The following is a 72,089-nucleotide window of genomic DNA, read 5'->3' on the forward strand; positions in this document are numbered from 1 at the left end:
CCCAAACACACTCGCGTGATAACCTCTATATACTCACTCACTCTCTGTTTAGAAAAAAAGCCATAGTTCAAATTGCACGATGTGTATTACATTGTTGGTGAATTAAAAAATACTCTATTTTATAACTTGTTTTAATATTGTGTTTCCTTACTTTCACGTCCTGCAGGTGGCGCTGTCTCACGTGTGTTACATATATGTAACAGGCAATGCTCTGACGTCACAGTTACCTGTGCTCTGGATATGTAAACAAATGCAACCACACTGGGAAAACAACAACTGAATTTGAAATATCATTCCTTAATAACAGTGTTCGTTTATTACCGACAACATTCAAATAATTAAAGTGCGATATACGGGTAAATTGCGCATGAATTGGTATCAAATATCGAACGATTTTTAAAATGGTTGCAGTACTAGGTTTTTAATCAATTAACGTTTTACTTAATTTATATAGAATAAATACGTTCTGCGGTAGTAATTACATGTGTTGCTCATTTAAAAGTGAATGAAATTACATATACACTACTTCCGTATGTGGTGAACAGGAAATAGATAACATGAATTAGACGTGTTAGAACATTGTATGCTACAGGAAATATATTACCAAAAAAATTAAAACAATAAAAAATCATTTTTATAACTATCACTTTCCAACCGTGCTGCCCTGCATTCAAGGCCGTCGCGAATCGCAATGACCAAGCGATGATCTCAGACCCACTGAACCAATAACTAAACGTGTCCACACTGCATTTGTGGAGATTTGATTGACGGGTGTGGTGTCACGTGACAAGTGAAATCCCGCTTCACATGCATGGAGGAAATAGGTCGTGTGTTCAGCTCGCGAGATGAACGTGATTGTGGGAGGAGCCTGCTCTTACAGTCTGGAGACACATGTAGTCCTACCTGTGTAATTGTGGTTCGTATATTCCCCTCACCGACTACTGACTCTAACACTTGTTTCGTTTCAGCGGTCAATATGTGATTGTTTTTAAGGACGCAAACAGATTTCATGACATATCGGCAGCAAAGTAAGCTAGCTCCTCGCTTTGCATACATACTCTCCGTGTTATATGTTTTGATATGCCAGGTAGCATTAATCGTGAACGATGTGAAGTCATTATTTCTCATTTTTTCTGAATCTGTTTGCGGTCGCATGCGTGGCAAACAAATTTAATACCAAAGGCTAAAGCGTCAGGCGAAGTCAAAGGGAAGTAACTCTAAATTTCCTATGTTTTTTAAGTTCAACACAACCATGTAGGTAGGCTGTTCTGAATTCCTCTCGGGTCATGGTGAGGGCATGAAAATTCAGCGAAATACTGAGATGTACTAACCATGTTTCTTCACGCTTACCATGTAGTTTAAACATATTTTATCAACCGAAGTTGAAAGGGATTGGTAAACAAGCCCAGCTGGCTTGTGTAAACGCGGTGATCAGTTGCATAATTACAGTTATGTTGACATAGAATTAAGGTCAAGGAACAATACAGATTATATAGCAAAACGACCATTTATGTTACCAACACTACAGTCATGTGCATATTAGCTTAATATATATCTATACTCAATGTACAAACCTACCACAATTTTCTATGAAATCATGGACCGAAATAAGTACATTGTGGCTGACATCTCTTGTAAATTCCTGTTACCACACGATGCTGTGTTCAGATCAAAACCCTCTGTGTAGTAGAACATAGTGCTTCTATAGTTGTGTTAACTAGGACGAGTAAACAGCAGGTCAGGTGGAGGTCAGTGAAATACAGGTCGACCTGACACAGACACATTAGTTATGCTACCTGTAACATGAACATCAACATGAATCGGGAAATGTTTAGCATGTTTAGTTCAAATGTGAGAAATCACTCAGCAATATTCTAGCTATATGACGATGGTCTGTAAATAATCGAGTCTGGACCAGACAATCCAGTGAATGATATCATGAGCACTGATCCAAGCTATTGGGATCGACGACATGCATCAACCAAATCAGCGAGCCTGACCACCCGATCCTGTTAGTCGCCTCTTACGATAAGCATTGTCGCCTTTTACGACAAGCATGCGTTGCTGAAGACCTATTCTGTCCTGGATCTTCACGGGTCGAACAGGGGTTGGTAACGCTTGGCACAGAAAAGATATTAAGGTGTTCTTTGGGGACTTGAGCCACGTATGTTGATAATAGGACAGTGATTCAGGTGGCAATATGTCTTTCCTGGTAACACCCCACTGACCTATATTCCAGCTATGTGACAACAATCTGGGAGTTATCAAGTCTGGACCAGACAAACCAGTGATTGATATTATGAGCAACAATCCACTGTTGGGGTATGTTACATGTTATCAACCAAGTCAACGAGTCAGGCCACCTAATCCAGCTTGTTGGGGATTAACAGAAACTGTTGTTTTAAGAAAAGGGGCCATGTCACAAGAAGCTGCCAATCTAAGCCCTCACTAACGAGGTGAGCTGAAAACAGCCGACAAGCCACCTCTGACTTACTTACACATGACGTTGTCTGTAGTTACTCTTTACAATAGGTGCTAATTTGTTTGGTAGGCATTACTTAAAAATTGACAGATTAAAAAGTAGACACAATTTATGGATAACAACTTCTTTTATACTGTGAATGTGACATTTCAGTATAGATCCTTATACCCTTGTCAAGCATAAGGTATAAGGATCTATACTGAAACGTCGCCTTTACAGTAATTAAAGAAGTTGTTATCCATAAATGGTGTGAGGTGGGCTGCTTCAGACATAACACAAGGCTGAGACATGTTGATGTCGGGCAAGTTAATCCTGTTGTTTTATGTCTCATTTGGCTGTTCCTTTTAACATGGATCTTAAAACATGGTGACAAGTGAGAAGTCGTGTTATTTTGTGTGCTGCACAGGCAAGTGCTGAGATTGTTCGTTATGGAGAGCAGTGATAAAAGGGCAGTGATAAACTATGCAAAGGACCCCAACAGTGGAGACCCAGGTCAGAAAATTCCCATGCAGTCTGGTCAGAATGGGTCCCTGGCGCTCTATGTAATGTTGGAACCCAGGTCAGAATAGGTCCCCAGCACCCCTGTGTATAGTTGAGACCTTGGTCAGAATAGGTCCCCAGCACCCCTGTGTATAGTTGAGACCTAGGTCAGAATAGGTCCCCAGCACCCCTGTGTATAGTTGAGACCTAGGTCAGAATAGGTCCCCAGCACCCCTGTGTAAAGTTGAGACCTAGGTCAGAATAGGTCCCCAGCACCCCAGTGTATAGTTGAGACCTAGGTCAGAATAGGTCCCCAGCACCCCTGTGTGTAGTTGAGACCTAGGTCAGAATAGGTCCCCAGCACCCCTGTGTATAGTTGAGACCTAGGTCAGAATAGGTCCCCAGCACCCCTGTGTATAGTTGAGACCTAGGTCAGAATAGGTCCCCAGCACCCCTGTATATAGTTGTGACCTAGGTCAGAATAGGCACTACAACGATCAAACTGAATGTGGTCCACATCCGCTATTGATCTGAGTAATTCCTCAGACCCGTGAAGATCCGGGATAGAACAGGTCTTCAGCAACCCATTCTTGTCCCCGTGAAGATCAGGGTAGAATAGGTCTTCAGCAAACCATGCTTGCCATAAAAGGCGACTATGCTTGTCGTAAGAGGCTACTAATGGGATCAGGTTGTCAGGTTTGCTGACTTGGTTAATGCATGTTATCGATCCCAATTGCGTGGATCGATGTCCATGATGTAAATCACTGGTTTGACTCGATTATTTACAGACTGCCGTCATATAGCTGGAATATTGCAGAGTGCAGCGTTCAACAACAAACAAATAAACAATTCCTCATCCCAGAAGTTGTGATTTCGTTTTGCCCTGATTATGTTTCTAGGTTTGTCAGCACAATTCCCGTGCTATGTTAGCCCCGATTATGTTTCTAGGTCTGTCAGCACCATACTCGTGCTCGTTGGTTTCACCAAAGTGGTAAACGTCTGAGGCCTGCATCAATTGGGTCTTTCCTCCCACAAGCTGACACACCGCAATACAACTGGAATACTGTTCAAAGTGGTTATGATGTTTAGAATATTCATAACAGGGTTTACCATGGAGAGAGGTGGAAGTTATAAAGACACTTTTGATTTCAGAAATATGGCCATCTTGGAGGGAACCAAAGCTGTGGAGGATGATAGTCTTCAGAACAAAACACAAGAACATAATCAGGAACCTGAAAAGATTGAATTGATAAAGAAGCAGGGCTGTCTTGACCTAATCAGAGAGTAACCCTGGTAGACACAGCACCTGGCCAGAATGGACAAGGGGGTCAAGAGGCGTGATACGACCTCCAAGAGCACTAATGTCTGTAGGTGCTTTGTTTGTGATCGTGTCCTGGCTAATAAGTCCAGCCTAAATGTGCACATGAAAATTCACACCGGTCATCGACCGCACAAGTGTGCAACTTGTGATAAGGCATTCTTTCAGAAAACACATCTCATCGCACACATGAAGACACACAATAAACAGAATGCTCAAGGTGGTTCTCAGGTCAACAATCAGTTCTCCTGTCGGGTCTGTGGTAAATCCTTCAAAACGTATCGGGGACGAAATTCTCACATGAGAAGCCACAAAGCAGTAAAGGCCATGAACTTGAAATCCACAGACAAATTGTTCAAATGTAAATTTTGTGGTAAGGTATTTCCAACATTCCAGGGTCGAAATAAACACATAAGGTTACACATGAATGAGCTGGGTCCTCAAGAACAACACACAAGTTTCTCAGCATCCAAAAACACCAAGCAGAAAGAAAGCTATAAGTGTAATCAGTGTGACAGGGCATTCAGATCGTATGTTGACCTCAAACAACACCGTGACACTCACGCCAAACTCCAGCCTACTGGATCACTCAAGGACAGTGTACAGGAGGTCTATCGGTGCTTCATGTGTGACAGGACATTCAGGTCCTACGTGTACCTCAAACTTCACACAGACACACATCGACTCATGAACCAAGTCAGCAAGGTCCATGTTAAACAAGACACACCAGGTCTGTACAAAACTGAACCCACAACAGTCGGTGAAAGCTCTGGTCTAAACCTGGAAACTCCTGTGTCTGAGGAACCTGAATCCACAGGTTGTAAATATGTTTGTCACATTTGTCGTCAAACGTTTGAAGCAGTTTTTTACTTGAAGCAACATTTGCAGACACATGTCATTAATCTGGAATCTGGTGAGAAGTACGAAGCAAAACCCCATGTTTGCTCAATATGTGGGAAGAGGTTTCTAAGAGCGTATGACTTGCAACACCATCTGAACATCCATGCAAGGGGAGGTTACAAGTGTTCCTTGTGCGAAAAGGTGTTTTCTTTCCAGAGTTGGCTAAAGCGCCACTTGAAGAGGGCTCATGACAGTATTCCTTCACAGACCAGTTCTAAACGACAACACCAATGTAAGATATGCAGACAAGCGTTCAGCAAAAAAGTCCACATGCTTAATCATATGAAATTCTCCCACAAAGTGAGGACACCACAACAAACTTCCTCCACTTATAACCAAGGTGAAAGTGTTCCTGAGTCCGCGTGTCTGGATAAATCCAGAGGTTCAGATATTCAGAACGGAATCTTGAAACAAGGAACATCGACACAATCATACCCATGTCCCGAGTGTGACAAGACCTTCACCAACTGGAACAAGCTATATCAGCATAAAAGGAGCGCCCACAAAAAATTAAAATTAAATCATTGCTGTTCAATTTGCAATAAGAGGTTCTCGAGTCAAGATGTTTTGAGGAAACATGTGAAACAACATGGTTTATGCATGCGCCACCAGTGCCAGTGGTGTGACAGATCCTACACTATGAAGAATAACCTTTGTCGCCATGTAAGACTGGCCCATGGCAAACACACGAACACAGTAATTCCCAGGGCTAAACAAGATGTTCCGAGCATAGTCAAATCCAGACTTCAGTGCTCTATTTGCAAGAAAACATTCACAAGAAAAGATGTTTTATTGAGGCATGTCAGACATCACTGCTCAGTGTTACGCTTCCAGTGTCGCCTATGTGCCAAGTCCTTCACCGAACAGTCAAGTCGACAACGCCACATGAAGGTTGCCCATACAACAGCGATCAATGACAGTGCATCTGCAGATGAGTCGGGAGAGAGTGACAAGGATCTAGAAGCCCTGAAGTGCCCTGTATGCAAGAGGATGTTTAGTAGACCAGAACTGTTGAGGAAGCATGTCCAACTACACCGGTTGCCTCAACGTTATGATTGTCAGGTGTGCAAAAAGTCATATTCAAATGTGTACAATCTACAGCGCCATATGAAAACTGCCCATCCAACAATGAAAAATTACACCGCATCTGCACTTGTGACGAACAGTGATGAAGACCTCGAATCCCTGAGGTGCCCTGTTTGCAAGAGGATGTTCAATAGACCGGATAATTTAAGGAAGCATCTAAAACAACACAGCTCCCCTCAGCGTCATGAGTGTAAGGTGTGTGGAAGAGTGTTTTCGCAGGTGTACAATCTGTATCGCCACTTACGAATCATCCATACAAAATTGTCAAGTGCACGACATCAGGACTCTGTACATCAGTGCCCTGTCTGTGATCAAGTATTCAGCAGGAAGGATGTTTTGTACCGCCATTTGAGACGGCATAACAAGTCAAGTTTTCCATGTCAGGTCTGCGGTAAAGATTTTACTCGTCAATCTGATTTGTGTTGTCATGTGAGGATGGCCCACAAAAACTCCAAAATACAGCATAAGTCTCATCTAGACCTGTCTCGTGAAGCTCCAGAGATGACAATGGCTCACAGCACAACAAAAGCACAACAAAAGACATCCAAACATCACCAGACTAAACACAATATCCAAAGCAAAAAAGGTTGCCATGTCCGAAAAGGTGAACCAAACAAGTGTTCTGTATGTGGCAAAAGTTTCTCCAATTGGTATTGTTACAAACTTCATTTACGGATGCACACCGGAGAAAAACCTCACTCTTGTAACATTTGTGGAAAATTATTTTCCTACGCTCATCAGATTTATCATCACAAGAGATCTCAACACCCAGGTACCCCTGATAACATAAACATAGAAGCTGAAGATAACGGGTCATCTCCAAACCGAGGCAAACTGACATCAAAGAACGAAGAGTCCTCCATCAAAGTGGAATCATCATATGATCCACGCTGTTCAAAGAAAGCCAGAAGTGGTAATAGGTGTTTGTTGTGTAAGAAGTGGTTTTCTAACCAGTCAGGATTGTCATCCCACATGAGGGTGCATGTTAGGACCAAACCACATGACTGTTTTTGCGGAAAATCTTTCACCAACGTTTTTAATCTTAAACGTCACAAGTTGTCACATGTCAATGGCAGCGAAGGAGACTTGTTTGTGTGTTCCGGGTGTGGGACAACGTTCAAAACATCCCACGACCTACTTGCTCATATAAAGGTGGAACATTATAAATTATACCCTTCTAAGAAATCATTGAAAAGTAAAATTAAACGTTCCCAGGCTGCCAGATTATGTCAATGTGGCAAGTGCAACAAAACGTTTCACTTTACATTTGAGCTGAACAGCCATGTGAAGAGACATACAGGAGAAACATCGTTCAGTTGCCCATGTGGGGAGCACTTTTCATTCCGACACCATCTGAAGAAACATATCACCTACCACTTGAACCCTCAGAGCAGACTCTACATAAAAGGATTTGAACAGGACAATGTGACTTTCCTCAAACAGTTCAAGAAGACAGAACAGACACAATACAGATGTAAAACGTGTTATAGAGTTTTTACTGATAAGCACCATTTCAAACTCCATGCTTGGAGGCATTTAAATAGGAGAAAGACCATGTTTTCTACCAGCTTCTGCACAGATGGAGGAGGAAGTGGACAGAAGCTTTTTAATTGTATCCTTTGTGATGAGAAGTTCTCATCAAAAGTGAAGCAGACATATCACTTGAAGTGCCACACTAACCCGAAGAGCAAACTCTGTGTGACACAAGTTCAGCCTAAGCTGTTGCAGAAACAACTAAGAATTTTGGATAACAAACAAAGATATAGATGCAGAATTTGTAAAACTGAATTTGACTCGCAGACTGCTTGTCGACGCCATTTGCAGACTCACTCCACAACGCACAGCCTGAAACAAATCATGGATGGTGCCCTTGTTTCCAGTGAACCTCTACTGTGTGTATTTTGTGACAGAAAGTTTAGTATCTTGAGTCGTCTGATCATTCACGTGAGGACACACACTGGCATCAAACCATACCAGTGTGACATGTGTGAGAAAAAGTTCTCTCTGCCCTATACTCTGAAGGGCCACCTGAAGAAGGTGCACGATGGGCAGAACCAGGAGTCTCAGTACAAGAGCCTTAGGACTGGAACCAGCCATCCGAGGCAAGACAACACCAACACTCCTCTTTCCAATCAACATCAATGTAAAATATGCCAGAGAGTGTTCGCATTGCCGAGCAGCTTGAAAATTCATATGAGTAAAAAACATGTTGTTTCTTTTAAAATTGGCAGTGTGTCTTCAACATCTTCTAAACAAAATATTGCAAAGAAATTTCCACATGGATCTGCTTCTTCAGCTATCAACAATGATCATAAGCTGACTTCCAATGAAAGACGTTACCCATGCACTTTTTGCAAGAAATTTTATCCTAGGATGGAAGATGTGTTAAAACATTATGTAAGTTGTTCTGAGAGCAGTGGAAAAGGTCCATATCTGTGTCCTTTGTGCAACAAGCCAGAAGTCACCCCATCCATGTTGTATTCCCATTTCCAGAAACATTCACCAGAGAAACAATTCAAATGCAGGATATCCACCTGTTCTTACAAACGCAAAGGTGACATGGCATACCATATGAGGAAACTCCATCCAGGTGAGCAACCAGATTGTGGGAGTAAGTGTTCTGCACGGTCAGCATCACGACCTGAATGTAGTGTGGAACGAATTAGAGAAAGAGCCAAAGCTTTTCCTAAGAAAGATGTTGCTGAGTGTGTTGTTTGTGATAAGACATTTAAACAGGAACTTGCTTTCAATGTTCACATGAGGATTCACACCGGGGAGCTGCCATACAGATGTGACGTTTGTGGGAAAAGGTTTATGCTTCTGAGTAACAAGATCGTCCATGTGAAACTCCTCCATAGAGATGAGGATGCTGCTGCAGGGAGACAAGGAAGGGTTGGCAGAAAAGTTAACCGTAGTCCTGACAAGATGTTAATGAGGGTTGTTCCAGATGATGCAGGGATTCAAGAGGGTGGCAGTGAACAAGACAAGAAGGAGGAAGATGCATGGGAGGAAGTTGTTAGAGGTGATGGGGAGTCTGATTATTGTGGAGAAGACCCTGATACTGACACAATGTTGATTGATGGACACATGATCTACATGGACCATGCCAGTCCAGTGGATGATGAGGAGAGCATGGCTTCAGATGATGAATTACAATCTCAGATTGAAGTTGAGAACATCAGTGTTGAGACTGGAATGGATGGTGAGAGCAAAGTTGGTAGTGGGAGCATGAATGTGGTTGTCAGTGAGGGAACTGAGTTGCAGGGTTTAGGACTAGAACAAAATGAAGTCCAAGGTCATGTTAATGCCATCTTTGGAGATCATCTTGCTGTTGCAGATGGATATGATTGTGCCATGCAGAGTCAGAGTGATCATAAGCAATGTCTAGTTGATGACATGCAATGTCAAGTTGATGGCATGCAAGGTCAAGCTGATGGCATGCAAGGTCAAGCTGATGGCATGCAAGGTCAAGTTGATCACATGCAAGGTCAAGTTGATGACATGCAAGGTCAAGTTCATGGCATGCAAGGTCAAGTTCATGGCATGCAAGGTCAACATGATGATGTGCAAGGTCAAGCTGATGGCATGCAAGGTCAAGTTGATGGCATGAAAGCTCAAGTTGATCGCATGCAAGGTCAAGCTTATGGCATGCAAGGCCAAAGTGAGTTTCCACTGCACCTTGGTATTATTGCAGAAGTTCAGTGTGAAGCTTTGTTGAAGGTTGATGGAGTTTCTAATAACCATTCTGTGTACACCGGTCCCATTGTTGATGGATCAGGGCGGGATTTGTCATCTGGTGGACCAGCCCAGGATTTGTCATCTGGTGGACCAGAGCAGGATTTGTCATCTGGTGGACCAGCCCAGGATTTGTCATCTGGTGGACCAGGGCAGGATTTGTCATCTGGTGGACCAGAGCAGGATTTGTCATCTGGTGGACCAGCCCAGGATTTGTCATCTGGTGGACCAGAGCAGGATTTGTCATCTGGTGGACCAGAGCAGGATTTGTCATCTGGTGGACCAGAGCAGGATTTGTCATCTGGTGGACCAGGCCAGGATTTGTCATCTGGTGGACCAGAGCAGGATTTGTCATCTGGTGGACCAGAGCAGGATTTGTCATCTGGTGGACCAGAGCAGGATTTGTCATCTGGTGGACCAGGGCAGGATTTGTCATCTGGTGGACCAGGGCAGGATTTGTCATCTGGTGGACCAGGGCAGGATTTGTCATCTGGTAGACCAGGCCAGGATTTGTCGTCTGGTGGACCAGAGCAGGATTTGTCATCTGGTGGACCAGAGCAGGATTTGTCATCTGGTGGACCAGGGCAGGATTTGTCATCTGGTGGACCAGGGCAGGATTTGTCATCTGGTAGACCAGGCCAGGATTTGTCATCTGGTGGACCAGAGCAGGATTTGTCATCTGGTGGACCAGAGCAGGATTTGTCATCTGGTGGACCAGAGCAGGGTTTGTCATCTGGTTTTGATGATGTCGCCCTTGTTCCCCAGGACCTGTCACATGGACACTGTGGCATCCAACTTGACATCTCACTTGGTCTCCGTAATAATGATGGTGTCTCAACTGTAGGATGTGATGTCCTGCTTGATCCCCATGGCAATGATGGTGTCTCAACTGTAGGATGTGATGTCCCGCTTGATCCCCATGGCAATAATGGTGTCTCAACTGTAGGATGTGATGTCCTGCTTGATCCCCATGGCAATGATGGTGTCTCAACTGTAGGATGTGATGTCCCGCTTGATCCCCATGGCAATGATGGTGTGTTAACTGTAGGATGTGATGTCCCGCTGGATCCCCATGGCAATGATGGTGTGTCAACTGTAGGATGTGATGTCCCGCTTGATCCCAATGGCAATGATGGTGTGTTAACTGTAGGAAGTGATGTCCCACTTGATCCCCATGGCAATGATGGTGTGTCAACTGTAGGATGTGATGTCCCGCTTGATCCCAATGGCAATGATGGTGCCTCAACTGTAGGATGTGATGTCCCGCTTGATCCCCATGGCGATGATGGTGTCTCAACTGTAGGATGTGATGTCCTGCTTGATCCCCATGGCAATGATGGTGTCTCAACTGTAGGATGTGATGTCCCGCTTGATCCCCATGGCAATGACGGTGTCTCTCTTGGGCAGCATGGCATTTCACACAATCAACATGGTGTTGCTTGTTTCGATGGAAAGAAACAACTGTCTGACAGACCATCTACCACAGCCAGGGAAGTTGTAAACTCAGTGGAAGTAAATAACAATTATCCAGACAGTGAATTCAGAATTGAGTTTACAAGTCATTGATAGACTCTTGCTTGTGCCAGGGCGGTGGGGTAGCCTAATGGTTAAAGCGTTCGCTCGTCACGCCCTCTTGCTGGTGCTTGGACGGTGGGGTAGCCCAGTGGTTAAAGCGTTTGCTCGTCACGCCCTCTTGCTGGTGCCAGGGCGGTGGGGTAGCCTAATGGTTAAAACGTTCGCTCGTCATGCCCTCTTGCTGGTGCCAGTGTACTTTGCTAGAGACATTAACTGATCATGGTGGCAATTGTTAGTCTGATTTTAATTGACATCAATATACATTTAGAATCAACCATTGCCTTAAAAGGAGCTTGAGACTAACAATGTCAATGTGACACTTCAGGATTGGTTGTATTTGAATATTTGATACCACTGTCATAGTTTACATATTACAGATTTACATATAGATCGTTTAAAGATTAAGATCCACTTGACATATTCAACCTTGTTTGTATGAAGTACAGTGTAACTTTGATAGACAAGCAACACAATCAGTCAATAGTTTCTTGCAGTATGTTGCTTGTGATGTGTTCGGTCACATAAGGTCCACAGAATGTGCTGCTTACCATGGTACTCAGTAGGGGTGAAAAGATACAGCAAGGTCACGATACGATACGTATCACGATACACATGTTTGCATCAAATCATGTGGAAACTTCTTGACAAGAAATATTTTAGATCAGGTTCAAAAGGAAAAGCTAGCTGTAGTTGTAGACTGTAGTTGTGAATTGGAAAAGCTGATTACAACACATTTTACGATATCTGACTGACAAAAACGTTCGGGATCATTAAACGAGTAGAAAGTAATTTGTTTCAGCAGTTGTATCATCTTGTATCAATACAGAAACATGCATATTGTGTATTGTATCTTCACATAAAACTCACGGTGCACCGATGTATCGTTTTACACCTAGTAGTCAGCTATACTTGGAATGGATGTGACGTGGTTGTATCATGTTTACATGCCCATGCTGTCAGTTGGGTTGTGTGACCCAGTTGGCTAAAACGCCACAATTTTCTGTGCAGGGTTGCCTCCCTTGGGAAAGCCAGAAATCTATGGTTGTGTTTCTAGGTTTGTCAGCACCATACCCATGCTACTGGGGGCTTTCCTCCCACACCAAGCTGACACTCCATCATACACATAGTTACTCTTGTTACTATTCAAATCGCCCATTTTTATATTAATAATCTGTAAAAATTAAAGATTGTATATGATGGCCACAGTATGATGAGGTCATCTTTGATAATTTGAATTCTTTTCTAAAACCAAAAGGCCTTTAAGACTGAAGTTAATTGTGAAATGAATGATAGATGTAGTTCTTATTTAGTCCAATTTTATATTAATAATCTGTAAAAATTAAAGATTGTATATGATGGCCACAGTATGATGAGGTCATCTTTGATAATTTGAATTCTTTTCTAAAACCAAAAGGCCTTTAAGACTGAAGTTAATTGTGAAATGAATGATAGATGTAGTTCTTAGTTAGTCCATGAAGACAGTTATGGTTGCTGGCAGCCATCCTTGCTTGTGTTAGCTGATATGTATAGTATACTGAAAGCGGGGAAGCCAACTTTCAAATATCCATTGAGACCACTATATTTTGTAGCCCTTCATGAACAATAACATTTTAGCACTTTTATTTTCCACCACTTCTCTATACTTGATTTTAAAACAAATTAGTTTAGCAATTTAGCCACAGACTCAGACATAGGTTTTGTACTAGTCCTTAGAAACTAATTTCTGAGGCTGAGCTGTGTAGAAATCCATTTGCTTTCTAGAAGTCTGGGTGACTGTGATGCCTAGCAGCATGACTAGGAGGTTCCAAGGCTGATTGACCATCCTCAGTTATCCAGTAGTTTATATCCCTATTCTATTTTGATAAATTCCATCTTAGCATCATTCGAGGCCTATTCAAATATCACAACGAAAAAAGCTCTCCGTTCCTATTGCTCTAAGTGAGAGAAAGGAACAATGGAGGACAAAATGACACTATGGTGGCAAGGGAGTTTATGGTATTCCAAGTAAAATGGATACAGAAAACCTTGGCTTATTGAGGATGCTGATGAATTTCAAATGAACATTGATCTGTTATTTTATTGTTGATAATAAATGCCTGTATTTACATGTCATTATATAAAATGTGATCATGTGATCCCATGAATTCCTGTACATATTTAGTTCGATTAAGACTTAGATTTTAAATCAGTGGCTGTGTCTGTTTGATTGGATAATAACCTATAGCAATGAGATCAGCAGTATATCTAGAATATAAGAAGCTGAGTTTTTAGCTTTTTGCCTTTTTTCTGCATCAACAGTCACTACTCCGGTATCAGGTTTAACAAAGGCTCTCCGGTGATGGGTAGCCTAGTGGTTAAAGCATTCGCTTGTCACGCCGAAGACCTGGGTTCAATTCCCGACATGGTTACAATGTGTGAAGCCCATTTCTGATGTCCACCGCCGTGATATTCCTGGAATATTGCTAAAAGTGGCGTAAAACCATACTCACTCACTCACTAACAAAGGCTCTCAGTGTGCTTGGAGCGAGAACTATTCTTTGAAATATGTCCCACATTAAAATATTTCCTTTTTAGCTTTTTAACATTTACAGTGCTGGTTGTTGGTTTTCATTATCATCATTGTTGCATCGTCCATGTTTCTAATTCAAAAGCCAGCCAAGCTCCTCAATATTAGAGTGGTCACATGGCCACTATGGAACTGTGGGGTGTTTTCCTGGATTGTTACAACCATGGAACTGTGGGGTGTTTTCTTGGATTGTTACAACCATGGAACTGTGGGGTGTTTTCCTGGATTGTTACAACCATGGAACTGTGGGGTGTTTTCCTGGATTGTTACAACCATGGAACTGTTCATGCCAACTGTGCACCACACTCCCCGACAGCTGGTTCCACTCGGAAGTTAACTGAACCAGCAGAAAGAATGATCAGCCATGATGATGAAACCTGTATCAGGAAATTCTTTCTGACCAGCACGGTGTGATGACTGAAGTCCCACTCAAAGAGTGGACAGTTTTGTACAGAGCTAGTGTGATTGACAAGATATATATTGGCCCTTTTGTACTGCATTGAGCAATGTTGAGTTGTGAAATTATACTTTTTAATTTTAAGATGGTATCAACACATGATATCAGAGGCATTTTCTATCAATTTGTTGGTTATGATCACCATCTTGGCAACTTTTGTTTCTGACATTTGCATAGGAGGTAGCATCATGATGGTGTTCGTGAAACCTGGTTTGAGGGAATGCAAGCTATTGGTCCTCACAGAATCTGCAGTCTGGTTTCCATTTATGTTGGGACTTGCATGGGTTTCACAAGTTCAAGTGGTTGTGAATGTATTGTTATCCAGATAAACAAATATACAAAGACATAATAAACCTGAACATAATCATCACCCCTTTGTTCTTGTTGTACTTTGTGTGATGTGGAGGTATTACATATGCAGGTGTTACACATGGAGGTATCACACATGGAGGTATCACACAAGGAGTTTTACACATTAAGGTGTTACACATGGAGGTATTACACAAGGAGGTGTTACACATGCAGGTGTTACACATGGAGGTATCACACAAGGAGTTTTACACATTAAGGTATCACACATGGAGGTATCACACATGGAGGTATTACACATGGAGGTGTTACACAGGGAGGTATTACACATGGAGGTGTTACACATGGAGTATTACACGTGGAGGTATTACACATGGAGGTGTTACACATGGAGTATTACAATGGAGGTGTTACACATGGAGTATTACACATCGAGGTGTCACACATGGAGGTGTTACACATGGAGGTATCACACATGGAGGTATTACACATGGAGTTGTCACACATGGGGGTATCACACTTGGAGTATTACACATTAAGGTATCACACATAGAGGTATCACACATGGAGGTATTGTACATGGAGGTATCACACATTAGTATTACACATTAAGGTATCACACATGGAGGTATCACACATGGAGGTATTGCACATGGAGGTATTACACATGGTGCATTACATAGAGGTATTACACAGTGAGATGTCACACAGGGAATATTATTATTGGAGGTATCACACAAGGAGTATTACACATGGAGTATTACTCATGGAGGTATCACACAGGGAGTATACACATGGAGTATTACACATAGAGGTATCACACATGGAGGTATCACACATGGAGGTATTACACGTGGAGGCATTACACATGGACGTATTACATATAGACGTATTACACAGGGAAGTATTACACATGGAAGTATTACACATGGAGGTATTACACATGGAGTATTACACATGGTGGTGTTACTCATGGTGTATTACACATGGAGGTTTTACACATGGAGGTGTTACACATGGAGGTATGACACATGGAGGTGTAACACATGGAGTATTACACATGCAGGTTTTTAACCATGAAGGTATTACACATGGATGTGTTACACATGGAGTAATACACAAGGAGGTATTAAACATGGAGGTATTACACATGGAGGTATTAAACATGGAGGTATTACACATGGAGGTATTAAACATGGAGGTGTTACACATGGAGGTATTACACATGCAGGTGTTACACATGGAGGTGTTACACATGCAGGCGTTACACATGGAGGTATTAAACATGGAGGTGTTACACATGGAGGTATTACACATGCAGGTGTTACACATGGAGGTGTTACACATGCAGGCGTTACACATGGAGGTGTTACACATGGAGGTATTACACATGGACGTATTACACATGGAGGTATTACACAGGGAGTTATCACACATGGAGTATTACACATTAAGGTATCACACATGGAGGTATCACACATTGAGTATAACACATGGAGGTATTACACATGGAGGTATTACACAGGGAGGTATCACACATTGAGGTATGCACATGGAGGTATTTCACATGGATTATTACACAGGGAGGTATTACACAGGGATGTATTACACAGGGAGGTATTACACATGGACGTATTACACATTGAGGTATTACACAGGGAGGTATTACACATGGAGGTATTACACATGGAGTATTACGCATGGAGGTATTTCACATGGACTTATTACACAGGGAGGTACTGCACAGGGAGGTATTACACATGGAAGTATTACACATGGACGTATTACACATTGAGGTATTACACAGGGATGTATCAGACATGGAGGTATTGCACATGGTGTATTACATAGATGTATTACACATGGAGGTATTACACAGGGAGGTATCACACAGGGAGTATTACACATTAAGGTATCACACATGGAGGTATCACAAATTGAATATTACACATTGAGGTTTTACACATGGAGGTATAACACATGGTGTATTGCATAGAGGTATTACACAGGGAGGTATCACACAGGGAGTATTACACATGGAGGTATCACACAAGTAGGATTACACATGAAGGTATCACACATGGAGCTATCACACATTGAGTATTACACATGTAGGTATTACGGAGTGAGGTTTTTCACATGGAGGTGTTACACATGGACGTATTACACATGGTGTTATTACACAGGGAGGTATTACTCATGGACGTATTACATATGGAGGTATTACACATGGACGTATTACACATGAACGTATTATACATGGAGGTATTACACAGGGAGGTATTACACATGGAGGTATCACACATGGAGGTATCACACATGGAGTATTACACATGGAGGTATCACAAATGGAGGTATTACACATCGAGACATTACACATGGAGGTATCACACATGGAGTATTACATATGGAGGTATCACACATGGAGTATTACACAGGGAGGTATTACACAGGGAGGTTTTTAATTTTAAGATGGTATCAAGACATGATATCAGAGGCATTTTCTATCAATTTGTTGGTTATGATCACCATCTAGGCAACTTTTGTTTCTGACATTTGCATAGTAGGTAGCATCATGATGGTGTTCGTGAAACCTGGTTTGAGGGAATGCAAGCTATTGGTCCTCACAGAATCTGCAGTCTGGTTTCCATTTATGTTGGGACTTGCTTGGGTTTCACAAGTTCAAGTGGTTGTGAATGTATTATTATCCAGATAAACAAATATACAAAGACATAATAAACCTGAACATAATCATCACCCCTTTGTTCTTGTTGTACTTTGTGTGATGTGGAGGTATTACATATGCAGGTGTTACACATGGAGGTATTACACATGGAGGTATCACACATGGAGGTATCACACATGGAGGTATCACACAAGGAGTTTTACACATTAAGGTATCACACATGGAGGTATCACACATGGAGGTGTTACACATGCAGGTGTTACACATGGAGGTATCACACAAGGAGTTTTACACATTAAGGTATCACACATGGAGGTATCACACATGGAGGTATTACACATCGAGTTGTCACACATGGGGGTATCACACTTGGAGTATTACACATTAAGGTATCACACATAGAGGTATCACACATGGAGGTATTGTACATGGAGGTATCACACATTAGTATTACACATTAAGGTATCACACATGGAGGTATCACACATGGAGGTATTGCACATGGAGGTATTACACATGGTGCATTACATAGAGGTATTACACAGGGAGATATCACACAGGGAATATTATTATTGGAGGTATCACACAAGGAGTATTACACATGGAGTATTACTCATGGAGGTATCACACAGGGAGTATACACATGGAGTATTACACATAGAGGTATCACACATGGAGGTATCAAACATGGAGGTTTTACACATGGAGGTGTTACACATGGAGGTATGACACATGGAGGTGTAACACATGGAGTATTACACATGCAGGTTTTTAACCATGGTGGTATTACACATGGATGTGTTACACATGGAGTAATACACAAGGAGGTATTAAACATGGAGGTATTACACATGGAGGTATTAAACATGGAGTATTACGCATGGAGGTATTTCACATGGACTTATTACACAGGGAGGTACTACACAGGGAGGTATTACACATGGAAGTATTACACATGGACGTATTACACATTGAGGTATTACACAGGGAGGTATCAGACATGGAGGTATTGCACATGGTGTATTACATAGATGTATTACACATGGAGGTATTACACAGGGAGGTATCACACAGGGAGTATTACACATTAAGGTATCACACATGGAGGTATCACAAATTGAATATTACACATTGAGGTTTTACACATGGAGGTATAACACATGGTGTATTGCATAGAGGTATTACACAGGGAGGTATCACACAGGGAGTATTACACATGGAGGTATCACACAAGTAGGATTACACATGAAGGTATCACACATGGAGCTATCACACATTGAGTATTACACATGTAGGTATTACGGAGTGAGGTTTTACACATGGAGGTGTTACACATGGACGTATTACACATGGAGTTATTACACAGGGAGGTATTACTCATGGACGTATTACATATGGAGGTATTACACATGGACGTATTACACATGAACGTATTATACATGGAGGTATTACACGGGGAGGTATTACACATGGAGGTATCACACATGGAGGTATCACACATGGAGTATTACACATGGAGGTATCACAAATGGAGGTATTACACATCGAGACATTACACATGGAGGTATCACACATGGAGTATTACATATGGAGGTATCACACATGGAGTATTACACAGGGAGGTATTACACATGGAGGTATCACACATGGAGTATTACACATGAAGGTATCACACATGGAGGTATTACACATGGATGCATTACACATGGAGGTATCACACATGGAGTATTACACAGGGAAGTATTACACATGAAGGTATCACACATGGAGGTATCACACATGGAGGTATCACACATGGAGTATTACACATGGAGTATTACACATGAAGGTATCACAGATGGAGTATTACACATGGAGGTATTACACATGGAGTATTACACATGGAGGTATCACACATGGAGTATTACACATGGAAGTATCACACATGGAGGTGTCACAAATGGAGTATTACACATGGAGGTATCACACATGGAGTATTACACATTGAAGTATTACTCATGGCGTATTACATAGAGGTATTACACTTTGAGTATTACATGGAGGTATTACACTTGGTGGTATTACACATGGAGTATTACATAGAGGTATTACACATGGAGTATTACATGGAGGTATTAAACATGAAATATTACACATGGTGGTATTACACATGGAGGTTACACCAACTCGTTGTCAACAGATATTTTCCAAGTCTTTTCATGTTTCTAATCAAGGTGCTCACGTGATTTGATGCACTTCGCGATGTAAGACCCGTTTTATCACAATATAGATCTTGATTATTGATCAGATCGTCTTGACTGGGCGCCGCCATTTTGTTTGAAACAAATGCAAGTGGTACGAGAGGTGGAATCTGATTGGTCCATAGGAGAGGCTTAGAAGGGACATAACTCGCAATAGCCATTGGTTGTGCAACGATCGAGTCCAGGAATTCCAGCCTCGTACGGCAAGGGTGGAAACTGGACCTTTAAAGTCAGTTAACTCCTTGCCTCGGTAAGTTGCACGAGATCTGACTTGGTTGTGGTTCAGGGAAATTTGACTGCAAATCGCTACACGAATCAAATTCTTCAACCTCTCCTTCTTTTACAAATCAGAGGGAGTTGTTTCAACAGGCCTGGACAACGCTCCACCGCACACAGCTCGTGTCACGGTGAACTACCTTCATAATGCAAACATCAAAGTCTCCCCCTGGCCGTCGAGATCTCCAGATCTCAACCCAATCAAACACCCCTGGGATGAACTCGATCGGCGTGTACGTCAACGTCAGAACACGCCGCAGACACTCCCACAACTGGCCAACGCGTTACAGAAAGGCGCAGAATTCCGCATCACAGAATTCGTACACATATCCAGTCAGTTCAGCGCAACCTTGTGGCCTTATGTGACATGACAATGAACACTTCTCATTGCCTTTGTACCGCGACAACATGTGACTATCAGGCGCCAAAATTTCATATTTGTATCTATGATATTAAATTAAATATATCCTTTTTATTAGGTATAATTAATTTACTAAAAATCTACCTGTGCGTTTCTTTTTTTTGTATTGGTTTTAAACTACGGTTATAACGAACTCAAAGTGCCCACTAATTTGTGTTCGTTATAACCGTAGTTCGTTATAAGCCTAAACACAGCACATATACAGCATATGACCTGGACCAAAAACAGTTCGTTATATCCGTCAGTTCGTTATAAGCGTCTTCGTTATAAACGTAGTTTACTGAATGATAATCCTATTACATCTACTTGTTTCCATGTGCATCTGGGGAACTTAAAGATGAATTCCATGGATGGTTGGTATGTGAACGACAGGTTGAACAATGAAATGTATTGTCGGTATGGGTATATGTACACAATCAATAGCAAACGTATTAAAATCTGATCATACTCTAAATGTTTGCTCTGTATCACGTGTCAGTTGCACAGCAGTTTGCCCATGTCTTAACCTCACGTGACTCAGTTTATATTATCAATCATTTGTACTTGAGGCCTTTTGGCTGGTACAGTAAGTGAGTGAGTGAGTTGTGTTTAACGCCGCTTTTAACAATTTTCCAGTTATATCACGGAGGAAAGCCCGAAGTGAAGCAGGTTAGTTTACCACTTTGATGAAACCCACGAGCAGGGGTATGGTTCTAACAAACCTAGAAACATAATCGGGGAGAACCGGGATTCGAACCCACAACCATAGGTTTCTTGCGTGCCCAAGGGACGCAACTCTGCACAGCGAATTGCGGGGCCTCAGACGACTGGGCCACCCGTGCCTCCTTGGCAGCTTAATACTGCATACACATATACAGAGGATAATAACAAATAACGTGCTTCTCTCCTTTTCCCCCGCCACTCGATGAGAGAAACATGATTATTTTACTCGACACATGGAATATCCTATTTATTACATACTTTTTGTGTAGATGACTACTGGAAAATTAAGTTATTTCATTACAAATGTAAAACTGTGAAACGTAAATTCTCCCTACCTAACAAGCAGGGTCGGTCACCAGCCATTGTATTTTCGTCTAAAAAAGTAGTTTCGTGTTTGCAAAATCATAAAAAAATATAAACAAAAGTAGCAAAAAAGTATTTAGGGTCGCAAGTATTCAGCATCATATATATAGATATGATTATATACATGATCAACTCTAACAAAATATATTCTTGAAAACTTCGAAACCGCTGGTGAAAGAATACAAGATGGTCAAGTAATAAAAATGTCGCTTTGCGAAACGAACGGTGTCGATTGAAGAGGTAAGTGAGAAATTTACTGTTCACAACGTAACATTTTCAAGAGAATAATAGACGCCATGAAGCGATATTACCTTTATAAATGACCATCTGTCATTATTTTGCCTTGTCAATATGGAACGGACGTAAAAGGAAGTTAACAGATTGTGTACGCACCAGACACTTACGATCAAGGGAGACAATTTGAGGGGAGGTAACTCTTGTATGACAATAGTTCCGTGAAAGTGTTATCTTCACAGCAGTGAAATATAAAGACAGATGTACGTTTCATTTAGACAGTGCCTGTATAACTGTGTTTGCGTTTTGTTTGATACCGCAATCCGCAAATATTCCAGCTCTATGCAGGCGGTCTATAAATAATCGAGTCTGGAGCAGACAATCCAGTGACTGATGTCATGAGCATCGATCTGCGCGATTGGAATACGATGACATGCATCAACCAAGACAGCGAGCCTGACCACCCTTTCCCGTTAATCGCCTCTTGCGAGAAGCATAGTCGCCTTTGACTACCTTGTGACACATGGTAGAACTAGAATACTGCTCAAAGTCACTCGTTGAGATGCTTGTGTGTACTTTTTTGTTTCGTCGCATTGTGCCTGCTCAGTATTTTTGTGTTTTTGTAAATATGAAAGTATTTGTGTGTTTGGTATACGAACGCAGATTAGACTAAAGTTGACATCGATATGGCTTTGTTGCCATAGTAGGTGAACTATTCAACACTGAACATGAGACAGAAGTAGAGCCAAGTATGTTTTATTTACAAACAAAACAAAGTTATAAAAGAATAATTATTAACAAGGAAATATTTACACTAAAAACAAAGAACATGGACATTTTCGGCCATGGTACTTGTACATTGTCAACATTCAGAAACGCTTTCTTCCTTCAAGAAAATCATCTTCCGTCTTACAGTTTTAAAACTTAATACCAAATAAACACCTAAAACTTTGGCTCGAACAGATATATACAATATGAACATGAACGATGCCAAAGAAAGATAGTTCAAGGAGTTCAGACAGGAAGCCACAGAGTTCAATGAGTATTGGAAATATCACCAAATTTGGAATCAGATATAACTGAATATTCACACCTCTCCCAGTGGATTATCATGGTTGTGTCAGCATCAATGATCGATTGTCAGCAGATCCTTGTGGTAAAATATCCGGTTCCCCTCGTCATCAAACGCCGATTTCCGTCACTTCTCGGCTTGTGTCGGAATGACACGAGTGGACAGGAAATGCGCGTTTCCGTGAAGACGATAAAGAAGGTGATGAGATAAGATGGGGAGGCTGGATTACATCTGGTATCTGTTTAGGTAGGATAACTGAGATAGCTTCTTGTTGTAAACTCGATCGAACTGGTCATTCTGAGCGTCGTCAAACCAATTCTTCCATTCTCCAACTTTCCCTGAAATAAGTTTGAAAATCGATATTATCAATTAACTTCATAAAAAACAGGGTTTGTCTCCACAGTTACATGAGACATTGTGAATTGCTGCTAATGTTTTCAATCTGTGGGTTGGTTGTCTGGCCCATTGCGCCATAGTCGCCAATTGGGATATGATGACATGCATCAACCAAGTCAGCAAGCCTGACCACCAGATCCCGTTAGTCGCCTTTTACGACAAGCATAGTCGCCTCTTGCGGCAAGCATGGGTTGCTGAAGACCTATTCTACCACGGATCTTCACGGGTCAGTCAACTCATGAAATGAGGCCACGTGAAATGAGGCCAATTCATGGACTCCACGCATGAACTTGATGAAACCCCTACTTGTGCCTGAAATAAAGCAACATGTGATGCAAAACCTGAATGTCGTGACGATGCTCCAGACACTGTAACTCACCTTTCCTGAAGAGTCCTCCGCCGGCCTTCCAGCTGATGGCGCACAACATGTCCTTGGTGCCGTGACACGCCTTCTTAAGCTTGTGGAAACTGCAGGCGTCGGCGATCTCCTCACAGGTCTGGGGACCTATGTCCGACCCCAGGAAGGAGGCCAGTTTCTTCACCTGCTCCGCGGGGTCCTATAAACAAAAGCCGCCTTAATCATCACAAGAACCATGGTATTACTTGTAGTGGTGTTTAGACTACCATGATTCATTTATGAAAGTATTAATAGTTATTTCTTGAATTCGCCACTTGTTAACATTGTTGTACACCAGAAGCCAACTAAAACTTGCTGTCTGCTGTATAGGTATGTAACCTGCACCAAATAAGTATATATCATGTCATGTTACTCAATGTAATCTGTAGCATCATATACTTTATTGAATAAAAAAATATTTCTTGAATACCATGATGAGGGCCCGGTTTCACAAAGCGACTTTAGCGCTTTGCCTGGCCTAACGGATATACTTACAGACTTTCAACGGCGTTAGGATCAACACCAAGGAACTATAGCATCGAGTTATACCCCGGTGGCATGTCTTGGGTAGTAGTAACTATTTATTCGTTCATGTTTGCCGGCGGAAGTTCTCCATTTGATGACATCATGTGTTTGTGTGACGTGAATGGTAACAATGTTTTCTGTTACGACATCATGTCGAGTTGATAAGTAAGGATGAGATATATGGATGAACAACTTCTTTATTACAATTAGGAGCGACATTTAGGTGTAGGTAGGATTCTAACACCGTCATCAAGCAAATTATCTTCACTTGCTTAATAACGGTGTTAGAACCTACACTGAGACGTCGCTCCTAATTGTAATAAAGAAGTTGTTCATCCATATATCTAATCCTTACTTAGTACTTCAACTTCTAAATGTCTCTCAAAGAACAGCAGTTGACTATCCATATTTCATCGTGAAAGTGGAAAGGGGTAAAACAACAATTAAGTGTGTACACTTTAGTGGCGTAGCTCACCTTTTTCATGTCCTCGAACTTCACAATGTGCACGGGCAGGTCGGGGTTTTCCCTCATGATTGTGTCCCAGGACTCGATGTAGTCAAACCAGGATCCGTAGGGCACTATAACAAGCAGTTGGATGAGGGGTTAACTCCTGTCTGTTCCGTTTGGATTAGAATAAGATTTGATTGGATAATAATTCATCCAATTAGAGTGGTGGGAGGGGAGGCAACTCTTGTCATTCAAAGAAACAATCACTGTAGCATGTTTCCTTCATTGGTATTGGATTTTGCAACCTGAGGGGGTGGGGGGCGGTGTGGTGTGAAGGGGGTGGAGAGTTGGGGTGAAATCCGGGGGAGGTTGGGAGAAAGGGAAGCGAGGGAAAGGAAGAAGAGGAGGAAGAAGAAGAAAAGGAGGGGAAGAAGAAGAGGAAGAAAAAAGATAGGTATGGGGTGGGGTGGAGAAGATGGTGATGTGAGAGGATACGACTAAAATAGAGAGAGGAAGGAGAGATAGTTTACAGCGACAGGAGAGGAGAAGAGAAGAGTTTGATTCTCACCTTTGCCTTCTAGGAACATGTCGAGAAAGTGTTTCCATTTCCCCTCGTAGCTGTCCTGGGGCTTGAGTTTGTCCACGGTGTTGTTGGCGGCGTCCTTCTTCCCTGTCACCATGTTGTAGTAGGAGACGGCGATGTCCTTGGGGTGCCTGACGACGAGGATCACCTTGGGCTTCTTGTCCACCACCTGCTCGGGAAGATGGCAGGGGCGGAAGTGGGTGTTGAGGATACGTGGAGATGAGAGGCCGTCGATGTTGTCGCGGTGGATGAAGTCCAACATTCCGACGTCGTTCCTGTCCTTGCTGTACTCAGCGCGTCCGTTCATCACCATGTTCGTCACTTCCCACAACCAGTGAGTTCCTGTGGGAGATAACTGGGGGTCAGATCGAGTGCTACACCCACGGGGTTGAATGTGACATTGGCAATGCGACAATGCGACAATGACAATGCGATAATGCGACAAAGAGACATTGGCAATGCGATAATGCGACAATGCGACATTTGCAATGCGATAATGCCACATTGGCAATGCGATAATGCGACAATGCGACATTGGCAATGCGAGAAATGTACATTGGCAATGCGACAATGCGACAGTGCAACACATGCCAAGGAACTACATCAGTAGCGCTGTGAGAAGGACCTCCCATAGATGCGATTCTGTTGGCGACATCTACATGCTATGATTCCACTCTTGAATGTATTTGAATTTTGTATGTACAATTAATGAATTAATTTACAATCCAGTTTGACTTTCAAAATTTTAACCTGCAGAATTACCTACAGAATCGCACAAGAGCAAACGTCGTTCAGGCAGCGTCATAATATACTGGTCAACTTTTCATAGGGATACTCTAAGTACTTTAATATGTGTTCTCTATTTCCGTATCCCTATCAAACGATGAACAGTATGTATAACATACAAGTAAATCAATGCGAGAATGCGAAACAGGACAGTCACAATTCCAAACCTGACCATCCCGTGTCACTGGGACATACCCATGTTCCGTGTATGGGACATACCCATGTTCCGTGTATGGGACATACCCATGTTCCGTGTATGGGACATACCCATGTTCCGTGTATGGGACATACCCATGGTCCGTGTGTGGGACATACCCATGGTCCGTGTGTGGGACATACCCATGTTCCGTGTATGGGACATACCCATGGTCCGTGTGTGGGACATACCCATGGTCCGTGTATGGGACATACCCATGGTCCGTGTGTGGGACATACCCATGGTCCGTGTGTGGGACATACCCATGGTCCGTGTGTGAGACATACCCATGGTCCGTGTATGGGACATACCCATGGTCCGTGTGTGGGACATACCCATGGTCCGTGTGTGAGAACTGGGTTCTCCTTTGTTCCACACCTTTGCCCTCAGCTCGCACAATCTCAACTAACTAATCTCAAGATTGTGCAAGTCATGTTTTCAAACACGGGCTCATTTCCATTTGAAAGCATGCTTTGAGCACATGGGTTTAACTGTAACGCTGAAATAAACAGAACCAACACGTAGTAGAGTGAGTATGGTTTAATGCCGCCTTAGCAATATTCCAGCAATATCACGGCGGGGGAACCAGATATGGGCTTCACACATTGTACCCATGTCGGGAATCGAACCCGGATCTTCGGCGTGACGACCGAACGCTTTAACCACTAGGCTACCCGATCGAGCCCACCACGTAGTGGCAGTTGTCATGGATACACTGCTCTCAATACAGTGCTCTCTTAGTTTACAGAATACACTCCAATACAATCAGTTCCTACTTACTGGATCGGAAGGGAAGCCTAGTGGTTAGAGCAATGGATCATTTCGCCGTGGATTGGTTCTCGTCCTCACGTGGTTACAATGAATTACTTGTCCTCTGCTGTGAGTAGATTTATGTTATAGGCGCTCTCAGGCGAACGCTGTACCACTAGACCACGGAGACGGTCTCCGGGAGGACGCTCTACCACCAGACCACAGAGGCGGTCTCTGAACAGGAGGATTAGATAAGGTAAAAAGTACACCGCCATTAAAACACGTGTGTTCCAGATCGAGGCTGATGACCCCGAGAACAGTGGGTCGACTGAAGTCGCCAGCAGTGGAGAACAAGGCGTTTCTTGAAGTGAGCTGTGGACAGTGAGCGTGTTGGCCTACTTCCAAAGCTAGCATTCATGGCTCTGCTTCACTGGAGAAGGTCGGTACACGTATCAGAGATGAGGACCAGTAGATTAATGTCCATTCATGTTGTAATATCTTAACACATGCTTATGATGTAGTCGGAATTATAGAATGAAATTGAAAGTGTTTTTTTATAGCTATTAGTAAGCGGAATACTCTAGATAGAGTATAGAAAGAGTATAGATAGAGTATTTATTGGGTGAAGATAGAGTATAGAGTATAAATATAGTATAGATAGAGTATAGAAAGAGTATAGATAGAGTATTTATTGGGTGAAGATAGAGTATAGAGTATAAATATAGTATAGATAGAGTATAGAAAGAGTATAGATAGAGTATTTATTGGGTGAAGATAGAGTATAGAGTATAAATATAGTATAGATAGAGTATAGAAAGAGTATAGATAGAGTATTTATTGGGTGAAGATAGAGTATACAGTATAAATATAGTATAGATAGAGTATAGAAAGAGTATAGACAGAGTATTTATTGGGTGTAGATAGAGTATAGAGTATAAATATAGTATAAGTATAGATAGAGTATAGATATGAGTGAATTATTAAAGCTCATTATGAAAAACATGATTGGTGTTATATTAAATGATTCAATAAAATGACAAGACACAGCTGCCTATGTAGACTCTGGAGCGTCCGGTATGGAGAGGGTGTTAGATTTCAGAGTGCCCGGTATACATGCAACCCGGACCTCGATAAGGCGGCGTTGAGATAATATCGGCTTGGAAAAATACCGGTACATAGAATGTGGCGCGCGTAGAGGTCGATTGAGGGACAATGCCAGTGCAGACAGACTAGAGTGTCAGATTAGAGCATGGCCGGTATAAAAGGGGGTCGTATTTCAACAAAAGTGGGAGTAGATATTGTATCGGATTAATGTACTGGTTCCAAACGGGCGCTGCATTATAGAAGTTGATGGAGACAAAGCATCGGAATACCGAGAGACTGGTTAAGCGAGTGTTCTATTTACCTGATTTCGGGTAAGCACAGAACAAGACGTCGTCATGTCGGACTTCGAGGTCACTGACGTTCTCGAGGTGTTCGTCATACGAGATAGGAAGGGCGACGGAGTGGAAGAGGTGTCCGTTCGACGACAACACCTTCATGCTGTGGCCTTCCTTGTCCTGAAGTGTTACTAGAGACATTCTGTAGCCTTGGCTTGAAAACTAGAAACAAACAGGTACTGCTGGTAACATTCCTGTAGAGATAAATACCACAGATATACAGCTGGGAAAGGATTACATACAACCGCTCGTCCATGTACATAAATTACACAGGACATTGACCTAATTGACATGTATAAGATACCACAGGCACCTGTTGACAAGGTAGTACAAAAACACTGTATGTCTTTCCAGATGGTCGTAAGTACTCGGTCACATCATATGATGCAAGAAGATTGGTGGGTTGGTAAGTTGTTTAACGCCGCAATAGCAATATTCCAGCTATATGACGGCGGTCTGTAAATAATTTGAACTAGACAATCCAGTGATTGACGTCATGAGCATTGATCTACGCAATTGGCATGCGATGAGATGCATCAACCAAGTCAGAGAGCCTGACCATGCAAGAAGACAAAGCAATTGAAATGGTAGTAAATAACTATTCTACCATGAATTAGGAAAATACTCGATTTTGATTGGTCAATCAGAGGTATCAAACCACAATAAACCCTCTCTGGATAGTTACAACATATATCATAACATCACTGATTACGGTTTCATGATTTCATAAACAAAAACAAAATGTATACATTATGATTGTTGTGAGAGGCAGGTGGTTTGTCTGATCAAGAATCGATCTTGTACAAGCCTCCGCAAAACAGCTGAATATTTCTCACTGCAGTGTCAACAACAAACATCCGTCCTGGGTGAGACGGTTCCGAAATATACCTCCAAACTTCCTCAATAGACATTAACGAGCATCAACGATCAGAGGTACATGTATAGGGGTTAAAATTGACTCTTTCTCTATGTATTGTCAAGTGGTTAAAGTGTTGGCCCGTCATACCAAAGATCCGGGTTCGATTCCCCACATGGGTACAATGTGTGAATACCACCTCTGGTGTCCCCGGCTGTGACATTGCTGGAATATTGCTAAAAGTGACGAAAACCGTACTCATTCACTCACCCCATGGTCTAAGATCGCCCCAGTGTATGTCACTGAATCTATGTTCAGTTAACCGGACGACCCAGTGACGTAGGACGCCGCATTTTGCAGTCCAGATTCGGGGCGACTGGACATGGGTTGGCCCTGATAATGTGTTTGTCCCTTGGGCAAGCCAGAACCTATGATTGTGGGTTCGAATCCCGGTTCGCCCCGATTTTGTTTCTAGGTTTGTCAGCACCATGCCCGTGCTCGTGGGTTTCACCGAAGTGGTAAACGTCTGAGACCTGCATCACTTCGGACTTTCCTCCCAAATTAAGCTGACACGCCGCGATATAACTGGAATACTGTTAAAAGCGGCGTTAAACCCAACTCACCCACTCACTCCATGCTCAAGAAGATGGAAATCTACCCACTGTCCCATTTCGGGTTTACCTCCCACGTTCAACTGACACACCCTCATTTACCAGAAATATAGACGTGAAACCCACTTCCCTCCCTCCCTCCCTCCCTCCCTCACGCACTCAATCACGCACCCACTCACTCATTCTGGCCTACCTTGACAAATGAAATGAAGAATCCTATGCAACGGTTTCAAACGTTGTCATTAATCGTAGTCCTAAAACGAAACAATGAAAATAGATTATCAGCCACAGAAACTGATGTTTCACTCCAATGGATGAGTTAAATATTCAATGTGAAAAATCAGTATGCACGCAATACAGACTACAGCATACGCTACACGTCCGAGCCTGACGTGATGTTGAAGCGAATTTATTATTTATGTAAATTTCAACAGAGGGTGAAGGTGGTGAAAATCTCTCCACCAGTAGTTCGCGCTGTGCACTCGGTGTCAGTAGTCGCCAGCATGTCCAGGAACGTAGTAACACAATGTAAACACTGGGTTAACACTATGGAAACACTTGGTTAACACGATGGAAACACTGGATTAACACTATGGAAACACTGGGTTAACACTATGGAAACACTTGGTTAACACTATGGAAACACTGGGTTAACACTATGGAAATACTGGGTTAACACTATGGAAATACTGGGTTAACACTATGGAAACACTTGGTTAACACTATGGAAACACTGGGTTAACACTATGGAAACACTGGGTTAACACTATGGAAATACTGGGTTAACACTATGGAAACACTTGGTTAACACTATGGAAACACTGGGTTAACCTTTGGAACAGGCGCTGAGGGTGGTGCGCTTAAAATAAGACACAAACGGTAGGTGACGGCAAATTATTCGGAAATCAATTTGCGTTTGTTAGTCAAAGATTAGTCAATTATTGTCATGAAATTGGGTTTTTGTAGAGGTCAGCAACATCAGTTAGCTTCAGAAAGGTGGTTGCAATACCCAGCAGACCCAAGCCGTCTTCTGAATCAGCGAGTGCACAACCCGAGTTGAAGTCGGGACAGCCAGCAGGGGATGGGGATCTCAGGGATGATAATGATTCAACAAGGTGCAATATGCATGAATACATTAATCAAGCGGGGGACAGAGTTGCGTCCCTTGGGCAAGCCAGAAACCTATGATTGCGGGTTCGAATACCGGTTCGCCCCGATTATGTTTCTAGGTTTGTTAGCACCATACTCGTGCTTGTCGGTTTCACCAAAGTGGTAAACATCTGAGACCTGCATCACTTCGGGCTTTCCTACCTCAGTAAGTGCCACGCTGGGATATAACTGGAATACTGTTTAAAGCGGCGTTAAAAACAACTTACTCATTAATTAAACAAAGCATTTGTTGACAACAGTCTCATAACAGAAACAAATTCCGAACCGACAAAGGTAGATAGACCTTTCACAACAAACTGCCAATAACGTCAGTGTTAAAAACACAAGCCGACATACCTGTGGACGTAGCTGGTAACCGTAAGGCGTCGACCCGGGAGAGTGATGAAACGAGGGTTCTGACTGGCTTTATACTATCGACCTCCAAAGCCGAGGTCAACAGCATCCAATCAGATTTGCCGACTCAAGGGTATGGTCTATTCCACGTGATCTTATCTGGAGACGATAAACTGGAACACGAACACACGTTTCAGAGAGACGCTGACCCTTGGAGAGGTCCAAGCGTCTATTTTAAACGAGGAAAATTCCACCGTGTTGTTGTATTGAGAACAAATATTCCATACCATATTCATATCGTCCTTATTTGGCAGTATTATAGGAAGGGACGGGAAGGATCACCTGGATTGTATACACTGGAGATTCGCAACCTAAAGGGAACCTGTTTATTATTATCTGATAATGTTGTTTGTTTGTTTGTTTATTTACTTTTAATGTATGGTCATATGTATGTTTCAGATGGAATATGTGACGTCACGATACCTTATGTAGTTGTTCTGTTATTTGTTATACGAGTCAGAATTGCTGCTTTGATTGGAAAGAAAACAATGGGATTTGGCCAAGACGGTTAACTTAAACTTCAAGTATATCGATGATCTGATGTCGTTCAATAATGGTTAAATAGCTAAGTCCCTTCCACAGATTTACCCACCTGAGCTAGAAATAAAAGAGAACAGTGAAAACAACCGCCTCAACTGTTTCATATTCATATCAACGCGTGAAGATTCAGAGTGAAAAAAAATATCCATACGCGTGGTGACTTTTGAGGTACAGCAGAGCATGCTCTTTCTGTGAAGATCTGAAAGTGCTTCATACAACTCTTGCTCAAAGGTTGACTGATCAAGGTTACACTTTTCAAGGCCTTATTAAAGCTTTCAAAACTTTTATGGTCGACATGTGGAGGACATTGCCACATCTGAGGCGTCGGTGACTACAAAGATGTCCGATGCACCTAATTTTGTCTTGTACCATATGTTCCCGTGCTTTGTTTAGGTGAACAATTGACTTGCCTTTGCATGTGTTTGTGGCGGACGCTCATCTTTTCCCGAACACCTCTTGTCATCACTATTTGATTGTGATTCATTAACTCGTGCTCCTGATATAGTCGGAAACTATTACAATGGACAAAGCGGTTTTGTTGCATTTATTAATACTATCTATTTAGTACAACACGTGAAACATATCATATTTAGATTAATTGCTTGTGCAAAACCATTACGAAAACAAAAAAGGAACAGTAGCAGACATTGTTTACGGTCCATGTTTACGTGCGTATTCATTTAAGATGTTTACATAAACACGCACGCACACACACACACACACACACACACACACACACACACACACACACACATACTACATAATACAGATACAGTGTCTTGCACTTTTTCCCTCTTAAAGTGAGGAACAAAAGAAACTACACCTCTCGGGTGATGGTATCATATGTTCAATCATCAACTGAACATATCTGAAGTTAGTAACATTATTTCCAAAACATGGAGTATACCGGAGCTTCGTCAGCACTCTAAGAATTCGCCTACGTGGTTTTATTGTTTTACTGTAATTTGATTTTAAACTTTCAAAAATTAGAAAAATAAATTCACGTAAAATTCACATTAAATGGCACAAATTTACAACTTTTCAAATTCATTCCTAAACCAGATTTCATTTAACCCATATATTTACACACAATTACCCGGCCGCAGATTTCTTTTTACAAACTATTGGAATGAGTGATGGATAAATAAACATAATCAAATTTAACAATTGTTCCTTCGATTTTCATTTACAAACTAGGTATACTTTCTTTTGACCACCAGTTTCTGCTTCTGTAGGGAAACACGTACTATAGTGTTGTTTGCAAAGTCATTATTACAGTACGTAAATATGACATAAATGGCATTGTGTGTTCAGTGCGTGAATACTTGAAATAAACGGATATCTGCAAGTAAATGAGACTGCAGTAAACTACGGTTATAACGAATTCGAGGGGACCACTAATTTTATATCGTTATAACCGTAGTTCGTTATAAGCATACATACAGCATATATACACAAATGATCGGGACTTAAAATATGTTCGTTACATGGGTCAGTTCGTTATAAGCGTGTTCGTTACAAACGTAGTTTACTGTACAGTCAATGGTTCGCCCCTTTAATGATTGCTACTACATTATGTGTATATTAACATTATGTGCCATGGGCCCGTGGCCTTACAGTGTCACTGAAATACACTTATCTCTCCCAACCAGACAATTGACCACACTGATTTTCAATGATATACAGTGTCTACAGAGTTCGAGGTCACTACCGCTCGAGACACTGCCCATCTGGAAGCCTGGACCTTTAACACCGGTATAGCTACGGAAAGTTTTACCACGAGGTGCCTGTGAACGCAAGTTATGTCATTTGTGTGGAGGTGTGTTATCAGGTTAAACCACCGTGGATTTCGTCATGTAAACAGATGGACAACAGAGGGGTTTCTTTCAGTTCCTGTGTTCAGAATCTCGGCTGTTATTTCTTGATGGTTTTACCAATAGAAACGCTAAAGCAATTATTCGTCCAGAATGTTTGACATAAATACTACCATGAAATATGACAACAGAGTATGTTGTAAACACTGTCAAGGTGTTTAGGTACTCGCATTCCGGTATTCATTTTAGAAAATATATCCATACTTATAAATGCCAGGTAATGTTTGACAAGTTGTTGTTGTTGTTTTGTTGTTTAACCCGCACTGAGCAATATTCCAGCTATATGACGGCGGTCTGTAAATAATCGAGTCTGGGCCAGACAATCCAGTGATTGACGTCATGAATATTGAGACGTAATATCCTGAATCAACCCGTCAACTACATGCATTTATATACTTACGACAGTTCCGAGGCCACGTTAAGACGAGAGAAACAAGCGTATAGTCGACGAAGTCATCTATATCCCCCGCCATTTTAACACGTTATGGTCCCAAACCAGGTAACTGACACAACATTTCTCTTAGGCCATGTCAAAATAGCTGCAATGGAAATTCTAAAATAAACATTTATAAAACGCTTAAATAGCAAAAGGCACCAGCTCAGTATGTGTCTGGTAAACATGCAAAGTTTTGTAAGAAATTATTTAACGGTTTTTGAGTTACGCTCCGGAAACGATTTCGGGACGCACACACGCACACATGCACACACACACGCACGAACACACGCACGCACACACGGGCGGAACCCATTTCTATATCCCCCGCCAACTTCGAGAAAACTTTATGCAGTTAGGATTTTTTTTCACACAAAAGCCTAATCTGTTATTTCCAACAAACAATATAGACAGTTAAATGTTATGACGACAGTTCCAAGACTATATCAAGACATGTCGAGAAAACCCTTTCATTGTTTTTTTTCTTTGCGTGTAAGCATCAGAATCTCGGCACTTATACACAGCAGAAGTAATTCAAAATTAACATATAGTTCTGAGTTTCACCAGAATCAGTACTGTCTGGTTCGTTCACATGTCGCCGTTGTACAGCGGGAGTACTGCTATGCGATGTCAGGCTAAAAACACGTGCTGTCTTTCAGTGATCTATTCGTATAATTGCCACCGCTATTGTCCTTTTACACCCAATGGAATCTTTGTCGTCGGATAACAGACACTGGTTCTTCTCCTGACGCTTATATTAAATGTGATATCGTACAGTTGCCTGTACACAGATTGACTACAGTTGTATGAAATATCGGGTATTCTTTAGCTTTAGTCGTATACAACGGAGGGTGACAGTGACTGCGGTACGACAACATATACTACATCAATAATTACTCCAGTGAAAACAAATGCGGTGTTTTTTACTTTGTTCTCTACGGAGGTTGCGAAGGTTGTTTTCTTTACCATCTGCCACATTATGACGACTCACTGCCAAGTCTTCCATCAACATGGCGTGTTTAATCCAGCTCCCCCGACATGTGCTGCTATCAGCACAGATACCGCCGTGATACAGCTGGGGAACTGGCGTTAAACAACAAACAATGAGCTAACCAGCATGGCTACACGACACAGACATTCTTATACAAAACAACTTTAATATGTATATTACCAGACATGACAGTTGTGTTTCCTAAAGGTTAAAAACTTACACAAATCATGATTGTGAAATGTGAAATGGAGTAAGTGCGAGGTATTAAAACACAATAACGGGCATGTTTTGTTTTATCAAAATTGATTTATATAATTTATATATTTGGACCTGTCATGTAATTTATGCCCATTTGCCAGCCGTTCGTTCGTTTGTGAATGTGTCATGTCATTGACATGAATGTGTCATGTCATTGGCATGCTGTCATGTTTGTGGAGGGAGGGGTGGGGGGCATCAGATACATAATTTACTTTTGATCACTGCTCACATACAATACCAGTAATGGTAGAATAGGTCTAAAGCAACCCATGCTTGCTGGAAAAGGCGATTAACGGGATCGGGTGGTCAGGCTCGCTGACTTGGCTGATCCATGTCATTGTATCCCAATTGCGTGGATCGATGTTCATGATGTCAATCACCGGATTATATGAATGCCTTCCTTCTTACCTTTACCACCATAGCCAGGACGCCGACATTGATGACGTCTAACTTCCCGGGGATAGCAGTTGTCTTCTTTATTATTGAAACCTATCGCGATCTTTACAATATTCACTGTACACTCTGTAAACAGACATGGATGCTATGGTATCAGAGTGGCTGCTGTTGTGGTAAAGGTGAATGATCTTAGATAGGTTCACCACTTTACTCTTGTGAAAAAGCTTATTGCAAATATCTTGAGGTGTACGTTCAGCTGTTATTCTAGTGCCGTATATTCACTGACACAGTCAAAGTGTCAACCCGCTGAAATTTGGACAGGTCTTCTAACATAAAGAAGACCAACAGCTGATGCTCGGGCAAAGCATAACCTGTCCTGGTCTGTTATTCTGACTGCTCGCTGTTACTGTTCCTTGAGAGTATTCAAGTTCCTGAGGCTGTCCTGGTCTGTTATTCTGACTGCTCGCTGTTTCTGTTCCTTGTGAGAATTCAAGTTCCTGGGACTGTGCTGGTGACCACGTCCTTCACCAGGCAATCCACTTTAAGTATGGACTGTGGAAAGCAATACCATTCCAGTAACTATCTTGTCCGTTGACGGGGCGGTCGGGTAGCCTTGTGGGTTAAGTTGCATATTAAAGTTAACAGCATTGGTCCAATGCCACCCATATGCAATCGAGTGAAACAGATCCTCCACCACTCAGCTTATTATGTTGAACGATTTGTAACACTATCAACCAGAGTCTAAACATCTGTCAAAGCCGTGGAAACGTCCACGTGAAAGGCAATGTCTGTTCCATCAACTGGACAGGTTTTCTGGAGTCCCAAAGGAATCGCACTGATGGACCACCTCCCGACACGTCAGCCCATCAATGGTCAATTGTATGCCAATCTGCTAAGGCAACCCATTGAGAATATCAAGGCTAATCATTGTGGAAAACTCACTAAAGACGGGTTGCTTCCCCAGGACAATGCACCTTTGCATAAGTCGGCAGCCATGGCTGCAATGTTTGACTGTGACTTCAAACCTATTGGACTTCCAGATTGGCAACGTTAGATTTCCTCGTGTTCGCACTTAAAGAATGCATTATGCAAATTATGCAAATGACGATGACGACATTTCAGCTGAAAGGAGGGGAGGGTTATTACCATTGTGACGATCATGAAAGTTTCTTATCACACGTAGGTGTTGCGATATTATGCCTGAATAGGGGCTAAGTCTGGGGTGTAGGGTGGATGGTTTAACTGTACAGCCCAGACCTAGCCCCCAGTGACTATTTCCTGTTCCGGCAAATGAAATCCGTGAATCCGTGGAAGACGCTTCCAGGATGACGAGGACTTGAAGGCTGCCACAGAGGTGTGGTTAGAGGGCCGATCTGCGGATTTCTATAAAAGTGGTATTAAAAGCTTGAATGGGAAATGGAACAAGTGTTTTGAAGTGAATGGAGATTATATTGAAAAATAAAAGTACAAAAGATATTCTGCTACTTGGTCTTATATTGAAGTTGCAAACCTTATTGAACGCCCCTCGAATGTGTGGAGGTTGTCTGACAAATTCTTCATACACCATAAAATTTGGAGTTGATGCTCTTAATCCAGTAGCAAATGTTAAAAAATATAAATAAACTCGCTCAATAATTTGTAGATTTTCATATTCTGAAGCATATAACAAGATAGGTGATACCATAGAATCAAAAGTCTAGATGAGGTACTCGAGGGGTAAATAAATATTCCTCTTCAGGTGACAGAACAAAGCTTTCTTGGCATTAAAGGCAATAGATTTAACTGCGCTTATCACCCTTCGATATCTATGGAACGCTGTTTTCATGTAGACATAACTACGATCTCGGGGTGCTTTCCACCAAACATGAACTGGAGTTTACTTCGTTTAGCAGAGTCACTGCCAAATGTCATAACCTTTGTCTTTGACATGTTAACATATATCATTTCCATTCTGTGCACTATATTCTAAACGCGTCGAGAGTTTTCTGTTATAGGCGAGGCATCTACTAAATATGACTGTATCTTCGGCATACAGTAAAATTATCAACTGTAATAATAGATTGCACAAGCACCAAGATTAGTATTTATATCTCTATGGTGTTCATAAAAAATATCAATATCAGACTCAGTGTTATTCACCTTACTCTTATTCTTGTTAAGTGTGTTCCAAAAATTACGTGAATTATGTTTTCGATTGGCAATAAATAAATTTCATAAATCGTTTTTGTTTTTTATGTTTGTCTAAACATTTCTTATACACCATAGATTGCTATCGGTAAAGTTTTCATGAAACATCTCATTGGTGTGTGGGCTGAACCTAATACTGCAAGTCATGGCTCTCTAAAAAACAATGTATGATTGCCATAAAGCGCGTGCCAAAAAGTAATAAATATAACATTACTAGACATGGCTTTGTGAAACCACTTGTGACTCCCACAGAACATACGACAAAAAGTAATAAACCACTTATTATTGCCATAAAGCGTGTAACAAAAGGCAATAACCCTGACACAAGTACGGTACAAGAGTGGCTTGAGACTCAACAAAGGTACACTTCACACAAGGACGTCCGTAAATCATTTCCGAGAGATGCTATAGATCTATTACAAGCACATCAGATAAGTTTTGGCATATGGACTTGACACTTATGACATTCTACGCCTCTGAAATTGCCGGTTATAAATATATCCTGTGCGTTATAGTTATCTTTAGTAAAATGGCAATGAACAGTGGAAACAGTAGGAGTTAAAGGTATGCAAGAAAACCGTATATCTTAATGGATAACAGCTTCTGGTTTATTGCATATAGCGACGTTTCGACGTAGATTCATACACCGTTATCAGCAAGCTTGACGATGATGATGAGTGAGTGAGTGAGTTTGGTTTAAAGGGGCACTGATCTAACGCAATTCCCCGGACTGGTTGTTGCCTTTGTTATTGTTTTTCCCCCCGTGAGTACCCGGATGATACGTAAAGCAACTGAGCGTGACCAGAGACTGGGCTACCGTCTGCAAGGACAGCTAAATAAACTTGGAGGCTGGAGGCAATATTTGTTTTACGCATTTTTGCATAAACACTGATTGGTTAACTGTGATCTATAAAGATTTCGACAAAGGGCGCATGTTAATTAATTTCTTCAGCCTAAACAAACAGACAAAAAGAACGGCGGAGCTCATCGGATGTCGTCATTTGGAAATAACCCAGATGGTTATAGTTTAATACTAAAAAAAGTATCCATGCAGTCAAAGCATTTTCGGATTTCTGATTGCGTCTATAATACGATTACTACTCCTTTGTTATCATCCACGTTTTCTCGTATATCCCTACACTTGTGTATTTGTCGTCATTCACTTGATGCTCAGTTAATGAATTTATTACAGGTACAATTAGTGGTAGCACCACTTAGATTACCTGACAAAGGTTCCCATTTGGCATTTATTGTGTCTGGGGTAATTATTCAATCTAAGTCCAGGTTTGAAGTGAGGTTAAATGTGTGTTATGTAATATGCACGTGGCAGACCAGCAACAGGTGAATGATCAGTTGATTTACAGTTTTTGTAAATCAACGGATCGTTCCTAGTCATCAAAGGATTAACAGAAAATACGTTGATTGATTAATCACTGTTATCTTGCACAGTTGATATGTCAAACGTGAGTGTTTACATGTCTAGGTTTATTAAAACAAAGGGAATACACTCATATCATGGCGTGAAGTGCCGGTGCAAAAACAACATACTTTGTTCAAAGGGTTAACTGATAATACGTTGATTGATTGATCATTGTTATCTATCACTCAATGGATTTTTTAGGAACCGTGGACGTTATGAAAATAGTTGTCACGTGGGCTTTCTCATGCGACACTTGAGACTTGACACCTATGTGAAACGCCTGAAACAATCCAAGTGATCAGTTGAGAAACGAACACGGGTTATAATATCCCGAAACTATATACATGTATATCTTTTAAAATATTTGATTGTTACAGAGACACGTGTCATTGAATAAGTTTCTTTGTACAGCTGCAGACGAGTGGGATATTGTTCCTTTTTGTGGATATTCACGGATACATTCCTCGAACAAGGAAGCTGCCTAAAATTTATACACATAAATTTGGTAGGTTGAAATTATAGTATTTGCATTTTGTTTTTCTTCTTTTGAACCGATTCGTTCTTGTTTCTCTACGTCTTGATTGGGAAATTCTTCAATGCGCGATAGACGTTGTTTTCACAGGTCTTTTCCTTTGTAAGCGTGTATATATTACCGTCAATTTGTAAAATGTGATTCTCTTAGGCAATTTATAAAATGTGTTTTTGACTAAAAAAATCTGTCCAGATTGATTAAGACGATCAAAAGGGCATACAAACATCACAACAAATTATTATGTAGGACTAGAAGCCAAACAACATAGAAATGTACTTTTCAACGTAACATTTTCAGTCTCTTGGTGATGATATTAAACATCCAAATGTTTGGAGTTCGTTATTATAAAAAAACAGATGGAAATGTTTTTCAGTCACTTTGTAAAATAACTGAATATTTAGACGTTAAATAAAATTGGAAATGTTACACATTTTGACAATAAAAAAATATACACACTATAAAAAAGCAATGCTCAGGAGAAATATTTACTTTGTGTTACAAGTCAAAATAGTGTAAACGAAAATCGCAAAATTGCCAAGCAAGTGACTTATTAAAACTTCGTCACCATTACCGATGCTACCCACAAAGATACCTACATTTCCTTATTATCTCGAAAACTGTATTTCATTTTGTTGATCAATGTGACCATACGCCCTTATTACTACCCATAAAAGTGACTAATGCGCTTACGAATGGCGCAGCAGAGGTCTCTAGATTTCTGCTATACATCCGGGTACTCACTGGGAAAAAACAATAACAAAGGCAACAACCAGTCCCGGGGAATTGCGTTAGATCAGTGCCAGTATTCCAGTTATATCGCGGTGTGTCAGCTTAATGTGGGAGGAAAGCCCGAAGTGATGCAGGTCTCGGACGTTTACCACTTCGGTGAAACCCACGAGCACGGGTATGGTGCTGACAAACCTAGAAACATAATCGGGGCGAACCGGGATTCGAACCCACAATCATAGGTTTCTGGCGTGCCCAAGGGACGCAACTCTGCACAGCGAATCGCGGCGCCTTAGACGACTGGGCCACCCGTGCCCCCTGATGATGATGATGATGATGATGATGATGATGATGATATAGGAGATTGAACGAGCGCTTCCGGTAAATTTGCAAATGTGTTCCCAAAATCATTTCCCCATGACGGGCGTAAAAGGGAAATAAGTGATTATTCGAGAGTAGTAGGGTTATTTTGGAATAGGGGCCTAAAAACTAGCTGACGGAATTGATGTGATAGTGTGATTTTCGAGTTGCTTTTTCTTGTTCTTTTTTATGGGTAGGGCATTCAGTTCCTGCCGTTTAAATTGGTTTTGATTAAGCAATTACCTAGGCGGTAATAGTTGGAGGAATTAGTGAGGAGTTGCTGAATTGTGGCGATGTTTGTGCCTATTTCACTTAAGAGTTTGTAGCGGGGTATGGTGTAGTGCTGACGTTGGAAAATGACGTGGTTAATGTCCTCCATTATAGGACAGTGAGGGCAGTGGCCTGGACGATGCTGTTTAAGTTTGTGCTTATGACTGTTTAGGTTTGTGTGACCCGTGCGGAGTCTAGTTATATGGTCAAGCTTAAGTGACAACAACCATGTGATGAGAGGTATACATGCATGATATGTTGTGATAAGCAGCAGATTAACATTGACAACAACAGGTGATAGATTACAAGTGGCATACAGATAACTGGATGCAGCCAGATATACAGTAAGAATAACAAATGGTGATAGTGTATATTTAAAGGGTCTAATCCCCAACTCCCGAGAGCCTTCAAAACGACAAAGTTAGTGAAATCAGCAAATTGTTTAAATCCGTCGTGGTTGATGAGTCAAAACCCTCACACACAGTGTGCTGTAGCGTTACTTTATAGAAAAAGGTCAAACAGACATATAAATGTTTTGTTGGTTTACGCCTCACTCAGCAATATTCCAGCTGTATGACGGCGGTCTGTTAATAATCAAGTCTAGACCAGACGATCCAGTGATTGACATCATGAGCATGGATCAACGCAGTTGGGATACAATGACATGCATCAACCAAGTCAGCAAGCCTGTCCACCCGATCTCGTTAGTTGCCTCTTACGACAAGCATGGGATGATGAAGACATATTCTACCTCGGATCTTAACGGGCCACATATAGATGTACTACAATATATCTCAGAACGATCGGGAGACGCCCTAAAGACTTACAACCGAATGACTTTGTAACTGAAAAACACATTTTGGATGTTAAGAACGACTCCATGAATATATCCACAAAACCAAATAAGAAAATAAAAGCGACAAAACTTTTTCCATGTCCAATAGAAACCTTGGCCAAAAAACAGTCGATTGTACGCCACCGACCATATCATGAGCATGTGGTTATGAAGCACTATCAAGTCTTTATGACACCAGGTGTTCGCGAAAAGGTGACCGTAGACTGCCCCAACCGGGGGCACCCGCCACAAATACATGCAAAGGCAAGTCAGTTGTTCACCAGAAACAAAACACGGGAAAATATGGTACAAGTCAAAATAGGGAATTGCATCGGACATCATTTTTGTCTCCAACGCGTAAGAGGCGACTAACGGGATCGGGTGGTCAGGCTCGCTTACTTGGTTGATGCCTGTCATCGTATCCCAATTGCATAGATTGATGCTCATGATGTCAATCACTGGATTGTCTGGTCAAGACTTGATTATTTATAGACCGCCGTCATATAGCTGGAATATTGCCGACTGGTGCGTTAAACAACAAACAAACAAACAAACAAACAAGCTAAAAGAGCTTCGGCATCGGGATAGTTGCTTCCGCCATCTATTCTTCACTGTACACCTGCAGTACGTGCATCCACGTGCATTAATATCTTTAATGGTAAGAACTCAGTATAAACTGGTAAATTATCGCTTGTTAAATTCTAATTTAGGAAGTCTTAAATGTAGATGTGATAAACCTCCAACAATAGAATAATTAACAATCCTGTTTAAACTCATATACTTTTCATCAGAACACTGATACACGTGTTCATATACACTGTAATTGCTTGTCTCAGAGAGCTTACAGTTAACTCTGATACTTTAATAATCTCTCTTCACCGGTTAAGTAGCATATAACAGCAACAGATAAGCAGGTTGTCTGACGGAAGGGGTAAAACCGACATGACACCCATCCCCACACCATCCCACCCCACCCCACCCCACCCCACACCAACAGTTGTGGGTAGCTCGCCTTGTCGAATCCCACCATCCTCTGTTCCAAGCCACGAGACTAGCTCTGATTCAGACAGTGTCGACTGTCAGGATGGATCTAGACATATCAGGTATATTTCGTAATTCAGGGCACATTGTCCATAACAAAGTTAAAATACATTTATATGCAAGTCACATGTTACAACTTTCCTGGTGTCGATTGCAATAAGTTACATAAATATGAAACATTATTGTCACATGAGTTACATAGATCTGCAAACGTAATTTTACCTTAATAATATTTCTGTCATAACATACAAATTCTCAAGTGGGTAATTTCTTACATACAAAAAAGACATGCTATTCATCCTCTACTAAATGATTTTTTCAATAATGTTCACAGAATGTTTCGAAGAGATATTCGAAATGCATACAAGTATATATAATTTGGGTTGCAGAAGAGATGCTATATCAAAATAATGCACTAAATACGCAGGAGACTCCAAACTTTGGTGCAATGTTTAGAAATGAATATCTGAACGTCTTCTAAATGCAGACAAAACCATTTTCTCTTCACGAACATCTTGGTATAACCACACATACACAAAACCAGTATTCATGTCGTCTCACATACGGTGCACAATGGATTGTTCTATTCTCGACACTCTCCTACCCAGAGTTCCATGAGGCCAGCCTTGTACCTTGGCCACTGGCCAGCGCCATGTATCGATTCCTCACATCTTACACAGTCCATTCAAGATAGTGGTTATGCTTTTCATCTGGTTCATTTTTTAACGAGCCTACACATTTAGATAAACCTTTGTCATAGAATGGTTAGCTTTCACTGATAAAATATCCGTAAACGTGAAAACCTTTTTCCATTTGCGTAGTTATCCTTTGTTTACATTGGTTGTACGGCTCCACGTGCTGTCGTAGAAGCCCCACGGAGAGCATGCTATACGGTTAATTTGATGTATAAAGATGTCATGCATTGTCATGCATCTCACTGTTGCAGTTGTAGTAGCATATCTATATAATTATGATTTCAGAATAAGCGCGTTTGTTTACAAACAAGATGAGTGAGTGAGTATGGTTTTACGCCGATTTTAGCAATATTCCAGCATTATCACAGCAGGGGACACCAGAAATAGACTTCACACATTGTACGCACGTCGGGAATCGAACCCGGGTCTTCGGCGTGACGAGCGAACGCTTTAACAATTAGGCTACCCGACCGCCCCACAAACAAAAGTAAAGTCAATGAGAGAGGAGAGGAGCTCATGTATTTGGGATCCACATCACATTTGTTCAGAATGATCCAGCGTGTCCTGAAAACGATATTTTTTCCGGACTAAAAACATTTCAAGCATTTTCAGGAACAGATTATCTTTTAAGACAAAATCCAAATATAAATCACTCGTCCTAGGTTACTGCAGCGTTATGAGCTTTATATACCGCTAATCCAGCCTGGTTGGTCAAGGACACCGCTGGAAAAATCGCTTACGTTGCACGAACTTCTCAGCCAGGACAGCAGCAGACAAACTGGCCTGAGGCTGAATATATGCAGCGTCACCCCTTGACCCAGACAACCAACGGAGGCACCGCCAGGCGTGTCTTGGCGCTTGATCCAGTAATTGTTACTGTGGCACAGATACAGAATTAACATATTCTTCAGCAGTACGTCGGCGGGTGATGTGCTGACATTCGAGCCCTGTCGTGTCATCTCGGGACATACCGAACGGTTGTTTGCAGTTTACGGAAAAATACGAGTGGTGGGACAAGGGTTAGCGATATAACTGAACTGGTCAAACCCGTACCTCGTGTCATCCGTCACAAATACATGCAAGGCAAGTCGACTGTTCGCCTGAAAAAAGCACGGGAACATATGGCAGAAGTCAAAATATGACATCATTTTTGTCACTGATGCGTCAAATTTGTAATGTCCTCCACATGTTAACCAAAACATTTTGAAAGCTTTACTGAGGCCTTGAATGTTGCAACCCTGATCAAACAGCTTCGGCCTGCAGGAGGGCAGGATAGGTCCACCTTTTCGCGAACGCCTCGCATCACCACTATTTGATAGTGGTTTATAAACACATGCTTATGATATAGGAGGAATGGTACAATAGTCTCTGGTTTTTAGTAGAGATCTCTTATGATTATGGAAATACTTTTGTCGCTGGAAATTTTGAATTTGACATCTTTCGTAATTTTAAGAAGCATTTAATTAGGAGATAAACACAGTATGTTATCTCCATTCTACCATGACCAATAAAACGCGAACTCTTTGGTGTTAGCAAACATATTGAGTGAAGCGGCATGGGTGGAGTCCATTGTTTTGAGTGTGTTGTCGATCTGAATTACAGAATCATGGACAAAAGCCTGTATTCGCTGGTTAACTAACATGAAGTGGGCACCCCTAAAGAAAACTAAGCGAGCTATGGAAAGCTTGCGTTCTGAACCCCGCAACACCATTACTACGTGATATCGCTCACTGTTACGCAGCAACACCATTACTACGTGATATTGCTCACTGTTACGCAGCAACACCATTACTACGTCATATAGCTCAATGTGACGCAGCAACACCATTACTACGTGATATCGCTCACTGTGACGCAGCAACACCATTACTACGTCATATCGCTCAATGTGACGCAGCAACACCATTACTACGTCATATCACTCACTGTGACGCAGCAACACCATTACTACGTCATATAGCTCAATGTGACGCAGCAACACCATTACTACGTGATATCGCTCACTGTGACGCAGCAACACCATTACTACGTCATATCGCTCAATGTGACGCAGCAACACCATCACTACGTCATATCGCTCACTGTGACGCAGCAACACCATTACTACGTCATATCGCTCACTGTGACGCGGCAACACCATTACTACGTGATATCGCTCACTGTGACGCAGCAACACCATTACTACGTCATATAGCTCAATGTGACGCAGCAACACCATTACTACGTGATATCGCTCACTGTGACGCAGCAACACCATTACTACGTCATATCGCTCAATGTGACGCAGCAACACCATCACTACGTCATATCGCTCACTGTGACGCAGCAACACCATTACTACGTCATATCGCTCACTGTGACGCGGCAACACCATTACTACTTGATATCGCTCACTGTTACGCAGCAACACCATTACTACGTGATATCGCTCACTGTTACGCAGCAACACCATTACTACGTGATATTGCTCACTGTTACGCAGCAACACCATTACTAGGTCATATCGCTCACTGTGACGCAGCAACACCATTACTACGTCATATCACTCACTGTGACGCAGCAACACCATTACTACGTCATATAGCTCAATGTGACGCAGCAACACCATTACTACGTGATATCGCTCACTGTGACGCAGCAACACCATTACTACGTCATATCGCTCAATGTGACGCAGCAACACCATCACTACGTCATATCGCTCACTGTGACGCGGCAACACCATTACTACGTGATATCGCTCACTGTGACGCGGCAACACCATTACTACGTGATATCGCTCACTGTTACGCAGCAACACCATTACTACGTGATATCGCTCACTGTGACGCAGCAACACCATTACTACGTGATATCGTTCACTGTGACGCAGCAACACCATTACTACGTCATATAGCTCAATGTGACGCAGCAACACCATTACTACGTCATATCGCTCACTGTGACGCAAACGACGTCAGAGTCGTTTTATAGTTTCCAAGCTCTTTGTCTAGAATCTCTTGTTTGCGTTTTAATATCCATCTTTCTTTTTAAGAACACCATTGTATTCGCCCCTAGCAAGGTTAGGGTTTTATGATTCAATGTCTATATTCTTACTAATCAGTTCTAATGGGCTTCACACATTGTACCCATGTCGGGAATCGAACCCGGGTCTTTGGCGTGACGAGCGAACGCTTTAACCACGAGGCTACCCGACCGCCCCGGCGACATGGGAGATAGGGTATGAAATTAACTACTAGATATTTACTTACATCAGTACCAATTGCTTATCCCTTTATGATTTGCGAAATGTGTTTATATGCAATTTTTATACAATATGTTACTCTGTGCATTCTAGTATGTGTACAGTACTTGTGATTTTGTAGCTTTTCGTTCAACGAAACGAACGGATAGAAAAGAAATTACTATTATCTTGATCAGGGCTACATTTACTCATAATAGGCCCATCGACATGGGCAAGTAATATTTAGTTGATTGATAAATGTGCTCGTGTTGGTCCAAAACGAATGGTATACCTGCCCCGTGACATGCATTTCATAACCCAAATCGGCGAAGTGCGAGGTGCACGTGCAAAAGGCTCGGGGAACACATTTCACGTGCTTCACGCAGAGCCGACTCACACAGTGTTCTCACAGTTGAGCATAGAGTTCCTGAATATCTTCAAAATACCTTTAACAAAACAATGTCTTTTAAGCAACTTCTTTGATAGGAATTTTAGGTGCCTTAAATGTTGGACATGGTTTAAGTATGTCAGACCACTCGGACCTCTAATCGTTGAAATGGTTGATTAAATGGCTGCGCGCCTCGTGGTTTAACTAACCATTTCAACGATCAGACACTGGGTCCTCGTTGTCTATCCTATACGCAGTCAGCTGTGTATCGTGTACACATATTTATGGAGACAATCTCGTTCAAGTTCGGTATAATTTAAAAATATGTTTCAATTCGTACATTATTCGAGAACTGGATTTGTAAACAGGTCGTACGACTGATATACATAGCACTCCAGTAATACCTGCAATCCAAAATAAAATACAGTTAAGGTATAGACTATAGATGTAACTTGTAGATAACACGAGCGGATATGATGGAGGCTTATTAAACGAGTAATAAGCAATATAAACTGTTTAATAATCAATTTTAATTATTTGTTTTTGGCTGTTTAATACAGTCATGAATAGATTCCAAAACTTTTTGATTAACGTTTGGTATTTCGAAGGAATTGCCATGCAGTATAGAAGTGAGGATGTGCCGCATGGTAGAGACATGTGAGTTTCATCTATGGTACTGTTATGAAACTATATGGAACCACGGGAACATCAAGGGTCTTCACAGATGTGTCTATCACACTTGTGGGCATCCAAGTCACTACATCCAAGTCTTGAGTCTGAGGCTGACTCGATCCGCAGTCCAAGTTAGCATGTTGTGTATAAGCGTAAGTTTCATTGAGGATTCGTTTAAATGTCCCCACGAATCTGCGTTGGTTTAATTGACGATACTTTTTTCATGATTTAGTTGTAGTGGGAATAAATGATTTAGCATAGTTTCCAGGTCTGCATTTAATAAACTTGTTTGTTGGACCTGTTCCTCAGCCAGTAATTGCTTAATGTGAAATTATCAGAAAGATAACTGGAAGTTAACTTATGTACCATTTTATAGAACAGTGTCATTTAAAAATATTTCGCCTTTGACAAGAGACTTTGTTTCCTCATATATATTTTGTCATGACCGGTGGTTCTTGGAACCCAACAAATTGTTCTTGAAGCATCCAGTTTAAGTTTTTTGAATAATTAAATGTTAAAAGAAGAATGATCTGTACAGTCTCTACAGTTTTGCGAGATACACGATATTTGAAACAACTTCGAAAACAGTGTATCATAGGGCACACATTCTTGACAATTTCCATAATCGACATGTTCATAATAATATGTCCTCCGTTTTGGGGCAGAGACATGAGGTAAAGTTTCTTTCAAATTAACAAAAACTGGACAATGGTCACTACAAAACGGACCTAGCACGCTAGAACTCTACACCGTATCCGAACCTTGAACTAATGATAGATATTAATAATCAGGGCACGTTGTCCAGCGATTGTTTCATGCCTGTTCAGATTTTGTTGACAAGTACTTGCAATCAATATGTTTGCTTGTTTGTTTGTTATTTAACGCCGCACATAGCAGGATTCCATCTCTATGACGGCGGTTTGTAAATTATCGAGTCTGAACCTGACAATCCAGTGAGTGACATCATGAGCATCAATCAACGCAATTGGGATACCATAACATGCATCAACCAAGTCAGCAAGCCTGACGACCCGATCCCGTAAGTCGTCTCTTATATTACGACAACATAGTTGACTTTTGCGGCAAGCATGGGTTGCAGAAGACCTATTCTATCCCGGATCTTCACCGGTCGAAATCAACATGTGATGTTATCAGACGTATATCCGTTTCAGATGAAGTTGTTTTTTTGGCCGCTAGGTTCTTGGTCTATTACTTAACCTTCGTTGTACACTTATAAATACACAGTTAGTACACATCCACGCCTGTGGGTTCCGGGTCGTCCTATTCAAATGAGACTGCCGGTTCAAGGATTTGTCATGGTAATTTGCGGGTCTAACGTCATTACTACAGACACCAGCTTTCAACAAGTTATTTAATACGGTAAAATATATAGAGGTTATCACGCCAGTGTGTTTGGAGATGGTAAATATCCTGCATTAATATCCTATATTAGAAATAAACACTATAAATATATTTAGCTCGCCATGGCTCGCTAAATACAATGTTTATTCCTAATGCAAGATATTTACCATCCCCAAACACACTCGCGTGATAACCTCTTTATCATAAAATGTCATTCTTTAATTCTGTGCTTCAAAATCGCTTTCCCTCTCTCACAAACATTACCGAAACATTGCGAGTTTTCCTGGAATGCGCGCATTAATATTTATTACGTCACAGGGTAAGTGATGTGTCAGTCGGACAGTGACAGTAGCCAATAAGGTCCAACTGAAATCTGATTCTTATACAGTGGCGAAGCAATATATACGCAAAACAACAATTGTTTTTAATTGCCTTTCGCGGCAATCCATCGGTCTGTCCGCTAGAGTAACTGCCCTTTCTCAAAGGGAAGCTACTCAAACCCTAGTCTATGAGACGCCACGGTCAGACGTTGTTGACAGTCGGTCTGTCCTGTCATAACGTTAAGAAGTGTAGTCAGATGTACACACAGCGACAAAACGAAACAAGGAAACAATTCAAACATATTTCGGCCAAATCCAACTATTTTAATTTGTGGAGAAGGTTTCAAGCCGCAGAGGTCTACAAGCACAGATTTGGCTACTGATCCCGCTTGGCTAGGCCTCGTGCCCATGCAAAATTGTGTCCAAATTTATATCTCCAAAGTTTCCAAAACTTATAAAATGCCTTAGTTACGTCGCCGTTCGACACTGATTTTCAGTATATTAGACTGTTTTTTGTTAATTGTAGCAGTTATCCCTGTAGTTTATCCAGATTCACGATGGTTAATTCTGACTCGATCGCCGAATGACGAGGACGACGCCATGTTTGTTTATAAACACAATCAAGCAATGCGCACACAAGCCACAGTGTCGGGGTCATACGTCAAGCAATGCGCACACAAGCCACAGTGTCGGGGCCACACAATCAAGCAATGCGCACACAAGCCACAGTGTCGGGGCCACACAATCAAGCAATGGACACACAAGCCACAGTGTCGGGGCCACACAATCAAGCAATGCGCACACAAGCCACTGTGTCGGGGCCACACAATCAAGCAATGGACACACAAGCCACAGTGTCGGGGCCACACAATCAAGCAATGCGCACACAAGCCACTGTGTCGGGGCCACACAATCAAGCAATGCGCACACAAGCCACTGTGTCGGGGCCACACAATCAAGCAATGCGCACACAAGCCACTGTGTCGGGGCCACACAATCAAGCAATGCGCACACAAGCCACAGTGTCGGGGCCACACAATCAAGCAATGGACACACAAGCCACAGTGTCGGGGCCACACAATCAAGCAATGCGCACACAAGCCACTGTGTCGGGGCCACACAATCAAGCAATGGAAACACAAGCCACAGTGTCGGGGCCACACAATCAAGCAATGGACACACAAGCCACAGTGTCGGGGCCACACAATCAAGCAATGGACACACAAGCCACTGTGTCAGGGCCACACAATCAAGCAATGCACACACAAGCCACTGTGTCGGGGCCACACAATCAAGCAATGCGCACACAAGCCACTGTGTCGGGGCCACACAATCAAGCAATGCGCACACAAGCCACAGTGTCGGGGCCACGCAATCAAGCAATGGACACACAAGCCACTGTGTCGGGGCCACACAATCAAGCAATGCGCACACAAGCCACTGTGTCGGGGCCACACAATCAAGCAATGCGCACACAAGCCACTGTGTCGGGGCCACACAATCAAGCAATGGACACACAAGCCACTGTGTCGGGGCCACACAATCAAGCAATGCACACACAAGCCACTGTGTCGGGGCCACACAATCAAGCAATGCGCACACAAGCCACAGTGTCGGGGCCACGCAATCAAGCAATGGACACACAAGCCACTGTGTCGGGGCCCGACAGTGAATGATCCCTGTCCGACTTCCGGTGTGTGTGTAAGTTGCGGGATACATGAAGAGTTTCAGCTGAATCTGATATTTTCAAGCACCATATTGGATTGAGTCTCCAATTGAAACTAGGGTCTCCAATTGAAACTAGGCTACCACTCAGGCAAGTCGGCCATGTTTAGCTACATATATACAGACATCAGTCAGCAAGAAGAACATAATGTTTGGTCCGTCCAGATCAAAAAGCACTCCTGACATAGTTATTTACAGATTTTCTTTTTAAATTACTCATGAAAAAAACAACCAAGTACTTTGACCTGGAGTATCTGGAAATTCACAAAATATTTGTGACTAATTATAATCGATTATTCATCCTCTGGAACAGATCAACAGTTATCGATGTGATCTGCAATCACTGAGTGAGTGAGAATAGTTTTACGCCGCTTTTATCAATATACCAGCAATATCACAGCGGATGAAACCAGAAATGGGCTTCACAATTTGGACCCGTGGGGAATCGAATTCGGGCCATCGGTGTAACGAGCGAACGCTTTACGCTCATTTCTACACGAGCATTAGACATGTGTTCACACGTGGCGGCCATATTGGATGTAGGTGTTTGCATGCTTCTAACCAGAACATTCCGGTCTTACTAAATAACGTCCGGGGGCGTCCGGAAACGTCCGGCAGAAAGATACTCAATAATAAAGTGTATTCTATGTAATTGTGTTCGTGTATTGATTATAAGTGCCGACCAATGAGGGTGCTAACCTCCTCCTCCCTTGAATCACGAATACCGTCGACCCGTGAAGATCCATAAATGGAGACTATGCTTGTCGTAAGAGGCGACTGACGGGATCGGGTGGTCAGGCTCGCTGACTTAATTGGTTGATGCTTGTTACATGTGGTGAGAAGTGCCTATGTTTAACATCCTTTCATGAGCTGGCAAGATTGGTTGTGTATTTATTTTCTGTGAAACACATACCTAATACAATACTATATTTATGTGTGTTTTTTTGTTTTTTATTTCTCTCGCCTGAAATATCACCTTATGCCGGAATTTCTTTACTGCCTCATTTAATTTTCCATGTGAGATCATGTATAATATATAAAATAATTTGCTTTTCCTGTCAAATAACGAGTAATATTAAACTTTTTGCTGATGATACATCTTTATTTCTAATTATTGAAGATCCTGAATCCACAGCCGCTATATTGAATAGTGATTTAGAATGTATATCAAACTGGGCAAGTCAATGGCAGGTGAATTTTAGTCCTTCCAATACGGAAGCCATGTTATTTTCTACTAAAATTAATCCTAGTCCTAAATTACCTCTGCGAATGAATGATATTCTTATACCTGAAGTAAGTGATCATAAACATCTAGGACTTGTATTCCAGAAAGATGGAAAATGGCACAAACATATTGATTATATTGTACGTAAAGTGAGCCCATTAATTAATTGTTTGCGTAGCCTGAAATACCGTCTAAATCGAAGAACGCTCGAAACCATGTACAAATCTTTTATTTTACCTATTTTTGATTATTGTGATAATATTTTGGAAAATTGTAATAATGAACAAGTAAAACTATTAGAAAATTTACACTTGGATGCTCTACGAACAATATGTGGAGCAGTACGAGGAACCAGTCACAAAAAAACTTTATAGGGAAACGGGTTTATGCTCACTGTCCGACAGACGACATTACCATAAATTATGTATATTTTACAAAATGGTCAATGGGCTAACTCCTAAATATCTATCTTTATGGGTCCCACCTAATATATCCAGCATAACTGGATATAACCTTCGTACTTCTAATGACTTCCAGACCAGTGCAGGATGCTTATCCAAGTATAATCGATCTTTTTTGCCATCTGTTACACAAGCTTGGAATGCACTTGATATTAATATTAGAAATGTAGATTCCTTATCTCGGTTTAAGCAATTAATTTATAGAGAAACTAAGCTTACTTCAAATTTTACATCTGTTGCTAGTTATGGCCAGACTTAGGCTAGGTTGTAGTGATTTAAAATCACATTTATTTGACAGATTTCTGATTGATAATCCCATCTGTCCATGTGGCCTAAATAGAGAAGATGCTTTCCACTTTTTTCTATGTTGTCCACGCTATGCCAAGTTTAGAATTGATAAATGCTTTATTGTTAACCAGCTCAGTATACATACTATACTCCACGGCAGTGAAGATTCATCTTCCTCAGACAATGAACACATTATAAAATCAGTTCACAATTACATCATTGAAACAAACCGCTTTACGTAAGTTATGTGTCAACTTAAGGGGCACTGATCTAACGCAATTCCCCGGGACTGGTTGTTGCCTTTGTTATTGTTTTTTCCCAGTGAGTACCCGGATGTAAAGCAGAAATCTAGACTAGCTCGCGACCTCTGTTGCGCCATTCGTAAGCGCATTAGTCACTTTTATGGATACCGGTAGTAATAAGAGCGTATGGTCACATTGATCAACAAAATGAAATACAGTTTTCGAGATAATAAGGAAATGTAGGCATCTTTGTGGGTAGCATCGGTAATGGTGACGAAGTTTTGATAAGTCACTTGCTTGGTAATTTTGCGATTTTCGTTTACACTATTTTGACTTGCAACACAAAGTAAATATTTCACCTGAGCATTGCTTTTTTTATAGTGTGTATATTTTTTTACTGTCAAAATGTGTAACATATTTATTAAACGTCTAAATATTCAGTTATTTTACAAAGTGACTGAAAAACATCTGTATTATTATGATAACGAATTCCAAACATTTGGATGTTTAATGTCATCACCAAGAGACTGAAAATGTTACGTTGAAAAGTACATTTCTATGTTGTTTGGCTTCTAATCCTACATAATAATCTGTTGTGATGTTTGTAGGCCCTTTTGATCGTCTTAATCAATCTGGACAGATTTTTTAGTCAAAATGACTGAAATATTTACACATTTTATAAATTGCCTGAGAGAATCACATTTTACAAATTGACGGTAATCTATACTCGCTTACAAAGGAAATGACCTGTGAAAACAACGTCTATCGCGCATTGAAGAATTTCCGAACCAAGACGTAGAAAAACAAGAACGAATCGGTTCAAATGAAGGAAAACAAAATGCAAATACCATAATTACAACTTACCAAATTTATGTGTATAAATAGGCAGCTTCCTTATTCGAGGAATGTATCCGTGAATATCCACACAAAGGAATAATATCACACTCGTCTGCAGCCATACAAAATAACTTATTCGATGTCACGTGTCTCTGTAACTATCAAATATTCTAAAAGATATATATCGTTTCGGGTGTCAAGTCTCAAGGGTCGGCTGAGAAAGGCCACGTGACAACTATTTTCATTACGTCGACGGTTCCTAAAAAATCCATTGAGTTTGATAACAATGAGCAACCAATCAACGTATTATCAGTTAACCCTTTGAACAAATTGTTTGTTGTTTTTACATCGGCACTTCACGCCATGATATGAGTGTATTCCCTTTGTTTTAGTAAACCTAGACATGTAAACACTCTCTTTTGACATATCCACTGTGCAAGATAACTGATTAATCAATCAACGTATTTTCTGTTAATCCTTTGATGACTAGGAACGATCCGTTGATTTACAAAAAAAAGTAAATCAACTGATCATTCATCTCTTGCTGGGCTGCCACGTGCATATTACATAACCTCACTTCAAACCTGGATTTAGATTGAATAATTACCCCAGACACAATAAATGCCAAATGAGAACCTTTGTCAGGTAATCTAAGTGGTGCTACCACTAATTGTACCTGTGATAAATTCATTAACTGAGCATCAAGTGAATGACGACAAATACACAAGTGTAGGGTTATACGAGAAAACGTGGATGACAACAAGGGAGTAATCGTATTATCGACGCAATCCGAAATCAGAAAATGCTTTCACTGCATGGATATTTTTTTTAGTATTAAACTATAACCATCTGGGGTATTTCCAAATGACGACTTCCGATGAGCTCCGCCGTTCTTTTTGTCTGTTTGTTTAGGCTGAAGAAATTATTTAATATGCGCCCTTTGTCGAATCTTTATAGATCACAGTTAACCAATCAGTGTTTATGCAAAAATGCGTAAAACAAATATTGCCTCCAGCCTCCAAGTTTATTTAGCTGTCCTTGCAGACGGTAGCCCAGTCTCTGGTCACGCTCAGTTGCGTTGCGTATCATCCGGGTACTCACGGGGGAAAAATTAATAACAAAGGCAACAACCAGTCCGGGGAATTGCGTTAGATCAGTGCCCCTTTTTAAGAATATAAAATGCATTTGCTATCTTGCTTTCCATTTTATTTCATTTTGTGTCACTCATTAAAGTCTGCTCTATAGACTTCATTACAATCTACATGTATGATGTACAATATTAGGAGAAGCATTAATATAGGCCTTTTTGGCCTGTTTGCTAATCTCTTTTCCATTTTGTAACGCTATGTAATGTAAAATCTGAACATTAATGGAAATAAAATACTGTTTAAATCAAATAACGTCCTTATCTTATATCGTCACTGTCCCGTTCATGAAAATGTCAAATATTCTGGTCACAGTGATAATTATTACTTTTTCGTATTTGCTGTTCATCTTTTCACACATACATTCCAAGTTTTAGCTCAGTCTATTTCCGGCGTCAATAATGGAACGAAAAGCTACTTATAAACATGCCGCTGAAAGTGTGGAATCCATTCGAAATAGGAGACGACACGAAGACAACGGTTAGGGAATATGCTTTGTTGTTTGTCTAAGATGTTTCTGCATAAATGCAAATGTTGCCAACAGCAAGATATCTGCATACAATATGACCACCGCTGATCGTCGTGGGGAGTTGTTTACGAGTGCTCGAGCTAGACTTACTGAGGCTCCTTCGGGGTTTCTCTTTTAGAATATCAACATGTGGAATAAAGGCAAACTCCTTTAGATGTAGGGACAGTGCGGAAAAGGGGGGCGAAAAATGTTTATTTAACATGCAAATCGGTTTTCAAGTTTTCGTTGCAAATGCTTCAAGTTCTGCATGTGTGTAGAGCAATGGACTTCATTATTCAGGCCCGGATGCACTACGAGATAGAAAGACATAATTATGTACATGTGCATATATATATCGGTTACAGACAACCAAATGTTTTACCATAGACTTCTATAGTAACTTGATATTTTTTTAAAAAAAACTAAGCATTCAACAGTTATTACCTGCACGTGTGTGCACAGTTTGGCCTTAGGGCAGCAATAAGAAACACAAAAATAACAAGCTTAGCCAGAATTGTTTGATAGGCATTACTTAGAAGTTGACGGTCATTAGCCAGCTCCTTTTCTGAGTCGAGGAAGCTAAGCCCACCAGCCCCAGGTTCCACACCAAATGTCACTTGCTTGAACATACCTGTAGTTACTTGTTGACAGAGTGGGGGCTAAGAAACATTAATATGATCTGCTACAAAGATGTCATCTGCCTTAAGGTAAAAGCAGTAGTACCCACAAAATCCACAAGGAAAGGCTGATCCGCCCGTGAAGATCCAGGGTAGAATAGGTCTTCAGCAACCCATGCTTGCCGTACAAGGCGACTATGCTTGTCGTAAGAGGCGACTAACGGGATCAGGTGATCAGACTCTCTGACTTGGTTGATGTATGTCATCGTATCCCAATTGCGTAGATCGATGCTCATGATGTCAATCACTGGATTGTCAGGTCCAGACTAGATTATTAACAGACTGCAAACATATAGCTGGAATATTGCTGAGTGCTGTGTTAACCAACAACGAACAAACACCCCTTTACAATCATTAGGGTCAGGCACCCCTTGTGAGGCAGGGTATGGGTTAGCTATCTCGTTGAACATATTAATCCAATGTACCTCCAAACAATTCAAGCTTCAAGTTTCGCAGAGAAAATGGCTACTGCACATGCACATAAAGGCAAACAATTGGGGCTGATGACTTGACTAACTGTGATAGTGCCAGTGTTGGGTGTTGGCTAATCAGATTCACTCATAGCATAGCATAACTTCAAGCTGGCAACATGAGTTCGATCCTCCATGCAACGCTAATTGAAATCCTAAAAAGTGTGCCCTGTAAAGTGCACTACTCCCAAGTCTTATGTTAATTTCGAACCCTAGATAGTTGTAATTTGAACCATGGTAACCATCAATCATTAAGGTAAAGTGATGTTTTCTGGGGTCAGTAAGACTGCAAGGGATTTTGTAATGAGTGATAAGATTGCTCTGATATAGTCCAGTATGACAATGATAAAACTGTGCACATGTTCCAGTTCTGTAACCCCATCTTGTCAACCAAAACTCAGACCTCTATTCCTGAAACTGTCAATGTGCACGATATCTATGGGAGATTTCAGGACAACTTCTGTAGACGTACTGAGTCTGGGGTGGCATAGTGTGGTACACACACAAGTGGTCAGTGATTGATGTCAGCTAGTTCTACATCTAAACTGTCATTAAGGTCAATGTAGACTTTGAGTGTACTAGATGAGGTGAGATGGGGTTCAAGATTATTGCACTTATAACATGATGTGTTTGTGTGAGAGAGTGTGTGTCTGTGTGTGTGTGTCTGGACGTAGTCCAGTTTTAAAGTGCTAGCCCAATGAGATACCATGCCGCAGTTTAACATTGATACCTGACTCGGACAATATGCTGACTACAAGATGCCCAGTCCGTGTTTTATCCACTTCGTGCCAAGCGCCAGGCAGGGAAGCAACAAGTACCATCTTTGGTATGACAGTGACAGCCAGGGTCTGAACCACCACCCTTCCACTGTTCCAGTCTGTGTTGATGTAGTTTAAATCTTTTTCAGTGGTGAGAAAAGACAAGAGACAGCAGCTGCTGAATTCCAAACGGTTCCGTCGCTGCTCTGCAGAATACCCAGAAATATCCAGTGAACAGGTACATGACCAATAGCGTAGGGAAGACAATGCAGCCATGAACAGCCCTTGGTCTGTGTGATTCAATATCCACTGCCCCCCTGCCCGTGGCTGGTAACTTTTCTGTCAGACTGCGCGAAATTTTCCTTCACCTGCTCGACTATCTGGCTGATTATTTTAAGACTAATTATGTATTCAGTTTTATTATAGTGTCTCATAGATTTTCAAGTAATTGTTTGCATTATTTCAACTGAACCAAGATGTTTTGTGTGACTCTCCTCTGTCCTCTGCCAGGTGATCGAGGCCACCAAGGACCTCCAGAAGAAAGGGGACAACCGACACAGGAGTCTGCAGACCCTCCGGAGGTCCTTCGCTCAGGGGTCGGCCTTCATTGATGTCTTTCTCGGGTGAGCAGACATTGAGACTAGTCCTTTTTGATGAGCACTCCTCCTAGGGCCAGACCATAAATTAGATTAATTAGATTACAATGTACAACCAATATGAATATTATTTGTGTTAAAAGTTCTTTTCTTTTTGCAGTTACTGCCTTATATCTTACTAATGTAATCAGTTGCCTGTTCAGACTGAGTTTGCAGTCGTGACTACTTCAAGGGAGGCAACTCCCTCTGTTAAATGCATGCAACCCAGTATAAATGTATGATGCCAGTACTTCAGTAACATTATGTCAGAAAATGTTAATAAATCATGGAATAATGGTACAACTTGTGGCAGTCACATGCTTCTGTCCACTTGATAAAGACTGGCACACACAACACAGCCTGGTGTCTTGCTGGACGGCAGATGTGCAAGCCAAACTTTTGCCAGTGTGGGATTATTTATAGAAATGAAATTGAATCTGATAATTTGCAGTTGATAAGTTTAACCTTTCTCCAAAGCAAGAGCGAGGGCGGATCCAGCATTTCCAAAAGGGAGAAAGGGGTCCAAAATATCAAACTCGTCTCTCAGATAATTTTACTGCCTACAACCTACTACATCTGTCTACCAAACACAAGCAAAGTTGGAAGCCTACAGAGTTGCAGTGATTATGCAGATCTATAGACTGCACGCAATCAACGCAAATCAACACAATCACTGGTGACAATTCAACCTCACTAAACTTGCATTATGTTAATCTTACCTGTCCATGTAATTGGACTAATCTTGTCTGTAAAACAAACATTGCTAAAACAAGTCAATGCAGCAATTGCAGTGTTCCCTCGCCATTACGCTCTTCCAAACAGCGCTAGTTATTAACTCGGTTATAGTGCCAGTAAGGCATGGCTCCCAAACTTTACTTACATTTTTAATAAACCTAAGTTTTCCAATGACACGATGTCTTCCCCAACTCAAAAAACATTATCAGCTGAGCGAAATCACGTGTGAAGTATCAGCATGCCATCTGTGACATGCCAACCTACAACCAACACTGGCCCAGTGTCAGTGTGTTTGCTGGGACTGGGTTCCTATATGTTGACAGCATACAGTACACTGCCAAATATATAAAACAAATTAAACTTGTTTACTTTTCAAATAATGCCATGTTTCGATGGCAACTGGACAATAATGTCAAAACTTATGGTCGCATTCTGAATAAGCTATTGCTTTATAATTGTAATTAAGGAATAAACTCCCTACAGTGTCTGGTGGAGAACTCCCTACAGTGTCTGGGGGGACTCCGACATCAGTACTTATCCTCCTGCTATGTTCCAGGGTAGACAACTCCCTACAGTGTCTGGTGGAGAACTCCCTACAGTGTCTGGGGGGACTCCGACATCAGTACTTATCCTCCTGCTATGTTCCAGGGTAGACAACTCCCTACAGTGTCTGGTGGGGCTCCTGACAGGAAGTGATGCTGACCTCCAACTCGAGGCTGCCTGGTGCCTCACCAACATTGCAGCAGGGACCCACGATCACGCCATGGCTGTCACCAAGACTGCTGCACCCTATCTCATCACCTACCTTGGCAGTAGCAACCATCTCCTAACTGTAAGATATGGCAGCCATTTGCTGGTTGCGTAGCAACATATAGTATCATCCTGACACAAAATCTTGGGTCTATTTTCTTTGTAAAACTTTTCGTGGAGGAACGATGTGATCATATTCTGCTGTTCTGTTTCAGTCTATAGGATTTGTAGTAGTTTTCAGTACTTATCCGGGGTAGAATAGGTCTTCAGCAACACATGCTTGCCGTAAAAGGCGACTAATGGGATGGGGTGGTCAGGCTTGCTGACTTGGGTAATGTATGTCATATCCCAATTGTGTGGATCGATGCTCATGATGTCAATCACTGGATTGTCGGGTCCAGCCTCAATTTTTTTACAAACCACCATCATATAGCTGGAATATTGCTGAGAAGAGCGTTAAGCAACATTCAGACAAACAAACAGTACTTACCTAGTGCAACCATTAAATATTGCCAGGCAGTTCTCAGTGTGGGACAAATGTATATTTCCCTTAGAAAGTGCCTGTATGACTTTGTTTGTTTGTTTGTTTGTTTAACGCCGCATTCAGCAATATTCCAGCTATATGACGACGGTCTGTAAATAGTCAAGTCTGGACCTGACAATCCAGTGATTGACATCATGAGCATCAATCTATGCGATTGGAATACAATGACATGCATCAACCAAGTCAGCGAGCCTGACCACCCAATCCTGTTAGTTGCCTCTTACGACAAGCATAGTCGCCTGTTACAGCATGCACTGGTTGCTTAAGACCTATTCTACCCCTGATCTTCACGGGTCACTAGAGATGCACTACAACATATCACAGAACTATCAGGAGACACCCGAAAGACGTACAACCGAATGACTACATAACTGACAAGTATAGTCTACTACTGAGATGATAAAATTATGATTTTGATGTAAAAGTTCCAATTGGAACCTAAAATTATGCTATTATGCTTGTTCTTTCACAAATTATGATTTTTGTTATATTTTCACAAATTATTTACATGCTTAAATCATGGAGGGCGAATTGTTAATGCACCAATGACATGAAGCGTTCTACAGTCAGACTGTGCTGACCAATGAGAGCCATGCTTTCAATCCACATAGTGTTATAATTCCTATTACTCAGTGATACAAGATCTCTGATTGGTTGTTATGTTAAAGGGCGGTCGGGTAGCCTAGTGGTTAGAGCGTTCGATCATCACCCCGAAGACCCGGGTTCGATTCCCGACATGGGTACAATGTGTGAAGCCCATTTCTGGTGTCCCCGCCGTGATATTGCTGGAATATTGCTAAAAGCGGCGTAAACCCATACTCACTCACTCACTTGTTATGTTAAAACACACTCAAGTTATTTTATCGAACGATCTTTGTGGATGCAGACACGGAACTAGTTGTGTGTACACCGATATTACTTCGGAAATAGAAACATCACATTATCTTTTTAAAAAACAGTTATTAATTAGTGTCACATGAAAAGTTTTTATAAAGGTGTGGAGCGTTGACCAATTAACTAGGAATAATGAAACTGGAGGTCAGAGATTTGCAAAGGTTACGACATTACTTGTTTTCACGTGAAAATTACTCTTTTTTTACCCTACTGATTACTGCAAAACTACAATTATGTTTGGTATCTCTGTAGCTAAAATATTCATTCATGACAAAACAATATAGAAATTCTGCCATCTGCATTACGCATTCCTTTAAACTTAGAAAAAGAGAGTTTTTTGGATAGCATGCTCTAATAATGGTTCATTCCTCAATCATGTTTGTCTGACAGTCTGTTAGTCTCTCAGTCTGTTAGTCTGTTTGTCTGTCTGTTAGTCTGTCTGTTAGTCTGTTAGCTACTGAGGATAGCATGCAAACAGTGGGACCTGGCTGACGGCCATCATGCCCAAGTAGACCTGTGAAGATCCGGGGTAGAATAGGTCTTTGGGGACCCCTGCTCTTTGTAAGAGGCAACTAACTGGATCGGGTTGTCAGGCTTGCTGACTTGGTTGATGAATGTCATCAATCCCAATTGTGTGGATTGATGCTCATGATGTCAATCACTGGATTGTCTGGTCCGATTAATTACAGACTGCCGTCTATAGCTGGAATATTGCTGAGTGCAGATTGTTGCTCATGCCTCAGCCACTTGTTGGCTTGCCCTCTTTTACGTAAGGCTAGACGGCTAGACAGTTGTTGACAACGCATTAATTGACTGACTGATTGCAGGACCAGTGTGCATGGGCACTGGGAAACCTGGCGGGAGACAGCAAGCAGATCAGGGAGATCCTCCAGGCACAGGGATGTGTCCTCCCGCTGGTCAAGCTCATCGAGGTAGGTTTGTCTGTGTGTGGAGGTGTGTCTCTCCTCGCTGGTCAAGCTGATCGAGGTAGGTTTGTCTGTGTGTGGGTGTGTGGGTGTATGTCTCTCCTCGCTGGTCAAGCTGATCGAGGTAGGTAGATCCGTGTGTGGGTGTGTGTCTCTCCTCCCGCTGTCAAGCTCATCAAGGTATGTGTGTCTGTGTGGGTGTGTGTGGGTGTGTCTCTCCTCCCGCTGGTCAAGCTCATCAAGGTATGTGTGTCTGTGTGGGTGTGTGTGGTTGTGTCTCTCCTCCCGCTGGTCAAGCTCATCGAGGTAGGTGTGTCTGTGTGTCTGTGTGTGGATGTGTCTCTCCTCCCACTGGTCAAGCTCATCGAGGTAGGTGTGTCTGTGTGGGTGTGTGTCTCTCCTCCCGCTGGTCAAGCTCATCAAGGTATGTGTGTCTGTGTGGGTGTGTGTCTCTCCTCGCTGGTCAAGCTCATCGAGGTATGTGTGTCTGTGTGTGTGTGTGTGTTTCTGTGTGAGTTTCTGTGTGTGTGTGTGTGTTTCTGTGTGTGCTAATTTCGTGTGTGTGGGGGGGGCACCCCTTAATGTGTGCCGGGCAGGGTAACAACAAGTACCATCTACTTCAACCACCTTTCCAAAGCTTGAGTCTTGTCAACATTGTGTCTAGTAACCTCAACTAACAATACACCATGTCAAGTCTTTGAAAGGCATTTAGAAGTGATACACATAAGGAAGAGAAGTTGTGGATGTCAACTTCTTTGTTATGAGAAACACAGCGTTTCGGAGTATAAGCTTACTCCTTAATCAGGTGAATGAATGCTATGGACCAACAAAAGTAAAAAGATAACGAAAGGTGGAAACTTAACAAGGAAAGCCTACAGATAATTGGCTCTGATAGGCATTTAGTAATAGAGAATGGATGCCAACACTTTACAGTGATAGCGCTAATTGTTATGGCCAACTGGAAGCCAGGACGGAATTATCACTGATTGGTGATGGGCAATGAACAATGGGAGGCCAGGACTGAATTATCACTGATTGGTGATGGGCAATGAACCATGGGAGGCCAGGACTGAATTATCACTGATTGGTGATGGGCAATGAACAATGGGAGGCCAGGACTAAATTATCACTGATTGGTGATGGGCAATGAACAATGGGAGGCCGGGGGTATTAGCACTGATAGGTTATTGGCAATGAACAATGGGAGGCCAGGGGTATTATCACTGATTGGTGATTGGCAATGAACAATGGGAGGCCGGGGGTATTATCACTGATTGATGATTGGCAATGAACAATGGGAGGTGGGGGGTATTAGCACTGATTGGTGATTGGCAATGAACAATGGGAGGCCGGGGGTATTAGCTCTGATAGGTTATTGGCAATGAACAATGGGAGGTCGGGGGTATTAGCACTGATAGGTTATTGGCAACGGACAATGGGAGGCTGGGGGTATTAGCACTGATAGGTTATTGGCAATGGACAATGGGAGGCCGGGGGTATTAGCACTGATAGGAAAAGGAATAGAAATCGCAATGGGCACCTTTTGTTATCTTATTACTTGTGTTGTTCTTACGTGTACACACATATATGCTGTCTGTCTCATGGCATTCATTCACCTGATGAAGGATTAAGCATGTTAAGCATATACTCCGAAACGTTGTGTTCCTCATAATAAAGAAGTTGATATCCATAACTTCTCATCCTCAATACACCATATGTTAACAAAGCTACTGACATTTATGCAGAAAGACAAGTTTGGGCAGACAGACTCAATTGTCATTAACCAGTGACCATTCACGATGTCTCATCAATGCTCAAGTCAACGGAAGCAATTAAGTGAAGCCTGTTTGCTAGTTGATCTACAGAGTAGTCTCCTTTGGGCACAATTTTGGCAGTTGGGGTAATTTTGCTTTCTAATGTGTGTGTGGAAAATACCTGAAGACTGAGCGACAGATCCAGGAAACAAGTTCTTGAACTTGTCTCGTTATGAATAAATGAACCATTGACTGGTTCTCAAGCTACACATTTTAGAAAACAGGTGGAATAATGGCTCTTTAGACTTTGTTTTGTATTAGTATTCAACAACCAATGTTAAAAACGTTTCTTGTATCTTGTGGTACAGGCTTTTGCCACACAATATATCCTGCATCCTCTTTACTTGCTTGTTTGTTTAACACTACTCTCAGCAATATTCCAGCTATATGCCGGTGGCCTGTAAATAATCATGTTTGGACCAGACAATCCAGTGATTGACATCGTGAGCATCGATCTACGCAATTGGGATATGATGACATGCATCACCTTAGTCAATGAGCCTGACCACCCGACCCCGTTAGCCGCCCCTTACGACAAGTATGGGTTGCTGAAGACCTATTCTCTACCCGGATATTCACGGGGACCTCATGAACTTAGAATGGATGCAAATCCCAGCTTGTGTTCCGACTCATCAGTTGTTACAGCTTCAGGTGTTCTTGTCGTCCTCAGTCGCCGACGCCTGATGTGGTGCAGTGTGCAGCCTTCGCTCTCTCCAACCTTGCTCGCGAATCTGCTGACATCACAAGGTAACTATGGTAACAGTATGTTGTTCATACTGTTTCATCCTTGCATGTACTTGTATTGTTTTGTATAGACACCATAGAACAATGTTAGGCTAAAAGAATAATAGTCTTGGTTCTCAGGCACCGCCATCACCATAAAAGTCTGCTGCACGTTTCGGCTTTATTTCCAAATATTCCGCGTCGCGAACACTCGAACCCGGCAGTTAAATGCTATGATGCTTAAGAACAACAATTTGTGTAAACACTGCCCTCCCGAATTGCCTGAGAACTATTTCTATTATTTTTTTAAGCCTTATAATAAATGTATTTTCTCAACACTTGTCAGATACATGTTAGGATTACACACTGGAACAGTAGACATGTTGCACATACGGACAGATGAGTTAAAGTGGGTGTGGCCTCAAAGCGCTTCTGCTGCTGGTCAGGAGTGGTGGGGGAGTCTAGTGGATCAAGCGTTTGCTCAACAGAAGGTTCTATTCTCACAATGTGTGTGTAGCCCATTTCTGGTGTCCCCCTCTCTGATATTGCTAAAAGCGGCATAAAATCATACTCTACTGCTGGTCAGATGGTGACAGATGTTTCATCAGGTCCTGTCTTACTGTGTTTTAATGGATTATAATATTAATAGTCGCAAGTAAATCTCATAGCTACATATGCAATGTAGGCTCAAAGTGCCACCTTATTATTACCCCGGTCAAAGGATCAGGGTGCCTGTGATTTTTCATTCTCAGCTCCCTGTGGAGTATACAAGCACAGTCAATGGATCAGTGTTCACTTAATTTTTCATTCTCAGCTCCCTGTGGAGTATACAACCACAGCCAATGGATCAGGGGGAACTTGATTACAATGTAGGCAGAAAACATGCAGCAGCCCATGGACCTCAGGCTTGTTTTAAGACTTGAATGTATGTTGCAGGGAGATTGTGAAGTGCGGTGTCATCCACCCCCTGTCCCTGAGACTGAAGGAGGGCACAGACAACCACAGACTCGTCTCCGAGTTGGCCTGGATGCTGACGTATCTCACTGCCAGGTAAACAGGCATCCATTTGACAGGCAATTCAGTGGCAAATCTGGGATTGGGTAAAGAAGGTACTTATTGAGTGGAGATTGGTCGCAGGATATCACAGTCACATGACATGAGATGGTCACATGGCTTGAGAGGGTCACATGACTTGAGATGGGGTAAAGAATGTACTTATTGAGTCGAGATTGGTTGCAGGATATCACAGTCACATGACATGAGATGTCACATGACTTGAGATGGTCACATGACTTGAGATGGGGTAAAGAATGTACTTATTGAGTGGAGATTGGTCGCAGGATATCACAGTCACATGACATGAGATGGTCACATGACTTGAGATGATCACATGACTTGTGATGATCACGTGATGTGGGTGTCACACGTGAGGTATGTCACTCTTGTAAGATTATATCAATGCTATAAAGAGCAGCTCTATGCAACTCACTCACTCACTCAGGGAACACATCAATGCTCAAAACTACCTGAATTCAAAGAGAATTTTCAGATTTGTTTGGAAACCTACACAGTTCCTTTCTTCCAGTGGAGAACACACATCCGAAATTGTGTCACAAGGCTGTCTGGTGCAGGTGGTAGAATACCTCCACAAACTGTCTCATGAACCTCGTCAAGATGCACAGGTAGGTGGAATACCTCGACAAACTGTCCCATGAACCTCCTCAAGATGCACAGGTAGGTGGAATACCTCAACAAACTGTCCCATGAACCTCCTCAAGATGCACAGGTAGGTGGATGAACCTCCACAAACTGTCGACTGTCCCATGAACCCCGTCAAGATGCACAGGTAAGTGAAATACCTGTGTTGACGGGCCATGTCACAATAACCTTGTGTTTACAGGCCATGACACAATTATCTCATGTTAATGGGCCATGACACAATAACCTTGTGTTATAGGCCATGACACAATTATCTCATGTTAATGGGCCATGACACAATAACCTTGTGTTACAGGCCATGACACAATAATCTCATATCAACAGGCCATGACACAATAACCTTGTTTATCAGGCCATGACACAATAATCTCATGTTAATGGGCCATGACACAGTAACCTTGTGTTTACAGGCCATGACACAATAATCTCATATTAACAGGCCATGACACAATAACCTTGTGTTACAGGCCATGACACAATAATCTCATATTAACGGGCCATGACACTATCACCTTGTGTTACAGGCCATGACTCCTCTACTGAGGACATTGGGAAACATCTGCAGCGGCCCCGACGAGAACACGAAGCTGGCGCTTGAGAACCCATTCCTGCTGCCCGTCTTTGAGAAGTTCCTCGTCTCCCCTCACAGGCACATCATCAAGGAGACACTGTGGGTGCTCTCCAACATGACCAGTAAGTTCTCTATCTCCCCTCACCGGCACATCGTCAAGGAGACACTGTGGGTGCTCTCCAACATGACCAGTAAGTTCTTTCTCTCCCCTCACAGGCACATCATCAAGGAGACACTGTGGGTGGTCTCCAACATGACCAGTAAGTTCTCTATCTCCCCTCACCGGCACATCGTCAAGGAGACACTGTGGGTGCTCTCCAACATGACCAGTAAGTTCTCTATCTCCCCTCACAGGCACATCATCAAGGAGACACTGTGGGTGGTCTCCAACATGACCAGTAAGTTCTTTCTCCCCCCTCACAGGCACATCATCAAGGAGACACTGTGGGTGCTCTCCAACATGACCAGTAAGTTCTCTATCTCCCCTCACAGGCACATCATCAAGGAGACACAGTGGGTGCTCTCCAGCATGACCAGTAAGTTCTCTATCTCCCCTCACCGGCACATCATCAAGGAGACACAGTGGGTGCTCTCCAACATGACCAGTAAGTTCTTTCTCTCCCCTCACAGGCACATCATCAAGGAGACACTGTGGGTGGTCTCCAACATGACCAGTAAGTTCTTTCTCCCCCCTCACCGGCACATCGTCAAGGAGACACTGTGGGTGCTCTCCAACATGACCAGTAAGTTCTTTCTCTCCCCTCACAGGCACATCATCAAGGAGACACTGTGGGTGGTCTCCAACATGACCAGTAAGTTCTTTCTCCCCCCTCACCGGCACATCTTCAAGGAGACACTGTGGGTGCTCTCCAACATGACCAGTAAGTTCTTTCTCTCCCCTCACCGGCACATCGTCAAGTATACACTGTGGGTGGTCTCCAACATGACCAGTAAGTTCTTTCTCCCCCCTCACCGGCACATCGTCAAGGAGACACTGTGGGTGCTCTCCAACATGACCAGTAAGTTCTTTATCTCCAACACAGGCACATCATCAAGGAGACACTGTGTGCTCTCCAACATGACCAGTAAGTTCTTTCTCTCCCCTCACCGGCACATCGTCAAGAAGACACTGTGGGTGGTCTCCAACATGACCAGTAAGTTCTCTACTCCCAACACAGGCACATTTTATTTTTGTGGCAATTTTGCCAAATATTACAAAAAAATGAATATGCATTTTCACAGTGTCTTAGTATATGTTTAATGTGCTATGTACTGATCATTGTTGACAATCGTGTCGGAGACTTGTCTCACCCCAGTCATGTTATATGCAGGGGCAATGGTATCCCAGTCATCAAAGGCACCGCAATTCCCTGTGCAGAGTTGCTTGTGTCCATTGGGCACGCCAGAAACCTATGATTGTTGGTTTGAATCCCAGTTCGCCCTCATTATGTTTCAAATTTTTTTCAGCACCAAATCCATCCTTGTGATTTTGAGTCTGAGACTTGCATTACTTCAGCTTTCCTCACACATTAAGATTTCACGCCATGATATATCTGGAAAATTGTTAAAAGCATCAAAACCCATCTCATTGATGTGTTGTTGCAGGTGATGAGAGTGTCTGTCGGTCGGTGGCCTTCGGACCCATCTTGGCCCACATCATAGAGAGACTGTCGGATGCCTATGATATCAAAGTAGAGGTAAGTGTTGTTGGTGCATCCTGGTTTTGTGCCTGGAATGGCTACAGACTTTACACTGTGTGAAGCCCATCCTTGGTGTTGCCGTCGTATTATAGAGGGACAGAAATATGAGAGGCATTAAACCATCTACACTGAATGAGCCAAAAAAGGTTTATGCCTCATTTATTTCTTTTCCTCTGACTAACATTGCCACGATCACTTGGTCTGTCTGAACCATACCCTAGGCTCGCCATGATCACTTGGCCTGTCTGAACCATACCCTAGGCTCGCCATGATCACTTGGCCTGTCTGAACCATACCCTAGGGTCACCATGATTACTTGGCCTGTCTGAACCATACCCTAGGGTCGCCACGATCACTTGGCCTGTCTGAACCATACCCTAGGGTCGCCACGATCTCTTGGCCTGTCTGAACCATACCCTAGGGTCGCCACTATCACTTGGCCTGTCTGAACCATACCCTAGGGTCGCCACGATTACTTGGCCTGTCTGAACCATACCCTAGGGTCGCCACAATCTCTTGGCCTGTCTGAACCGTACCCTAGGGTCACCACGATCACTTGGTCTGTCTGAACCATACCCTAGGGTCGCCACGATCACTTGGTCTGTCTGAACCGTACCCTAGGGTCACCACGATCACTTAGTTTTCCCTGGTTTCATCAAAGACCTAGAGCTGTCAACTTGTGTGAGGCTAAAAAAATGATAGTCTGGATTTTCAGGCACTGCCCGGATCTTCATAAAGGCTGCTGCACTTTTCGTTTCTATTTCCATTTTCAAAATTTAAAAAAAATCTTTAATCATTCCACGTCTTGAACACACACCCCCATTCCCAAAATACAAACACTGCCCGCCCGCGCACTCATTTAAAAAGCCATAGCTTGAGAACCAATTCTCCTCATTGTATGACAGGCAGCCTACCTTCTGTGTAATCTGGGTTGCCATGGCGCCGACATCTGCACAGAGCTGATTCACAAGGGGGCAATGCCACAGATCGCCCTCCTGCTCAAGTCACCCGATGTGGAGATGCTACACCTGGCGCTGTCCTTCTCAGAGATGGCGCTGAGACAAGTAGAAGCGGTACGTAGTGTTGCAGGGAAACACACACACATAGCAGGTGCTGTCACCTCCTGTTTATACATTGGACTTGGCCGCATATATACATTTAGATGGCGTTGATGTATATATATGTGTATATGTATATATTGGTATTCTAGACCAAGTTCCCTGTTGAGGAGAGTGACGGCACTGATGTATGTGTGTATATGTATATATTGGTATTCCAGGCCAAGTTCCAGTTCGAGGAGAGCGACGGCGCTGATGTATGTGTGTATATGTATATATTGGTATTCCAGGCCAAGTTCCCTGTTGAGGAGAGCGACGGCGCTGATGTATGTGTGTATATGTATATATTGGTATTCCAGGCCAAGTTCCAGTTTGAGGAGAGTGACGGCGCTGATGTTTGTGTGTATACGTATATATATTGGTATTCCAGGCCAAGTTCCAGTTTGAGGAGAGCGATGGCGCTGATGTATGTGTGTATATGTATATATATTGGTATTCCAGGCCAAGTTCCAGTTTGAGGAGAGCGACGGCGCTGATGTATGTGTGTATACGTATATATATTGGTATTCCAGGCCAAGTTCCAGTTTGAGGAGAGTGACGGCGCTGATGTATGTGTGTATACGTATATATATTGGTATTCCAGGCCAAGTTGCAGTTTGAGGAGAGCGACGGCGTTGATGTATGTGTGTATACGTATATATATTGGTATTCCAGGCCAAGTTCCAGTTTGAGGAGAGTGACGGCGTTGATGTATGTGTTTATATGTATATATTGGTATTCCAGACCAAGTTGCAGTTTGAGGAGAGCGACGGCGTTGATGTATGTGTGTATATGTATATATTGGTATTCCAGGCCAAGTTGCAGTTTGAGGAGAGCGACGGCGTTGATGTATGTGTGTATATGTATATATATTGGTATTCCAGGCCAAGTTCCCTGTTGAGGAGAGCGACGGCGTTGATGTATGTGTGTATATGTATATATATTGGTATTCCAGACCAAGTTCCCTGTTGAGGAGAGCGACGGCGTTGATGTATGTGTGTATATGTATATATTGGTATTCCAGGCCAAGTTGCAGTTTGAGGAGAGCGACGGCGTTGATGTATGTGTGTATATGTTTATATTGGTATTCCAGACCAAGTTGCAGTTTGAGGAGAGCGACGGCGCTGATGTATGTGTGTATATGTATATATTGGTATTCCAGACCAAGTTGCAGTTTGAGGAGAGCGACGGCGTTGATGTATGTGTGTATACGTCAGGGGTCCGGAAAATTTAAGATCCCAATCGGACATTTACATTTAAACAGCGTGTTTTAGTACGACTTTTTACACACAAATTACAAGTTGTTACGTGTTCATAATATGATGAATTATGAATTGTTTCAATTTAAATTGTTTAATTCACCCCAATTAATAACAAATAACATCATTTTAGATATATATGGAAAAAATACGTTTGTTTCTGTTATAATAACGATCTGTCAACGTTGTGAACGGTCTAATTAATATTCATGAGTCTGCTCAAGTGTACGCGTTGTAACATTTGGATCGAGATTATAATCCCATATTTGGTTATCACGTGACCTCACGAGAAAAGGTTTTTTTTAAAACTAAAGATTATTAAAAAACAAGACAGTTAATATAATCATAAAATGATAAATCCTAAACTATCATTGATAGCAATAGTTATTTGAATACTTTTTCATCTGTACT

General features: G+C 42.0%; 3 protein-coding genes across 3 annotated transcripts in view; 2 read left to right on the forward strand and 1 right to left on the reverse strand.

Moving 5' to 3' along the window:
• Positions 1-823: 823 nt before the first annotated feature.
• On the forward strand, positions 824-11,567 carry LOC139472545 (uncharacterized). Its single transcript, XM_071255016.1, has 2 exons — positions 824-916; positions 4,115-11,567. The coding sequence occupies exon 2, from the start codon at positions 4,278-4,280 to the stop codon at positions 11,565-11,567; it is 7,290 nt and encodes a 2,429-aa protein (XP_071111117.1). The 5' UTR covers positions 824-916; positions 4,115-4,277.
• Positions 11,568-22,578: 11,011 nt separating this feature from the next.
• Positions 22,579-31,427, reverse strand: LOC139472331 (sulfotransferase 1B1-like). The gene is made up of 7 exons (XM_071254784.1): positions 31,396-31,427; positions 30,083-30,143; positions 28,389-28,584; positions 25,237-25,593; positions 24,696-24,799; positions 23,678-23,855; positions 22,579-23,240 (listed from the first exon to the last, which is right to left on the reverse strand). Exons 3-7 carry the CDS (start codon positions 28,561-28,563, stop codon positions 23,128-23,130), a joined length of 927 nt encoding a protein of 308 aa, XP_071110885.1. The 5' UTR covers positions 28,564-28,584; positions 30,083-30,143; positions 31,396-31,427; the 3' UTR covers positions 22,579-23,127.
• A 24,870-nt stretch (positions 31,428-56,297) lies between these two features.
• LOC139472334 (uncharacterized) overlaps positions 56,298-72,089 on the forward strand; it is a 21,156-nt gene continuing 5,364 nt past the window's right edge. The window contains exons 1-11 of the mRNA XM_071254789.1: positions 56,298-56,378; positions 58,461-58,549; positions 58,822-58,934; positions 60,330-60,513; positions 62,697-62,801; positions 65,280-65,356; positions 66,269-66,382; positions 66,918-67,014; positions 67,576-67,744; positions 69,228-69,319; positions 70,228-70,395. Of these exons, the coding sequence (XP_071110890.1) occupies positions 56,300-56,378; positions 58,461-58,549; positions 58,822-58,934; positions 60,330-60,513; positions 62,697-62,801; positions 65,280-65,356; positions 66,269-66,382; positions 66,918-67,014; positions 67,576-67,744; positions 69,228-69,319; positions 70,228-70,395 (1,287 nt within the window). The 5' untranslated portion in view covers positions 56,298-56,299. The remainder of the gene's footprint in view (positions 56,379-58,460; positions 58,550-58,821; positions 58,935-60,329; positions 60,514-62,696; positions 62,802-65,279; positions 65,357-66,268; positions 66,383-66,917; positions 67,015-67,575; positions 67,745-69,227; positions 69,320-70,227; positions 70,396-72,089) is intronic.

The sequence above is a fragment of the Haliotis cracherodii genome, unplaced genomic scaffold (genome assembly GCF_022045235.1).
Source record: "Haliotis cracherodii isolate W230 unplaced genomic scaffold, xgHalCrac1.p SCAF_24, whole genome shotgun sequence".
Classification (NCBI taxonomy): Eukaryota; Metazoa; Mollusca; class Gastropoda; order Lepetellida; family Haliotidae; genus Haliotis; species Haliotis cracherodii.

Bases quoted from the DNA above. Each gene is read 5' to 3' on its own strand.
- LOC139472545 (XM_071255016.1), top strand. From the start codon at position 4,278: ATGGACAAGGGGGTCAAGAGGCGTGATACGACCTCCAAGAGCACTAAT.
- LOC139472331 (XM_071254784.1), bottom strand. From the start codon at position 28,563: ATGTCTCTAGTAACACTTCAGGACAAGGAAGGCCACAGCATGAAGGTG. The intron at 25,594-28,388 runs GTAAATAGAACA...TATCTCCCACAG, and splicing joins CTGTGCTTACCCGAAATCAG to GAACTCACTGGTTGTGGGAA. The intron at 23,856-24,695 runs GTGAGCTACGCC...TTTTGTTTATAG, and splicing joins AGTTCGAGGACATGAAAAAG to GACCCCGCGGAGCAGGTGAA.